Genomic DNA, 72089 nt, shown 5'->3' with positions numbered 1-72089 from the left:
GCTGTGCGATGATCCATAATAATAATAATAATAATAATAATAATAATAATAATAATAATAATAACCTACAAATAGAAATAGAAAGACTGTGGCAAAAGCAAGCAAGGGTAGTACCAATAGTAATAGGCTCCTTGGGTGCAATCCCAAAACAAGTGGAGCACCACTTGAACACCATTGGCATTGACAAATTCGCTATTAGTCAATTGCAAAAGGCGCCTTATTAGGAACTGCTTCCATCCTGCGACGATATCTGTAATACCATCAAACATCCACAGCTGCCTATCCCAGGTCCTGGGTAAGGACTCGATAGGTAGACAAAATGCCAAATCCAGTCTGAACATCTGGCTGACTGTGCGATGATCGATAATAATAATAATAATAATAATAATAATAATAATAATAATAATAATAATAGCAGAATAGAAGAGAAAGAACTGGAGAAGATAACAAAATACAAAGACCTACAAATAGAAATAGAAAGACTGTGGCAAAAGCAAGCAAGGGTAGTACTAATAGTCATAGGCTCCTTGGGTGCAATCCCAAAACAACTGGAGCACCACTTGAACACCATTGGCATTGACAAATTCGCTATAGTCAATTGCAAAAGGCAGCCTTATTAGGAACTGCTTCCATCCTGCGACGATATCTGTAATACCATCAAACATCCACATCTGCCTATCCCAGGTCCTGGGTAAGGACTCGATAGGTAGACAAAATGCCAAATCCAGTCTGAACATCTGGTTGACTGCGATGATCGATAATAATAATATTGTAATGGAGTTTGGCTTGGACAAATGTGCCACACTTACTATCAAACAAGGAAAAATAGTGAAAACTGAAGGAATCAAGATGCCCCACGAAAAGAACATTAAGAGTCTGGATGAGGAAGAATACTACAAATACTTGGGTATCCTTCAAGCTGACAACATCAAGCACACTGAAGTCAAGAAAAAGATTATAGGTGAATACATCAAGAGAGTGAAGAAGATCTTAAAATCCAAACTCAATGGAGGAAATACCATAAAGGCAATCAACACCTGGGCAATCCCAGTCATTAGGTACACAGCTGTAATAGTGGACTGGACTCAAGCAGAACTAAAAGCAATGGATAGGCAGACCAGAAAAATAATGACAATGAATCACGCCCTTCATCCACGCATTGACATTGATAGACTTTATCTACCAAGGCAAATAGGTGGGCGTGGAATGCTACAAGTACATCAGATGGTTGAAGAAGAAAAAAATGACTTTGGAAGAATATCTGAAGAACAATGATGAAGATGCACTGAAATTAGTATATCAGGAAGGCTTACTAACTACTGGAGAGACCAAACTGGCCTACAGGAAAGACCAAATGAAGAACAGAATAGAGGCATGGGAAAACAAAGCACTACATGGCCAATACATGAAAAAAAATAGCTGGGAAAGCAGATAATAATAAAACCTGGCAATGGCTAAGAGCAGGAAAATTGAAGAAAGAGACCGAGGGACTAATTCTGGCTGCACAAGACCAAGCCTTAAGGACAAACGCATACAAAGTCAAAATTGAGAAAACAGCAACAGACAGTAAGTGCCGCCTATGCAAAGAAGCTGAAGAAACAGTGGACCACCTGGTAAGCTGTTGCAAGAAGATTTCACAGACTGACTACAAGCAGCGGCATGACAAAGTAGCAACAATGTGCATTGGAAGATCTGCAAAAAATATCATTTGCCTGTAAGCAAAAACTGGTGGGATCATAAAATATAGAAAGTCATAGAAAATGATAAAATTAAAGTGCTCTGGGACTTCAGAATTCAAACAGACAAGCACCTGCAACATAACACCCCAGATTTAACAATTGTCGATAAGAAAGACAAAAAAGTCTGGATAGTGGACGTGGCAGTGCCTGGAGACAGCAGAATAGAAGAGAAAGAACTGGAGAACATAACAAAATACAAAGACTTAGAAATAGAAATAGAAAGACTGTGGCAAAAGCAAGCAAGGGTAGTACCAATAGTCATAGGCTCCTTGGGTGCAATCCCAAAACAACTGGAGCACCACTTGAACACAATTGGCATTGACAAATTCGCTATTAGTCAATTGCAAAAGGCGGCCTTATTAGGAACTGCTTCATCCTGCGACGATATCTGTAATACCAACAAACATCCACATCTGCCTATCCCAGGTCCTGGGTAAGGACTCGATAGGTAGACAAAATGCCAAATCCAGTCTGAACATCTGGCTGACTGTGCGATGATGATGATGATGATGATGATGATGATGATGATGATAATAATAATAATAATAATAATAATAATAATAATAATAATAATAATAATAATAATAAAAAGTTGGAAGGGGCCTTGTAGGTTATCTAGTCCAATCCCCTGCTCAGGCAGGAAATCCTATACCATTTCAGTCTAATGGCTATTCAATCTCTTCTTAAAAACTTCCAGTGTTGCAGTATTCACAGCTTCTAGAAGCAGGTTGTTCCACTGATTAATTCTTCTAACTGTCAGGAGGTTTCTTCTTAGTTCTAGGTTGCTTTTCTCTTTGGTTAGTTTCCATCCATTTCTTTTTGTCCCACTTTCAGGTGCTTTGGAGAATAGCTTGACTCCCTCTTCTTTGTGGCAGCCCCTGAGATATTAGAACACTGCTATCATGTCCCCCCTCATCCTTCTCTTCATTAAACTAGACATACCCAATTCCAGAAACCCTTTCCTGTATGTTTTAGCAACCATCCCCCTAATCACCTTTGTTGCTCTTCTCTGTACTCTTTCTAGAGTGATCTCTGGCATGGGTGGAATATGGGTTTTGCATCCATTCTTGTCCTACTTGACCTATTGGTGGCTTTCAGTACCATTGATCGTGATGTCCTTCTGGATCAGCTCAGAGTATTGGGGGTGGATGGCATGGTATTATGCTGGTTTTCCTTCTTTCTTCATAGTCTTTTATTGTTGGTAGAAACAGAGGACTAGAGGTCCTGTCCATGTGGAAATTTGTGTTGGGATTCTTAAAAACAAGTACCAAGTATCAACTCTACTCAGAATAATTTCCTTGCCCTGATTACAGATCCCTTCCAGATAGATTTGTATCAGGTTCTGCAGATTAACCTAATCAATATGTTGTGTTATTCATATGAGAATGTGACCAGGCCAACAGATTACAAATGATGCAATATTCTATCCACAGAATATCCTTGGAAATGATGTTAATAATCCTTCATTTTGTTTAAAAGTGAAAAATAACCAAAGTTTTATTATTCAAAGTGTAACTTTGAGATGAATTTAAGTTTACCTCTGAACTTTTCCAATTATTACATCACAAAGAGAAAATAAATTAGGAAATACTAAATTCAGCTACATATATATATATATATATATATATATATATATATATATATATAGAACACAAAATGTTGAAGTCATAATTATCACCCCATTGAAAGTATTACAATGATAATAATTTTCTCCATTCATCAAAACTGTAAACAATTCAAGAAGTCATTATAGAAAATAAAAAATAAAATAAAAATGACTGCCCCATAGAGACTGGAGAGTAGAAAACAAGAACACAAAAGTCCTATCATTTCAACTGCCATAAATTAAGTTCTATTGCTGGAACTCTACATTGTCATTCAGACCTTTTACAATATTATCACTGTTTGCAAGAAGAATCAGAGCTAAAGGTTAGTCTTCAGCCTTGGTCTTAACAGGAATTTTGAGGCTGGTGAATCCAGTTTAACATGGAAAGCTGCTCCTGGTGGAACATCTATACTTAGAGACAAGATGTTACCCAGAATGTTTTTTTTTTTCTCCTATTTCCACTCTTCAGAATGAAGACTCTGCCGTGTCATCTAGGTGAACCCATACCTGTTCCATATGAATGGTACCAGCAAGGGGACTATGTCATTGGTGGGATGGTATCTATGGCTAGTTATCAATTTAATGAAGTTTCATTTCAGCAGCATCCCTCTCCTGAGTATTTTGGCCATCCAGAGTAAGGAATTCTTAACTTTTATCTTTGTGGTATCTCTATATTGCTTCATTTATTAATGAGAATACTTTCTAATAAAAGATACTTTATAAGAATTTTATAAAGGCATTGCTTGTTTTTAATGCAACAATATTTATACTGGAAAAACCTTATATTAGGATACCAATTTCTTATCATCCACCTTTGTGTCATCTCTAGTTAGAGGAATTGCAATGAACAATGGGAAAGGTAGATTATTTTCTTTGATTCAATCTGCAACAATGGAAATAGTTTAGTGTAGTTGAATTGGAAATAGAGTTCAATTGGTCATTTCCCAATTGTGCATGTGTATAAGGTGAATCACCTCTCTGAGATGCCAGGAAAATAATAAGGAAATATTTAATGATACGTGTAAATTCATCCTGTTTTCAGAATGTTGACAAAGTTTTACCAACATATCCTTTCCTTGGTCTTTGCTGTGAAGGAGATCAATGAGAACCCAGAAATCTTGTCCAATGTCACTCTTGGCTTCTATATTCATGATAGCTACTACAATGCACTAATGACCTATCGGACCACCCTGGACCTGCTCTTCAGATCAGAGAGATTTGTCCCCAGCTATAAATGTGACACCAGGAGAAATCTCATTTCTATCATAGGAGGGCTCAGCTTTGGAACTTCCTCCTATATCGCAGATCTTGTAAAGTTTTACAAGATTCCACAGGTAGGATCTTTGGGAAGAGAAGCCTGAAAATTCCCCCATCTTTTCTTTTTTTGAAACTGGGCTTATTAAAACATCCTTATTCTCTGGCCACATTACTCAACAATCTGACCAAATTTGTTGGAAAATATGAAGAAAAGGATACTGATGATGATGTATTTGCATAATATCTGTTTCTTTTAGCTCACATATGGATCATTTACCCCACAAGATGTTCATAGCACTGAGATTCCATTCTATTACTCCATGGTTCCAAATGAGTCCTCCCAGTACATTGGCATTATCCGACTGCTTCAAAATTTTGGGTGGAGATGGGTTGGGCTCCTTGCTATTGATAACAGTGAAGGAGACCATTTTCTGCAAAGCATGGAGTCCCTCTTTTCCCAGCATGGAATCTGCTCTGCTTCTACAGAAAGAATCCCATTTTTAACCTACTGGGACAAGTTTTTTGAAATGTTAGAAAAATGGAAAAATATTTATAAACACATAATTGATGAGAAGACCAACATTTTTGTCATGTGTGGGGAATCTTTGACAATTGCATGGTTAATGGATATAATTTTTTGGCTTAGCCCTGGACATGAGCAGAGGTCCTTGGGAAAGGTATGGATCATGACTGCCCAGATGGATTATTTATTAACAGGAATGAATAAAAAATGGGATCGTCAGTTCTTCGATGGTGCCATTTGCTTTAAAGTTCACTCAAAAGAAATTCCAGGGTTCAAAGAATTCTTGAAGTTCATAAAACCTCCTTGGATTCAAGGAGATGAATTTTTTCCACTTTTCTGGGAACAAGTATTTGATTGTTCATTACCATCCCCTTCTTTGACCAAACTGGTCAATCCCTTTTGTACTGGACAGGAGAGGCTAGAGGACATTCCTGGGGCTCTTTTTGAGATAGAGGTGTCTGGGCACAGCTATAGTATCTATAACGCTGCATCTGTATTGGCTCAAGCTCTACATGCTCTCTTCTTACTTCGATCTAATCACAGACATTTTTTGAGGCACAAATTATCAGAATATGAAGATTCACAACCATGGCAGGTAATTTATGTGCTACAGGTATTTTGTACTAGATAATAGGGTGTATGATTCTAGCAGAGAAGTTGCAGCTACTAAAATGGATTTGAACATTTGTCTATTGATATTTATTTCCATACCTTTATTTTCATCCCTGTAATTGTGGGAAATGGTGCATTTAGAGGGGAGCTGATGAGATGGACTATAGTGAAACGACAGTTTTCTTGGAAGCAAGGAGCACATTTCAGGAATGTTTTGTGGGGAGAGAAGAGGCAGTACAGCCTCAAACTCTGAGGTGACAGAGGAAGAGAGTTAGAATAGCCACACATGGCCGAAAAGATTGAGGGCAATAGAAGAATGGGACTACAGAGAATGAGGTGGCTGGATGAAGTCACTGAAGCAGTAGGCATGAGCTTAAATGGACTCCAGAAGATGGTAGAGAACATGAAGACCTGGAGGAACATTGTCCATGGAATTTTGATTCGTCGGACACGACTTCATAATTAACAACAACAAGAAGAATTTCTTAGGGTATATCTTTCAGGGTATTTAGTATGGGAAGTTTTTACCTACAGTGTGTAAGCAAATAAAAAACTTGAATTCTGCCTCAATTTTTCTACATCAATAGAATAGAATAGAATAGAATAGAATAGAATAGAATAGAATAGAACAGAACAGAACAGAACAGAACAAAACAGAACAGAATAGAATAGAATAGAATAGAATAGAATAGAATAGAATAGAATAGAATAGAATAGAATAGAATAGAATAGAATAGAATAGAATCTGAAAGGGATCTTTGAGCTCTTTTGGTCCAGCCCACTGCTGAAGCAGGAGAACCTATACCATTTCAGACAAGTGACTATCCCGTCTCTTCTTAAAAAACTCCAGCGAGGGAGCACCCACGATTTTTGGAGGCAAACTGTTCCACTGCTTAATTGTCCTCACTGTTAGGAAGTTCCTCTTTAATTCCAGGTTCTTCTTTGATCAGTTTCCAACCATTGTTTCTTGTACTGCTCTCTTGTTCTTTGGAGAAGAATTTTACCCACTCTTCTTTGTGGCATCCTGTTAAATCCTGGAGTACTGCTATCATGTCACCCCTAATTCTCTTTAGTGGCATCATTCTTGGGCTTAGGTTCAAAGTAGTATGTTTTCTATTTTAGTCCCTGAGCCTACTAAAATAAACGTAGAGTGCATGGCCCAAAAAGGGAAGAAAAACTATAAGATGAATTTGAACATTAGTCCATAATAGTATACCTTCTTTTTCATCACTGTAATATGGTTTATTACCTGATCATCTTCATATGAAAGGACTAAGGTTTACAGGAGCTAACATCCAAATCTGTTTTTGAGGCAGGTCTCACCTGATGTGCACTTATACCTTTGATTTTTCCTGCCTCAATGAAAACGTTTCTCCACATTAAAACTCATTTTGCTGGATAGGGCCAATTGTTCCAGTTTGTCAATATCTTTTTGAATATTGCCATTGTCTTTTGCAGTGTTGGCTATAATTGCCAGTTTAGTGTCATCATTCTTGGGCCTAGTAAAGTATGACCCAAAAAGGGAAGAAAAAACTATAACAGTGATGGCGAACCTTTTAGAGACCGAGTGCCCAAACTTCAATCCAAAACCCACTTATTTATCGCCAGGTGCCAGGTGAGCGTGGCCCACTGGATGGGCTTGGCTGTGGTCATGGCAGATTGGGTGGGTGTGGCCAAGGTAGGCATGGTTACCTCAATGTTGCTCATAGGGAGGGACACCTGTGGGGGTGGGGGAGATCCAGAGGGTCACTGACATGTATAGGTAGGAGGCTCATCCTGCAGGTTGAGGCAAGGCAGGGCGGGGGTACCATTGCTATGGGGCAAGGCAAGGGCCAGGGCAGCTGCTGCCTGACATCATCGGTCCCTGCACACAGAGGTCAGCGAGCGCATGGGAGCCGACGGTGTCCATCAGCAGCCACAGCCCGCCGGCTCCTCAACCGGCACACTCTGGGGCTTTGCAGCCCACTGCCAGCAGTTCAGAGAAGCCGCCTCTGAGCTGGACAGCTGGCTGACAGCTGAGGAAGCAATGCAGTGGGTTGTGCCCAGGAAAAAGAGAGCATACGAACTCAGGAGGGACGAGACAGGGGAGGGGAGGGAAACCAGCCATGCCAGGATGCATCCATGCCCACAGAGAGGGCTCTGAGTGCTGCCTCTGGCACGCGTGCCATAGGTTCGCCACCACTGAACTATAAGATGAATTTGAATATTTAATAGTCTATTGATAACTATAACAGTATACCTTCATGCCCATTACTGAAATATCATTTATTGCCTGATTAGTCATCTTCAGATGAAAGGACTAAGGTTTAAGTAAACTAACATCCAAATCCTGGTTTTCAAATCTTTATTGGTTTTTAGTAATTTTACATTATTCTGAAAATACTTTAGGAATGCTGCTTAGATGAGCCAACTATCTTTCAGCCTTACCGTTTCCTTAGAAGCTGTATAACTGTGAAAATGTTATGCAATGAAAAATGGGTGGGATGTTAAAACAAAGCTGGAAATTGTTTCTCTAGTTTTTCATATGTCTCTTCCTAGTCAACATGAAGGACTGGGTTCTAAACGGTATGGAAGGCGAGAAATACACTTTCCATTTCATTAGATTATTGTTAAAACTGATATATCAGATCCTTCTTGTTATCCCCATGTGCAGAGGATAAGATTTTTACTAGGTATTGTTATTGACTGTGATGCTAAGGAGGTTATATTGATGTTAAATTTGATTACAGCCGCTAGGTTGTTAATAGGACAATATTGGAAGAAGGAATCTTTGCCTACTTTACAAGAATGGTTTCATAAAGTTTCGTATTTGGCAGAAATGGCAAAGATTTCGGCTTTCTTAAAGGAGCAATCTCAAGAAAAATTTTTTGCGGTATGGGAAAAATGGATAAATTTTATACAACATAATTTGGATATGGAAAAATATTATTTAGCCTTTTTATAATTTGTAATGATTGTTTTTTCTTTCTTTCTTTCTTCTTTTTCTTTTTTTATATATATACATTTTTTATGTATTATTATTCATATATTTTTTTTTTTTTTATATATATATATGCTTTATTCTTCGTCTACTTTCTTCTTTCTTCTTTCTCTCTCTCTCTTCTCTTTTTATTTTTTATTTTTTTTCTTTTTTAGTATATATTATTCATTTTAAAGTTTATGTTATGTATATTATTTCTATATATATTATTACTGTGATTTTTATTATTATTATTAATTATTTTATAAATTGCAAATGTTATTTTTAAAATATTTGTTAAATAATCCTATATTCAGTTCTGGGAAGTCGGGGGGGGGGTGGGGTGGTTGGGGAGGGGGGGGTGGATTTTTATTTGTAAAACTTTTGAAAAATTTCAATAAAAAAAAAAAAAAAAAAGAAACAAGTTCTCAAGAAATGGACTTTGCATGTTTTCAGAGTTTCTCACTCAAAAGTATAGTACTACTTTGATAAAAATTGCTCATATATTTCTATTGTTTTATTTTACTGTTTTATTATTCCCATTCATATAGCTCCACCAATTTCTGAAAGGCATGAAATTCAACAATTCCCTTGGAGAAACTTTGACTTTTTATGATCAAAAGAAGATGGAAGGTGGATTTGATATCATAAACATTGTTGTCTTTCCCAATTCCACATTCCAGAGACACAACATTGGAAAAGTAGATCCTGATGCTTTAAAAGGAAAGGAAATAGTCATTAATGAGGATATGATTGTTTGGCATAGATCGTTTAACCAGGTATGGTTTCAATAGTATTTTGTCTGATCATTCAAATATGGATTCATTAGATTGGTATATTTACTTTTATCCTTCTTGGCAACCCATGAAGATAACCAGATTAAGAAATAACTTTTTTTCCCTCTTTAATTATTAAAAGCTAAATATATCTGGTATTCTGCACTATATTTATTAGACTTTTCTCATATATTGAAATGTAAATGAGAAATTAAAAAACCATCCTTTATGGGACTATATTTCTCTAGTTGAATGAAGCTGTATCAAATCCGTGTTCAAGTCAGTGACTAATTACTCAATGTTTCTGGTCAATCTGATGATTTGAATTAATAAAACTTTAATTAAACTGATATGAGAATTTCAATGTAACAATAATTGGAAATCCAGATTAGTTGTGTTCACAAAATCAAATCAGAGGCCAGACTGAAATGTGCTTAATTGTCTTTGAAATAAATCATCAAATCTAATCAATTTCTTGTTTTACAACCTTTAGATAGGACTTTTATTTTAATGTAACTGCACATTTCATTTTCAGTGTAACAACAGAATTTTCTTCAAAACAATAAATGCTCATCTTCCAAAATTTTAATATTGATAACTAGGTGCTTCCCATTTCTCTATGCAATGAACATTGTCTCCCTGGTTATCAAAAGAGAAAGAAAGAAGGAAAGAAATTCTGCTGTTACGATTGTGTTGAATGTCCAGAGGGGAAAATCTCTAAAGAGATTGGTAAGTTAACAAATCATTCAATTTTGTTATTATACTTCTAGTGTGTGTACACTTTCTGCTAATTAAATTGTCTGGTTTTTCATGAATAAAGTTTTTTTTAAAGAAACTTAATGGGGTAATTAAATCAAATCCATTAATATATAAAAATTATAAGTTCTTACAATGGAATTACAACGGTTGATCACAATGACAACAATGATTCAATTAATTAATTAAACAAATCCTGGAATGATTTATAACCAAGTAAGCATCATAGTAGAGATTCAGAACATTTTCACTGAACAGAATCTATGCACACTGAAAAAAAGTAATTATTTCAGCTTTTTTTAAAGATGAGAAATAAGAAACCACAAAAACATGACTGTGCAATTTAAAATCTACATATAAAACAATGACTGTGAAGGTGGAGAGGAAGGAAGGAATGAATGAATTAAGAATTGATATCTTTTTAAAAAAATGGACTGGGTCTTTAAATCTCATATTTTAAGAATTTCTTTACTTAGGGTTTGGAGAAAATATTATAAAAGTGATTTTAAAGTTCCATTATGGGCTATACCTTGGCATGCGATAGAAGGAATAAAAAGAGGAGTAAAAATGGACATGGTGTCTTATAGTCAGTTACTTAGATGGGATGGGCAAAACTGGCAGTTAAGATTACGGGAAGATTTAGCGCAAGAAAATATTATTTATTCTTGGTTTCAATATAGGCAACTAGTAGATAAATGGAAGGTGGATTGTAAATTGGGTTTTCTTAGAGAAGATGGAAATCTTATTAAGCAAGTCAAGGATCAAAGACAAACCCATATCAAGAGAATTTATGGGGTATTGGTTGAAATGGACTCAGAAATGGAATTAATTAAAGATTGTATGATTAGATGGGCGCAGAATTTTGGTGTCCCAGTCTCATTGGACATTTGGGAAACCATTTGGGTGAGAAATGTCAAATTTACACAAGCACAGAACCTTAGGGAGAATTTTTATAAAATGTTTTATAGATGGCACCTTGATCCACAAAAAATGTCTCTTATGTACCCTGACGTGCAACCCAAATGTTGGAGATGTGGTTATAAGGATGCTTCCTATTATCATATTTGGTGGTCATGCAGAGAGATAAAAGCATTTTGGATCAAAATATGGTGGAATATCCAGAGAATTTTTAGAAGGAGGGTAAAATTTACTCCGCAATTATTTTTGTTAGGCATTGTTACAGATTGTGATACAAAGGAGGTTGTATTGATGTTAAATTTGATTACAGCCGCTAGGCTGTTAGTAGGACAATATTGGAAGAAGGAATCTTTGCCTACATTGCAGGAATGGTTTCTTAAAGTAGCTTATCTGGCGGAAATGGCAAAGATTTCGGCTTTCTTAAAGCAACAAACGCAAGAGAAGTTCCTTGCTGTTTGGGACAAATGGATAAAATTTATACAATTTAGATTGGGTATACAAAAATATCACATAGCTTTTTTATAAGTTTTATTTTTATATATATATATAGATATTTTTTTTTAATATATATATAAATATAAATTTTTTAATTTATTTTTTTATTTTTATCTCTTAATTTTTAATTAAGCCTATATTCTGCTCTGGGAAGCTCAGGGGGGGGGTAGGGAGGGTTTTTGTGAGGGGCGGGGGATGGGGGGGGTTTATATATATGTAATGTTTAGTTTCTTTTTTGTATATGTTGCTTTTTGTTTTGTATTGTTTTTGTCTTTTTGTAAAATTTATAAAACTTTTAATAAAAAAAAAAAGAATTGATATCTTTTGATTTTACTATGGAATCCAAAAATCTCAAATCTGCAGCAACTAAATAGGATCACTCTTGAAATATAATAATGAAAACAAGAATTTCTGAAATTTAAGGAAATGAGTATTTACTTTTTAGAAAGAGCGGACAAACTAATGAAAAATATCTCTTAACAATAATGAGAATCTTATAGATGTAATGAGGAATATGATTAAAACACTCCCTATCGTAACAACTTTTTTCTTTCCAACCAGTCACTCTATCTATCTATCTATCTATCTATCTGTCTGTCTGTCTGTCTGTCTGTCTGTCTGTCTGTCTGTCCGTCCGTCCGTCCGTCTGTCCATCCATCCATCCATCTATCCAGTTTTGCTTCTTTGTGAAATACTTATTCATATTTTCTCTACAGCAGTGGTTCTCAACCTGTGGGTCGGGACCCCATTTGGGGTCGAACGACCATTTCACGGGGGTCGCCAAACAAGGCTGTCGGCCATTTTTTCCCCTTTTCTTTGACCATGCCCCTGGCACCCAGTAATGTATAAGTGGTTGGGGGTCACAACAACATGGGGAAATGTATTATGGGGTCGCGGCATTAGAAAGGTTGAGAACCACTGCTCTACAGTGTGTAGCTCTCTTGGATATATAATATCTCAGTATTTTATACTTAATGCAGACTGATTGCAATATTCTCTTTAGGGGGTAAACACAAGAAATGAAATTTTAAAAGAAACATAGAAAAAAACAAAATAGTGATATTAAATAAAGAAGGCATATATATTTCAATTTACAATTTCCTCCTTGAAACATTATCTTTCATCTTTCACTTTGAATTTGGTGAAACTATTATACTTATGTGCCATATTTCAAAATGTGATCTATTTGGTTCAATATTTAATAAATCAATATGGTTTCAAATATGAAAATGATCACTTGAGGTATTCATGAATCTTTATTGGAGCCCTTCTTTATCATAAGAAAGCAAATCAAGATAAAATGGATTTTCATGGAGTTTGTGAAATTTCCTTGTGTATAATCAAAGCAATATTTGACGTAATACCACAATAAACTAAATATGTATAGAAAGATATTCAAATGCATGTTCATATTGTAGATTGTATCATTTGTACCAAGGACATAAAGATCAGGGAGTGGATAAAGATGAAAATTAAAAAGTAGCATTCTTCTGAATCTGCCCTGCCATTTTTTTCCTTTTAGATACTGTTGCTTGCTTTCAATGTCCTGATGATCAATATGCAAACCATAAGAAAGATGGATGCATCATGAAAACAATTAGCTTCTTATCTTATGAAGAACCTTTAGGACTCAGTTTAGCCACCGTTGCTACTTTATTTTTCCTCACTACAATATGCGTGTTAGGAATATTTATTAAGCACAAAGACAGTCCTATCGTCAAAGCCAACAATCGGGATCTCACCTACACTCTCCTCATCTCCCTTCTCCTTTGCTTCTTCTGTTCTTTGCTCTTTATTGGACAACCTGGGAGAGTCACCTGTCTCCTCAGACAGTCTGCATTTGGTCTCACCTTCTCATTGTCCATCTCTTGTGTGTTGGCCAAAACCATCCTTGTTTCTCTTGCCTTCAAGGCCACCAAGCCAGGATCTCAGATAAGGACATGGGTGAGGAAAAGACTGGCTGTTTCTATTGTCCTTCTCTGCTCTCTACTCCAAGCAAGCATCTGTATTGTTTGGTTATCCACCTCTCCCCCATTCCCAGAATTAGACATGCACTCAACAACTGAAGAAATGGTTCTACAATGCAATGAAGGCTCAGTCTTTATGTTTTATTGTGTTCTGAGCTATATGGCTCTCCTTTCACTTGCCAGCTTCATTGTGGCTTTCCAGGCTCGTAAGCTGCCTGACAGTTTTAATGAAGCCAAATTCATCACCTTCAGCATGTTGGCTTTCTGCAGTGTGTGGGTCTCCTTTGTTCCAACCTACCTGAGCACCAGAGGAAAAGCCATGGTGGCTGTGGAGATCTTCTCCATTTTGTCCTCTAGTGCTGGGCTTCTAGGATGCATCTTTTTCCCCAAATGTTACATTATTGTATTTAGACCTGATTTAAACAATAGGGATCAACTGATAAGAAGACATATTTAAAAGCCTTTTTGATTGTGTTTTTAAGTTGAGAGGAGAAATGTTAAAATCCAATCTTTTAAATATATTCTTATAGTGTGAAGAGATTGTTTAGTATTTTGATAAACTTGTAGCTGAATTTATGAAAAACTATGTCAAATTATGTTTTTTTCCCCATAACTTTCAAAGAAGGCTCGCAGAATTTAGTGGGGAATACTTATATGTTTTGTGGTAAACCATAGAAAACCTGATTTCTATTAGCAATTTTCTTTTTTAAAAGGGAAAATTCAACTGTGTGAATTCTAGTTTCAGCAGGTCAATAAACACATTACTTTTATAACGAAGAAAGTGGACAAGAATACAATTTTTGCTCTAAGTTTTATCATCATGAATAATTATTCCAAGGATTTTACCCCATCTAACTTGACAATTTTCTTTTTGAGTCAGGAGAAGATATGAAATTAAGTTATATATGTGAATCTATTAATAATTTTCTTTTAGATTTTCCTCTTTCTTTTTACAAGGGAACATGCTCGCCATCTCTTCCTTTTCTTAGTAGTTTTCAGTAGTCTCTTTTAATATCTGATTGAATCACAATTCACCAAATCCAATAGTCAGGTGCTTCATATGGAAACTGTGAAACTATTATATGGATTTATTATAGATAAAATTTGCATAACATGAATCTCCTCTGTTAAGATCAGATTCCTTTTTATCTCTGAGATGGAATCATTCTCACCCTATGAGAATATTCTGTAGTATTCAGAATATCCATTCAGTCATCCTGACTCCACCCTGAATGAAGGGATTAGAGCAGTGGTTCTCAATCTTCTTAATGCCGTGACCCTTTAATACAGTTCATGTTGTGGTGACCCCCAATCATAAATTTATTTTTGTTGCTATGTCATAACTGTAATTTTGCTACTGTTATGAATCGTAATGTAAATATGTGATATGCAGGATGTATTTTCATGGTTACAAATTGATCATAATTAAAGCATAGTGATTAATCACAAAAACAATATGTAATTATATATTGTGAAATATTTATTTCTAATTACAAATAAATGAAATTCTAGTCCAAGGACTTCTACTCAGATTCCCTCTTCTTTTAAATATTCAAATGCATTGTGCAAAAAATTAATGGTAATCCTGTGAATTATGTTGAATTTTTATCATTTTTGATGCTGTCATTTGATCAGAATTGCAAATTAATGGTGGAGAATTGGGCCCCAAGCCTCTGTAAGGTAAGCTCATACCTGGCAAGGAAAGATGAACCCATATAAAACTTCCAAGGGCAAAGATGGCAATTAATTAGTCCCCACTCCAATTTAACTGACGAGGACCACCATAATTTCTCCACAGCCTGCCAATGCTCGCTACTCCGGCGTTTTGCATCCAAGCCAGAAAAGTTTTTTCCTCCAAGCAGGGAGAGGGAAGGATCTGCTCTCAAGAGTTAAGCCTGAGCGGCAGAAACCCCACTTGTGGCTGCCCTTCATCCACGCTCCTTTCACTCCGGTGGGAGGAAAGGAGCTGAAGAATGCGAAGCGAGAGCCCAGCCCTTTCCTTTCCTGCTCACGGCATCCCTCCTTCCTGCATGCACTCACACAACCCTCTTAACTCCAACTGTCTCCGAAGAGAATCAGTTCAAAGTTACAATTGATGGGTTGTTGTTCTTCATCTTTTGTCTTTCGTTTGAAGTGCCATTGTACATAGTTTCACCTTCGGGACTTCCCTCCTGCTCCTGGGATTTGCTCATGGTGCCTTCACGCCACGTATCGTCCCACAGTTCCTTTTTTGTGGCACTCACGCCTAAAGACCTCAGGAGGGACAGACTGGAAAGATGAGGGAAACCGCTCATGCAGCTTTTTTGCAGCTCCAGCAAAAGAACATGGGGGAAGCAGCCCCGACGACAAAGTCCCTTCCACCATCACCCAATCCTATTCTCGGACATCACAGTCACGTGAAAAACCAGCAACCCCCCCCCTTTCTCCCCAGGCCAAGTGGTGCAGGATGAAGCAAATTTTGATCAAAATATGCCTTCCATGAGGAAACACTTACCTTGAGATGTTTTTTCTATTGCCCCATCTATTAGCTTCTCTATGGGTGTGGGAATATTGAGTGGGGGGGCTCTCTGCTTTTCTACAGATACAATTTCACCACACAATAAAAAAATGGTTAGAAATCCTGTCAAGTCATGTGACTGATTGAATTATTTCCGCCCCTCTTTTTCTCCTAAGCTCCCCCCCATTTTAGAACAATACTCAGCAGCTTTTTTTCATTATGTCAGACAAAAATGGCTAATGACAAAGAGGAGGATCGCGGCTGCCATTACCAGGGAATGCTTGGCTCTCCTCGCTGCTACTGTGGCTGCAGAGACTTCAGCCATAAGGCGAATGCGGAGGTTGATTAGGGTTTGGTATCTCCCAGTCATGCCTTGAATGTTGGAGGATAACCCTTCCTGATTCCTCCCTTCTCTTCCCCCTCCCTTTTCCTACTTCTCGAGGCTAGGAAAGTTTATAGTGTCTTGGTTCCTAAGACCATCAGAAATATGTATTTTCCAATGATCTTAGGCGACCCCTGTGAAAGGGTTGTTGGACCCCCAAAAGGGTCATGATCCACAGGTTGAGAACTGCTGGATTAGAGGGTCATTCACATAGGTATGTGAATTTAATTGTCAACGCTGCTAATATCAGATGTTCTTGCTTTGACAACAGATGGAAATGCAGCCATTTTCCTCTTTTGCTTCAGAGTCAGTTGATGAAGAGAGGGGGAATGTGGATGAGAGTCCAGCTAGTCATAACAATAATAACTCAGCCATGGGAACCCAAGGTTGTTGGGCAAAGGGTTGGTAAAGATTTGGCATGCTGGAGAGCTGTGGAGAAAGTCCACGCTTCAAGCTAATTAGAGAATGTGATTTATGACTGTTAATTGGATGAATTATGCTTTGCTACTTGGTGTCCAGGGGAGGGGAATTCAGTTTTTGCCTTTATCTATGTAGTGTCAATACTTAATTTATCGGATAAAAGATTATTTAAGTAAAACAATGCCTCGAACTTCTTTTGAAGAGTTTCATCTGTCAGAACCATGACATTAGTACTTGAGAATATTAAAACTTTTATCACAGGAAATGCCTGTAAAAATGGGATCTCAATAGATGTTACAATTGTAAATACTTTCATGGGCTATATTAGGTAGAAAATATTTCTTCTTTAAAGGAGAAAAATATTTAAGCATTGCTTGCACCAGTGGTTCAAAAAGCCTTGGATGAAGCAGATTACCTGGATCACTTTCAGTCATGATTGAGGCCAAGGTATGGAGAGAAACAGTATTGATTGCATTTTTAATAATAACGATGATGATGATGATGATAATAATAACAACAACAACAACAATAGAAATAGTAAAGTTGGAAGTGACCTTGAAGGTCATCTAGTCCAACCCCCTGTTCAGGCAGGAAACCCTATACCATTTCAGACAAATGGCTGTCCAATCTCTTCCTAAAAACTTCCAGTGTTGGAGCATTCACAGCTTCTGGAGGCAGGTTATTCCACTGGTTAATTGTTCTAACTGTCAGGAAGTTTCTCCTTAGTTCTAGGTTGCTTCTCTCTTTAGTTTCTTTCTGTTGCTTCTTGTCCCACTTTCAGGTTCTTTGGAGAATAGCTTTACTCCCTCCTCTTTGTGGCAATCCCTGAGATATTGGAACAGTGCTATCATGTCCCCCCATACCCAATTCCAGCAACCATTCCCTGTATGTTTTAGCCTCCAGCCCCCTAATCATCTTTGTTGCTCTTCTCTGTACTCTTTCTAGAGTGATCTCTGGTATGGGTGGAATGTGGGTTGTATATCCATTCTTGACCTACTTGATCTATCAGTACCATTGATCATGATGTCTTTCTGGAACAGCTCAGAGGATTGGGGGTGTAGGGCATGGTGTTATGCTGGTTTTCCTCCTTTCTTCATAGACCATTATGGTTGATAGAGACAGAGGACTAGAGATTCTCCCCATGTGAGGATTCATGATGGGATTCCTAAAAACAAGTACCAAGTATCAACTCTACTCAGAACAATTTCCTTGTCCTGATTACAAATCCCTTCCAGATAGATTTGCATCAGGTTCTGTAGATTAACCTAATTGATATGTGGTGTTATTCATATGAAAATGTAACCAGGCCAACAGATTAAAAATGGAGCAATGTTCTATTCCCAAAATATCTTGGGAAGTGATGTTAATAATGCTTCATTTGGTTGAAAAGTGGAAAACAACCAATGTATGTATGTATGTGTGTGTGTGTGTATGTATTATGTATGTATGTATTATGTATGTATGTATCTCTATCTCTATCTATCTATCTATCTATCTATTCAATAATATACAATCCTCGAACTCTGGGAGGAATATAAATCAGCTGTTTATTGTTAGAACATTTAAAACAATAAAAACAGCTATTTACAATACTAAAACAAACTTAGTTTTCGCTGATCCACTGTCAATGTGTTCAGAGAGAAATGTTGGTGGTGGGGCGTTCTCTTAAAAACCTTGCTAACCTAGTTTCTTACTCATTGATCATGTGATGGAAAAGAGGGGAACAGCAGTGGAAGGGCATCTGTGATACCAGATCTTGACGCACAGCCAAAATGAGCACGGGGGAGCGGCTGGAAGGCAAAGCAACAGTAACAATGCCAGGAAAGAGAAGATTGACAAGGATGGGAGGGGAAAAAAGTTGTGGAACTGGAGTGCAAACAAGGGGACATGGGACAATTAAGGCAATTACTTAATAGTATTAAAACACGAATCCTGGGTATACACATAATATGAAGTAAAATAAGGTAATCACCAGGATAAAATCATAAACATAAATGTTTAATCTACAAAACCAAACTTTCATCAGCCACACTACCGACATCATCAGGGTATAAATCCGTCAGCAGATCTCCAGGCACCCACACACGCACAAAGAAAACAACAGAAATTGGAGAGGAGAGGACAACTTTAGAAACGGCCCCTTTAAGAACTACACAGCTGATGCTGATGGGTGGACCTATGACCTGATCCAAGGTCAAAGCACAGAGGCAGCCAGCCACATAAAAACGGACTCCCAGATCTAGCATTTTATACCCTGATGATGTCGGTAGTGTGGCCGATGAAAACTTGGCTTTGTAAATTAAACATTTATGTTTATGATTTTATCCTGGTGATCACCTTATTTTATATATATATGAAAAACGAACACCAGGATAAAAATAAACTGTTTAATAAAAACAAGCCTGTAAGCAAAAGTGTTACTGAGCTTTCATCAGCCAAACTACTGACGTCATCAGAGTTAGAATGCTAGGTGATTAGGGAGCTTGCCTATATACAGCTGCCTGTCTCTGTGCCCAGCTTCTCGAGCGCATCATTGGCCCATTAGCTATGTTAATCTGCAATGTGTGATTCTCCTCTGGCAGCTTGTTGGTGGACCTGATGATTGTATTCCAATCCTCCATCACTTTTCTGTCATGTGTGCAGATGCCTGGGAGGCAGCTATCAAGCTGTCTCTGCTCCTTATCTCTCCTCTCTCTTATTTTGGAGTGATCTCTCAATCTGCATTTGTAATGCCCTGTGGGGCTGTCATCCTCTCCTAAGGCCGCCATTGTTTCATCTGTAGCTCCCTCTCCCTGATCCTGCAAAGAACAACTATTCAAATGTTCCTGCTTCAGATTCCTCCCCTTTTTGGTCTCTCCTTCTGAGCCGTTCATTGTCTCCTCCCATAGCAGTTCTTGCTACCTCACCTGCAGCCATATCACTCCAGTCCTGTCAGTTGCTCTCTCTTTGTGGTGTCACCTGGCCCCCTCCTCTTTTGCCAGTTCGCTGTCCTCCCTAGGGATCACAGCTTCCCATTTGTAGAGCCATGGCCTTGTTTTTGCACCATATGGGGTGGCCATCTACTCCATCGATTACCATGTTGTTTTTCCCACCTTCTGAGAGTCTGGTATGCTGGTAGGAGGTCTATATGCTGGTTGATGTAAAGTGGGAAGCTGGAAAAATACTGATTGTCTAACTGATTGTCTAACAGAAATTGTGGGTGAAAGGGAGGTTTCCTGCCTCTCAGACGACACATAAATTTAGAAGTGCCAGATCAGCCCAATATCCTGTTTTTAACTGTGCACATGATATATTGCAAACTGCCTAGCACATGATATATTGCAAACTGCCTAAGTAGCTTTTCTATGTTAGAATAAGGAACTACAGAATATAACCATGTATGGAATATTCCATGATCAGGAAATAATTACATATTAAAGAGTATAAGAATGTTGACCCATGCCCCTGTTTGGGGTTCAGACCCTTTTTGCTGTAATTAGCTCTCTGAATCTGCGCAATAAACCTCCCCTTTCTCAAAAGAGCTGACTCAAGTCTCTCACTTCTATAACAGATGTACTTCTCATCCAAAAGCCAGGCTTCTTCATGAAGGCGGCCACCTTTAGTAGTCTCACGAGATATGGTCTGCGCATTTTCCTGATCAAATGTGTGGTTCAAATCGAACATGTGAGCCCACACTTGCGAGTACTGCTCCTGCCTTTTAATTGCCAGTTCATGTTTGTGGACCCTAGTCCTGAGCCTTTTAGCTGTTTCCCCAATGTAATTGCATGGGCAGTTCCTGCAATTAATTCTATAGACTATGGAAGACTGTTCACCATTGGGGAGCTGCTCTTTGGGATGCATAATCTGGATTCTTAGGATCTGCTCTGGTCTATGGGCAATGCTCACATTGTCGGGGGCCAGCAGACAAGCTGTGGCTTTGGAAACACCACAGATGTAAGATAAAGCTATCTGTGTGGCCGGTGTCATCTTTGCTCCGGAGAGTTGGGCCCTGTGGGGTTGACATGGTCTGTTGTAATGTCTCATAAATTCCATGGGGTAGCCATTGAGCCTAAAAGTGCAATATAGATGTTTTCTCCCTTCAATTTTGGCTCTCCCCATGCTGCAATGGAAGTTGATTCATTTGAATAAAGTCCTAACACAACTAATTTTGTGTGCTACAGGATGATTACTCCTGTAGTGCAGCATTATGTCCGCATAAGTGAGTTTACAATAGACGGATGTACACAATGTATGGTTGGAGTGCTGACTAACTAGTACATCCAAAAAGGCAAGAGTACCTTGGGTCTCTTCCTCTGCCATAAACCGGATGTCCGGATATACGGAATTCAACTACTACAGGAATTTGATGCTGTCTCGTCTTTTGATAATTACAAAAGTGTCATCCACGTAGCGTGCCCAAAATTTGGGGCAATACCTAGCCATTACAGTCACCTCTAGCCGCTGTAACACCGCCTCCACAATAAAACCTGAGATGAGAGATCCCATCGGCGTCCCTTTTATTTGTTCATATATAGTGCCCTGAAAAGTAAAGTATGTTTTCAGGCACAGGAATAACAGCTGTATCAGGTCGTTGGTATTGAGAGAATCCAGATGTTGTTCCTGCTCCTCTTGTAGGAGGTCCTTTATTACTGAAACCAAAATCTATATCTATATCAAAGACTACTATAAAAATCCGAGTCCCAGATACATTTATTTGTAAAAAGGACATACTGATCTCCAGGACAGAGACTTTTATTACGCACTAAGTTTTCATTAGCCACTGCTAACATTATCAAAGTGTATGCTAACATTGGAGGGACATTGTTTTTTACAGCCCTTTAAGTATTGGTGATTTGGTCATTAAGCGTGTAATAGGTCCATCAGTTCACCGCCCGCATGTGATTGGATGTATCTACCTCAATTCAGCTGGATGTTTTTTTACACCCAATCTTCTCACTTGGGGGCACCCCAAACTTTGGTTTGGCGAAGTGACTAAGCAGATGACTTCAACACCCTATTGAAGGCTCTAGGACCACAGTGAAATCCTCAGAGGATTTTTTGAGGAGGTTGAAAGAAATAACAATAGAAGAAGATGAGATAATAGTATCTTTTGATGTGGTATCACTCTTCACCTCGATCCCCCAGGGGCTGGCCATTTCAGTCGTATGGGAATTACTACAAGGTGAGGAACCACAGAACCCTGATTCACCAAGCTCAGAAGATCTCCTCCTGCTCCTTAATTTCTGCCTCAGGACTTATTCTACATTTGACAGTGACAAATATGAGCAAATAGAGGGCACACCCATGAGATCTCCAATTTCAGGGGTGATTGCTGAGGCAAAAGATTTCTTCTTCCCATATTTGGGCCAACCGGGTGAATTGAAAAAAACACTTAAGACATATCTTCTCCCCCGGTCTCTTCCCACTCGCACACAGATGACAAAGTGAGAATGAGCCTGTTTCCTAGAGGTCAATACAGCTGCTTAACGTGCAAGCAGTCCAGGTTTGAATCTCAAAAATGTTTGGCGGATGATGAGAGCTAAGTAGCTCGAAATAGCTATACCAGTCTTCCTTTAACTCAGCAGCTCTCAACCTGTGGGTCGCAACCCATTTGGGGTCGAACGACCATTTCACGGGGTCGCCAAACAACGTAGTCCGCCATTTTTTTCCCTTTTCCTTAGCTGTGCTACTCCCTTTTATTCTATTGGTTTTTGAAAGCCAATGGAATAGACTCTATTGAATAGAGTCTAATTCTATTGGCTTTCAAAAGCCAATAGGAATTGTCCAGGCTATCTCTGCCCTGCTGAGCCTGCCAAAAGTCCTGTTCTGCAAATGGTGCTGCAAGTTGTCTGCAGTGAAAGCAAGCTGTCTGGAAGTTTCCACCCCTCCCTGCTGAGCAACTACTAAAAATGTAAGTAAAAGAGGGTCATGGGTGGGAGATTGGAGGCCAGCAGGCGCAGGTAGGGTTGCTGGCACGCATGGGGCCCGGCGGGTGCCTTACCTCCCTTGCGCTGGGCCAGCTGGTGGGCCAGCTGGTGGTCACCCTGTGCTGTCGCTGCCCCTTGCCAGCTATGCCTCGGCCGGCACAGGGGGAGGCACCATGCATACGCAGTGCTCCTGGACAGGGAAAGTCCTTGACTTACGACCGGTTGGGTAGTACTTGACTTACGACCGGTTGAGTAGTCCTCAACTTACGACATGTTGGGGATCACGGCATTAAAAAGATTGAGAACCACTGCTTTAACTCTTTGTTAGCAATCAAACTTTAACACACACACACAAACACAAACACACACACGCACACACATACACACACACACACACACACACACACACACACACATATATATATATATACAAATTTCTTTTTCTGACAAAGAGTTAAAGAATTAAATTGGGAGACTAAGATGGCCATTTTGAGCTCATTCTGCTCTCTACAGTTAGCCATACCCTTTATAGGATTCAAACCTGGGCAGTTTACATACTAGGCAGTGATTTAACCACCAGGCCACAGGCTTTCCTCTCCTCTTTGCCAGCTGAGTCAAGGGAGAACATACAGGAAATTTTTTAGATAGACCGGTCTGATTGATTACACCTTGACATTTTTTTAACTGCTATACTGCAGTTAACTTTAAAGAGGGGAGGAAAGCCTGTGGCTTGGTGGTTAAATCACTGCCTGGTATGTAAACTGCTCAGGTTCGAATCCCATAAAGGGTATGGCTAATTGAAGAGACCAAAATGAGCTCGAAATGGCTATCTTAGTCTCCCAATTAAATTCTTTAATTAAATTTGGATTTAATTACAAATTTGGATTTGTAAATGTTTCGCAGTTGTGACTTGAGCCTGCTTATCACCCCTAGTTGGGGGGCTGCAAGGCAAAAGAGATTGTGAAAAGTATCTCTATCTCTATATCCATATCTATCTATCTATCTATCTATCTATCTATCTATCTATCTATCTATCTATCTATCTATCTATCCCTACATACATACACATACATATATACACACACACACATATACACACACAAACATACAGATACATTGTTAACAATGGGAGACAAAAAATAGAAGACATAATCATCACCCCTTTGAAAGTATTACAATGATAATAATTTTCTCCATTCATCAAAACTGTAAACAGTTCAAGAAGTCATTATAGAAAAGAAAAATAAAATAAAAATGACTGGCCCATAGAGACTGGAGAGTAGAAGACAAGAACACACAAGTCTTATGATTTCAACTGCCACAAATAAAAGTTCTATTGCTGGAACTCTACATTGTCATTCAGGCCTTTTACAATATTATCACTGTTTCCAAGAAGAATCAGAGCTAAAGGTTAGTCTTCAGACTTGCTCTTAACAGGAATTTTGAGGCTGGTGGATGCAGTTTAACATGGAAAGCTGCTCCTGGTGGAACATCTATACTTAGAGACAAGATATTGCACAGAATGTTCTTTTTTCTCCTATTTCCACTCTTCAGAATGAAGACTCTACCGTGTCATCTAGGTGAACCCATACCTGTTCCATATGAATGGTACCAGCAAGGGGACTATGTTATTGGTGGGATGGTATCTATGGCTAGCTATCAATTTAATGAAGTTTCATTTCAGCAGCATCCCTCTCTTGAGTATTTTGGCCATCCAGAGTAAGGAATTCTTATGTTTTATCTTTGTGGTATCTCTATATTGCTTCATTTATTAATGAGAATACTTTCTAATAAAATATACTTTATAAGAATTTTATAAAGGCATTGCTTGTTTTCAATGCAACAATATTTATATAGGAAAAACCTTAAATTAGGATACCAATTTCTTATCATACACCTTTCTGTTATCTCTAGTTAGAGGAATTGCAATGAACGATGGGAAAGGTAGATTATTTTCTTTGATTAATTCTACAACAATGAAAATAGTTTAGTGTAGTTGAATTGGAAATAGAGTTCAATTGTCATTTCCCAACTGTCCATATGTATAAAGTTAAGCACCTTTTTTGGTGCCAGGAAAATAATAAGGAAATATTTAATGATACGTGTAAATTCATCCTTTTCTCAGCGTGGTAACAAAGTTTTACCAACATATCCTTTCCTTGGTCTTTGCTGTGAAGGAGATCAATGAGAATCCAGAAATCTTGTCCAATGTCACTCTTGGCTTCTATATTCATGATAGCTACTACAATGCAATAATGACCTATCGGAGCACCCTGAACCTGCTCTTCAGATCAGAGAGATTTGTACCTAACTATAAATGTGACACCAGGAGAAATTTCATTTCTATCATAGGAGGGCTCAGCTTTGCAACTTCCTCCTATATCGCAGATCTTGTAAAGTTTTACAAGATTCCACAGGTAGGATCTTTGGGAAGAGAGGCCTGAAAATTCCCCCCTATTTTCTTTTTTTCCATACTGGGCTTATTAAAACATCCTTATTCTCTGGCCACATTACTCAACAATCTGACCAAATTTGTTGGAAAATATGAAGAAAGGGATACTGATGATGATCTATTTCCATTTTATATGTTTTTTTTAGCTCACATATGGCTCATTTACCCCACAAGATATTCATAGCACTGAGATTCCATTCTATTACTCCATGGTTCCAAAAGAGTCCTCACAGTACATTGGGATTATCCGATTGCTTCAACATTTTAGATGGAGATGGGTTGGGCTCCTTGCTATTGATAATAGTCAAGGAGACCATTTTCTGCAAAGCATGGAGTCCCTCTTTTCCAGACATGGAATCTGCTCTGCTTCTACAAAAAGAATCCCATTTTTATCCTACTGGGACAAGTTTTTTGAAATGTTAGAAACATGGAAAAATATTTATAAACACATAATTGATGAGAAGACCAACATTTTTGTCATGTGTGGGGAATCTTTGACAATTGCATGGTTAACGGAGATAATTTTTTGGCTTAGCCCTGGACATGAGCAGAGTTCCTTGGGAAAGGTATGGATCATGACTGCCCAGATGGATTATTTATTAACAGGAATGATTAAAAAATGGGATCGTCAGTTCTTCGATGGTGCCATTTGCTTTAAAGTTCACTCAAAAGAAATTCCAGGGTTCAAAGAATTCTTGAAGTTCATAAAACCTCCTTGGATTCAAGGAGATGATTTTTTTCCACTTTTCTGGGAACAAGTATTTGATTGTTCATTACCATCCCCTTCTTTGACCAAACTGGTCAATCCCTTTTGTACTGGACAGGAGAGGCTAGAGGACATTCCTGGGGCTCTTTTTGAGGTACAGATGTCTGGGCACAGCTACAGTATCTATAATGCTGCCTCTGTATTGGCTCAAGCTTTACATGCTCTCTTCTTACTTCGATCTAATCACAGGCATTTTTTGAGGCACAAATTATCAAAATATAAAGATTCACAACCATGGCAGGTAATTTGTGTGCTACAGGTATTTTGTACTAGATAATAGGGTGTATGATTCCAGCAGAGAAGTGGCAGCTACTAAAATGGATTTGAACATTTGTCTATTCATGATATTTATTTCCATACCTTTATTTTCATCCCTTTAATTGTGGGAAATGGTGCCTGTAGAGAGGAGCTGATGAGATGGATTATAGTGAAATGACAGCTTTCTTGGAAGCAAGGAGCACATTTCAGGAATGTTTTGTGGGGAGAGAAGAGGCAGTACAGCCTCAAACTCTGAGGTGACAGAGGAAGAGAGTTAGAATAGCCACACATGGCCAAAAAGATTGAGGGCAATAGAAGAAGGGGGCGACAGAGAATGAGGTGGCTGGATGAAGTCACTGAAGCAGTAGGCATGAGCTTAAATGGACTCCAGAAGATGGTAGAGGAATGAAGACCTGGAGGAACATTGTCCATGGAATTGTGATTGGTTGGACACGACTTCACAATTAACAACAAGAAGAAGAATTTCTCAGGGTATATCTTTCAGGATATTTAGTATGGGAAGTTTTTACCTACAGTGTGTAAGCAAATAAAAAACTTGAATTCTGTCTCAATTTTTCTACATCAATAGAATAGAATAGAATAGAATAGAATAGAATAGAATAGAATAGAATAGAATAGAATCTGAAAGGGATCTTTGAGCTCTTTTGGTCCAGCCCACTGCTGAAGCAGGAGAACCTATACCATTTCAGACAATTGACTATCCCGTCTCTTCTTAAAATACTCCAGCGAGGGAGCACCCATGATTTTTGCAGGCAAACTGTTCCACTGTTTAATTGTCCTCACTGTTAGGAAGTTCCTCTTTAATTCCAGGTTCTTCTTTGATCAGTTTCCAACCATTGTTTCTTGTACTGCTCTCTTGTGCTTTGGAGAAGAATTTTACCCACTCTTCTTTGTGGCAGCCTGTTAACTCCTGGAGTACTGCTATCATGTCACCCCTAATTCTCTTTAGTGTCATCATTCTTGGGCTTAGGTTCAAAGTAGTATGTTTTCTGTTTTAGTCTCTGAGCCTACTAAAATAAACGTAGAGTGCATGGCCCAAAAAGGGAAGAAAAACTATAAGATGAATTTGAACATTAGTCCATAATAGTATACCTTCTTTTTCATCACTGTAATATGGTTTATTACCTGATCATCTTCATATGAAAGGACTAAGGTTTACAGGAGCTAACATCCAAATTTGTTTTTGAGCCAGGTCTCACCTAATGTGCACTTATACCTTTGATTTTTCCTGCCTCAATGAAAGCGTTTCTCCACATTAAAACTCATTTTGCTGGATAGGGCCCATTGTTCTAGTTTGTCAATATCTTTTTGAATATTGCCATTGTCTTTTGCAGTGTTGGCTATAATTGCTAGTTTAGTGTCATCATTCTTGGGCCTAGTAAAGTATGACCCAAAAAGGGAAGAAAAAACTATAACAGTGATGGCGAACCTTTTAGAGACCGAGTGCCCAAACCTCAATCCAAAACCCACTTATTTATAGCCAGGTGCCAGGTGAGCATGGCCCACTGGATGGGCATGGCTCTGGTCATGGCAGATTGGGTGGGTGTGGCCATGGTAGGCATGGTCACCTCAATGTTGCTCATAGGGAGGGACGCCTGTGGGGGTGGGCAGGGTTGGGGGATATCCAGAGGGTCACTGACATGTGTAGGTAGGAGGGTGGGGCAAGGCAGGGTGGGGGTACTATTGCTATGGGGCAAGGCAAGGGCAAGGGCAGCTGCTGCCTGACATCATTGGTCCCTGCACACAGAAGCCAGCGAGCGCATGGGAGCTGACAGTGTCCGTCATCAGCCACAGCCTGCCAGCTCCTTAACCGGCACACTCTGGGGCTCTGCCGCCCACTGCCAGCAGTTCAGAGACGCCACCTCTGAACTGGACAGCTGGCTGACAGCTGAGGAAGCAATGCGGTGGGTTGTGCCCTGTAAAAAGAGAGCATGCAAAGGCAGGAGGGACGAGAGGGGGGGGGAGGGAAACCAGCCATTCCAGGATGCATCCATGCCCACAGAGAGGGCTCTGAGTGCCGCCTCTGGCACCCGTGCCATAGGTTCGCCACCACTGAACTATAAGATGAATTTGAATATTTAATAGTCTATTGATAACTATAACAGTATACCTTCATGCCCATTACTGTAATATGGTTTATTGCCTGATTAGTCATCTTCAGATGAAAGGACTAAGGTTTAAGTAAACTAACATCCAAATCCTGGTTTTCAAATCTTTATTGGTTTTTAGTAATTTTACATTTTTCTGAAAATACTTTAGGAATGCTGCTTAGCTGAGCCAACTATCTTTCAGCCTTACCATTTCCTTAGAAGCTGTATAACTGTGAAAATGTTATGCAATGAAAAATGGGTGGGATGTTAAAACAAAGCTGGAAATTGTTTCTCTGGTTTTTCATATGTCTTTTCCTAGTCAACGTGAAGGACTGGGTTCTAAACGGTATGGAAGGCGAGAAGTACACTTTCCATTTCATTAGATCCTTCTTGTTATCCCCATGTGCAGAGGATAAGAAACAAGTTCTCAAGAGGCTGGAGAAATGGACTTTGCATGTTTTCAGAATTTCTCACTCAAAAGTATAGTACAAATTTGATAAAAATTGCTCATACATTTCTATTTTTATTTTACTGTTTTATTATTCCCATTCATATAGCTCCACCAATTTCTGAAAGGCATGAAATTCAACAATTCCCTTGGAGAAACTTTGACTTTTTATGATCAAAAGAAGATGGAAGGTGGATTTGATATCATAAACATTGTTGTCTTTCCCAATTCCACTTTCCAGAGACACAAGATTGGAAAAGTAGATCCTGATGCTTTAAAAGGAAAGGAAATAGTCATTAATGAAGATATGATTGTTTGGCATAGATCGTTTAACCAGGTATGGTTTCAATAGTATTTTGTCTCATCATTCAAATATGGATTCATTAGATTGGTATATTTACTTTTATCCTTCTTGGCAATCCATGAAGATAACCAGATTAAGAAATAACTTTTTTTCCTCTTTAATTATTAAAGGCTAAATATATCGGGTATTACGCACTATATTTATTAGACTTCCCTCATATATTGAAACGTAAATGAGAAAGAAAAAAAAACCATACTTTTAAGGGACTATATTCTCTAATTGAATGAAGCTTTATAAAATTCATGTTCAAATCAGTGACTAATTGACTCAATGTTTCTTGTCAATCTGATGATTTGAATTAATAAACTTTAATTAAATTGATATGAGAATTTCAACGTAACAATAATTGGAAATCCAAATCAGTTGTGTTCACAAAATCAAATCAGAGGCCAGACTGAAATGTGCTTAATTGTCTTTGAAATAAATCATCAAATCTAATCAATTTCTTGTTTTACAACCTTTAGATAGGACTTTTATTTTAATGTAACGGCACATTTCATTTTCAGTGTAACAACAGAATTTTCTTCAAAACAATAAATGCTCCTCTTCCAACATTTTAATATTGATAACTAGGTGCTTCCCATATCTCTATGCAATGAACATTGTCTCCCTGGTTATCAAAAGAGGAAGAAAGAAGGAAAGAAATTCTGCTGTTATGATTGTGTTGAATGTCCAGAGGGGAAAATCTCTAAAGAGATTGGTAAGTTAACAAATCATTCAATTTTGTTATTATACTGTCTAGTGTGCTGAACACTTTCTGCTAATTAAATTGTCTGGTTTTTCATGAATAATGTTTTCTTTAAAAGAAACTTAATGGGGTAATGCAATCAAATCCATTAATATATGAAAAATTATAAGTTCTTACAATGGAATTACAATGGTTGATCACAATCACAACAATGATTCAATTAATTAATTAAAGAAATCCTGGAATGATTTATAACGAAGTAAGCATCATAGTAGAGATTCAGAGCACTTTCATTGAAGAGAATCTATGCACACTGAAAAAAAGTAATTATTTCAGCTTTTCTTAAAGATGACAAATAAGATACCACAAAAACATGACTGTGCAATTTAAATACATATAAAACAATGACTGTGAAGGTGAAGAGGAAGGAAGGAAGGAAGGAATTAAGAATTGATATCTTTTGATTTTACTATGGAATCCAAAATTCTCAAATCTGCAGCAACTAAATAGGATCACTCTTCAAATATAATAATGAAAACAAGAATTTCTGAAATTTAAGGAAATGAGTATTTACTTCTTAGAAAGACTGGACAAACTATTGAAAAATATCTCTTAACAATAATGAGAATCTTATAGATGTAATGAGGAACATGATTAAAACACTCCCTATCATAACAACTTTTTTCTTTCCAACCAGTCTATCTATCTATCTATCTATCTATCTATCTATCTATCCATCCATCCAATTGTGTACAGTTTTGCTTCTTTGTGAAATACTTATTCATATTTTCTCTACAGTGTGTAGCTCTCTTGGATATATAATATCTAAGTATTTTATATGTAATGCAGACTGATTCCAACATTCTCTTTAGGGGGTAAACATAAGAAATGAAATTTTAAAAGAAACATAGAAAAAAAAATAGTGATATTAAATAAAGAAGGCATATATACTTCAATTTACAATTTCCTCCTTGAAACATTATCTTTCATCTTTCACTTTGAATTTGGTGAAACTATTATACTTATGTGCCATATTTCGAAATGTGATCTATATGGTTCAATATTTAATAAATCAATATGGTTTCAAATATGAAAATGATCACTTAAGGTATTCATGAATCTTTATTGGAGCACCCCTTTATCATAAGAAAGCAAATCAAGATAAAATGGATTTTTCATGGAGTTTGTGAAATTTCCTTGTGTATAATCAAAGCAATATTTGACGTAATACCACAACACACAAAATATATATAGAAAGATGTTCAAATGGAATTTGATATTGTAGATTCTATCACTTGTACCAAGGACATAAACATCAGTGTATGGATAAATATGAAAATTAATAATTATCATTCTTATGAATCTGCCTTGCCATTATTTTCCTTTTAGACACTGTTGCTTGCTTTCAATGTCCTGATGATCAATATGCAAACCATAAGAAAGATGGATGCATCATGAAAACAATTAGCTTCTTATCTTATGAAGAACCTTTAGGACTTAGTTTAGCCACCATTGCTACATTATTTTTCCTCACTACAATATGGGTGTTGGGAATATTTATTAAGCACAAAGACAGTCCTATCATCAAAGCCAACAACCGGGATCTCACCTACACCCTCCTCATCTCCCTTCTCCTTTGCTTCTTCTGTTCTTTGCTCTTTATTGGACAACCTGGGAGAGTCACCTGTCTCCTCAGACAGTCTGCTTTTGGTCTCACCTTCTCATTGTCCATCTCTTGTGTGTTGGCCAAAACCATCCTTGTTTTTCTTGCCTTCAAGGCCACCAAGCCAGGATCTCAGATAAGGACATGGGTGGGGAAAAGACTGGCTGTTTCTATTGTCCTTCTCTGCTCTCTACTCCAAGCAAGCATCTGTATTGTTTGGTTATCCACCTCTCCCCCATTCCCAGAATTAGACATGCACTCAACAACTGAAGAAATGGTTCTACAATGCAATGAAGGCTCAGTCTTTATGTTTTATTGTGTTCTGAGCTATATGGCTCTCCTTTCACTTGCCAGCTTCATTGTGGCTTTCCAGGCTCGTAAGCTGCCTGACAGTTTTAATGAAGCCAAGTTCATCACCTTCAGCATGCTGGCTTTCTGCAGTGTGTGGGTCTCCTTTGTTCCAACCTACCTGAGCACCAGAGGAAAAGCCATGGTGGCTGTGGAAATCTTCTCCATTTTGTCCTCTAGTGCTGGGCTTCTAGGATGCATCTTTTTCCCCAAATGTTACATTATTGTATTTAGACCTGATTTAAACAATAGGGATCAACTGATAAGAAGACATATTTAAAAGCCTTTTTGATTGTGTTTTTAAGTTGAGAGGAGAAATGTTAAAATCCAATCTTTTAAATATATTCTTATAGTGTGAAGAGATTGTTTAGTATTTTGATAAACTTGTAGCTGAATTTATGAAAAACTATGTCAAATTATGTTTTTTCCCCACAACTTTCAAAGAAGGCTCGCAGAGTTTAGTGGGGAATACTTATATGTTTTGAGATAAACCATAGAAAACCTGATTTCTATTAGCAATTTTCTTTTTTAAAAGGGAAAATTCAAATGTGTGAATTCTAGTTTCAGCAGGTCAATACATTACTTTTATAATGAAGAAAGTGGACAAGAATACAATTTTTGCTTTAAGTTTTATCATCATGAAAATTCCAAGGATTTTACCCCATCTAACTTGACAATTTTCTTTTTGAGTCAGGAGAACATATGAAATTAAGTTATATATGTGAATCTATTAATAATTTTCTTTTAGTTTTTCCTCTTTCTTTTTACAAGGGAACATGCTCGCCATCTCTTCCTTTTCTTAGTAGTTTTCAGTAGTCTCTTTTAATATCTGATTGAATCACAATTCACCAAATCCAATAGTCAGGTGCTTCATATGGAAACTGTGAAACTATTATATGGATTTATTATAGATAAAATTTGCATAACATGAATCTCCTCTGTTAAGATCAGATTCCTTTTTATCTCTGAGATGGAATCATTCTCACCCTATGAGAATATTCTGTAGTATTCAGAATATCCATTCAGTCATCCTGACTCCACCCTGAATGAAGGGATTAAAGCAGTGGTTCTCAATCTTCTTAATGCCGCGACCCTCTAATACAGTTCCTCATGTTGTGGTAACCCCCAACCATAAAATTATTTTTGTTGCTACTTCATAACTGTAATTTTGCTACTGTTATGAATCGTAACGTAAATATCTGATATGCAGGATGTATTTTCATTGTTACAAATTGATCATAATTAAAGCATAGTGATTAATCACAAAAACAATATGTAATTATATATTGCGAAATATTTATTTCTAATTACAAATAAATGAAATTTTGGCATTGTTGTCCAAAGACTTCTTGTCAGATTCCCTCTTCTTTTAAATATTCAAATGCATTGTGCAAAAAATTAATGGTAATCCTGTGAATTATGTTGAATTTTTATCATTTTCATGCTGACATTTGATCAGAATTGCAAATTAATGGTGGAGAATTGGGCCCCAAGCCTCTGTAAGGTAAGCTCATACCTGTCAAGGAAAGATGAACCCATATAAAACTTCCAAGGGCAAAGATGGCAATTAATTAGTCCCCACTCCAATTTAACTGACGAGGACCACCATAATTTCTCCATAGCCTGCTAATGCTCGCTACTCCAGCGTTTTGCATCCAAGCCAGAAAAGTTTTTTCCTCCAAGCAGGGAGAGGGAAGGATCTGCTCTCAAGAGTTAAGCCTGAGCGGCAGAAACCCCACTTGTGGCTGCCCTTCATCCACGCTCCTTTCACTCCGGTGGGAGGAAAGGAGCTGAAGAATGCGAAGCGAGAGCCCAGCCCTTTCCTTTCCTGCTCACGGCATCCCTCCTTCCTGCCTGCACTCACACAACTCTCTTAACTCCAACTGTCTCCGAAGAGAATCAGTTCAAAGTTATAATTGATGGGTTGTTGTTCCTCTTCATCTTTTGTGTTTCGTTTGAAGTGCCATTGTACATAGTTTCACCTTCGGGACTTCCCCCCTGCTCCCGGAATTTGCTCATGGCACCTTCATGTCACGTATCATCCCACAGTTCCTTTTGCATGGCACTCACGCCTAAAGACCTCAGGAGGGACAGACTGGAAAGATGAGGGAAACCGCTCATGCAGCTTTTTTGCAGCTCCAGCAAAAGAACATGGGGGAAGCAGCCCCGACGACAAAGTCCCTTCCACCATCACCCAATCCTATTCTCGGACATCACAGTCACGTGAAAAACCAGCAACCCCCCCCTGTCTCCCCAGGCCAAGGGGTGCAGGATGAAGCAAATTTTGATCAAAATATGCCTTCCATGAGGAAACACTTACCTTGAGATGTTTTTTCTATTGCCCCATCTATTAGCTTCTCTATGGGTGTGGGAATATTGAGTGGGGGGGCTCTCTGCTTTTCTACAGATACAATTTCACCACACAATAAAAAAATGGTTAGAAATCCTGTCAAGTCATGTGATTGATTGAATTATTTCCGCCCCTCTTTTTCTCCTAAGCTCCCCCCCATTTTAGAACAATACTCGGCAGCTTTTTTTCATTATGTCAGACAAAAATGGCTAATGACAAAGAGGAGGATCGCGGCTGCCATTACCAGGGAATGCTTGGCTCTCCTCGCTGCTACTGTGGCTGCAGAGGCTTCAGCCATGAGGCGAATGCGGAGGTTGATTAGGGTTTGGTATCTCCCAGTCATGCCTTGAATGTAGGAGGATAACCCTTCCTGATTCCTCCCTTCTCTTCCCCCTCCCTTTTCCTACTTCTCGAGGCTAGGAAATTTTATAGTGTCTTGGTTCCTAAGACCATCAGAAATATGTATTTTCCGATGGTCTTAGGCGACCCCTGTGAAAGGGTTGTTGGACCCCCAAAAGGGTCATGACCCACAGGTTGAGAACTGCTGGATTAGAGGGTCATTCACATAGGTATGTGAATTTAATTGTCAACGCTGCTAATATCAGATGTTCTTGCTTTGACAACAGATGGAAATGCAGCCATTTTCCTCTTTTGCTTCAGAGTCAGTTGATGAAGGGAGGGGGAATGTGGATGAGAGTCCAGCTAGTCATAACAATAATAACTCAGCCATGGGAACCCAAGGTTGTTGGGCAAAGGGTTGGTAAAGATTTGGCATGCTGGAGAGCTGGGGAGAAAGTCCACGCTTCAAGCTAATTGGAGAATGTGATTTATGACTGTTAATTGGATGAATTATGCTTTGCTACTTGGTGTCCAGGGGAGGGGAATTCAGTTTTTGCCTTTATCTATGTAGTGTCAATACTTAATTTATCGGATAAAAGATTATTTAAGTAAAACAATGCCTCGAACTTCTTTTGAAGAGTTTCATCTGTCAGAACCATGACATTAGTACTTGAGAATATTAAAACTTTTATCACAGGAAATGCCTGTAAAAATGGGATCTCAATAGATGTTACAATTGTAAATACTTTCATGGGCTATATTAGGTAGAAAATATTTCTTCTTTAAAGGAGAAAAATATTTAAGCATTGCTTGCACCAGTGGTTCAAAAAGCCTTGGATGAAGCAGATTACCTGGATCACTTTCAGTCATGATTGAGGCCAAGGTATGGAGAGAAACAGTATTGATTGCATTTTTAATAATAACGATGATGATGATGATGATAATAATAACAACAACAACAACAATAGAAATAGTAAAGTTGGAAGTGACCTTGAAGGTCATCTAGTCCAACCCCCTGTTCAGGCAGGAAACCCTATACCATTTCAGACAAATGGCTGTCCAATCTCTTCCTAAAAACTTCCAGTGTTGGAGCATTCACAGCTTCTGGAGGCAGGTTATTCCACTGGTTAATTGTTCTAACTGTCAGGAAGTTTCTCCTTAGTTCTAGGTTGCTTCTCTCTTTAGTTTCTTTCTGTTGCTTCTTGTCCCACTTTCAGGTTCTTTGGAGAATAGCTTGACTCCCTCCTCTTTGTGGCAATCCCTGAGATATTGGAACAGTGCTATCATGTCCCCCCATACCCAATTCCAGCAACCATTCCCTGTATGTTTTAGCCTCCAGCCCCCTAATCATCTTTGTTGCTCTTCTCTGTACTCTTTCTAGAGTGATCTCTGGTATGGGTGGAATGTGGGTTGTATATCCATTCTTGACCTACTTGATCTATCAGTACCATTGATCATGATGTCTTTCTGGAACAGCTCAGAGGATTGGGGGTGTAGGGCATGGTGTTATGCTGGTTTTCCTCCTTTCTTCATAGACCATTATGGTTGATAGAGACAGAGGACTAGAGATTCTCCCCATGTGAGGATTCATGATGGGATTCCTAAAAACAAGTACCAAGTATCAACTCTACTCAGAACAATTTCCTTGTCCTGATTACAAATCCCTTCCAGATAGATTTGCATCAGGTTCTGTAGATTAACCTAATTGATATGTGGTGTTATTCATATGAAAATGTAACCAGGCCAACAGATTAAAAATGGAGCAATGTTCTATTCCCAAAATATCTTGGGAAGTGATGTTAATAATGCTTCATTTGGTTGAAAAGTGGAAAACAACCAATGTATGTATGTATGTATGTATGTATGTATGTATGTATGTGTGTATGTATTATATATGTATGTATTATGTATGTATGTATCTTTATCTCTATCTATCTATCTATCTATCTATTCAATAATATACAATCCTCGAACTCTGGGAGGAATATAAATCAGCTGTTTATTGTTAGAACATTTAAAACAATAAAAACAGCTATTTACAATACTAAAACAAACTTAGCTTTCGCTGATCCACTGTCAATGTGTTCAGAGAGAAATGTTGGTGGTGGGGCGTTCTCTTAAAAACCTTGCTAACCTAGTTTCTTACTCATTGATCATGTGATGGAAAAGAGGGGAACAGCAGTGGAAGGGCATCTGTGATACCAGATCTTGACGCACAGCCAAAATGAGCACGGGGGAGCGGCTGGAAGGCAAAGCAACAGTAACAATGCCAGGAAAGAGAAGATTGACAAGGATGGGAGGGGAAAAAAGTTGTGGAACTGGAGTGCAAACAAGGGGACATGGGACAATTAAGGCAATTACTTAATAGTATTAAAACACGAATCCTGGGTATACACATAATATGAAGTAAAATAAGGTAATCACCAGGATAAAATCATAAACATAAATGTTTAATCTACAAAACCAAACTTTCATCAGCCACACTACCGACATCATCAGGGTATAAATCCGTCAGCAGATCTCCAGGCACCCACACAAGCACAAAGAAAACAACAGCAATTGGAGAGGAGAGGACAACTTTAGAAACGGCCCCTTTAAGAACTACACAGCTGATGCTGATGGGTGGACCTATGACCTGATCCAAGGTCAAAGCACAGAGGCAGCCAGCCACATAAAAACGGACTCCCAGATCTAGCATTTTATACCCTGATGATGTCGGTAGTGTGGCCGATGAAAACTTGGCTTTGTAAATTAAACATTTATGTTTATGATTTTATCCTGGTGATCACCTTATTTTATATATATATGAAAAACGAACACCAGGATAAAAATAAACTGTTTAATAAAAACAAGCCTGTAAGCAAAAGTGTTACTGAGCTTTCATCAGCCAAACTACTGACGTCATCAGAGTTAGAATGCTAGGTGATTAGGGAGCTTACCTATATACAGCTGCCTGTCTCTGTGCCCGGCTTCTCGAGCGCGTCATTGGCCCATTAGCTATGTTAATCTGCAATGTGTGATTCTCCTCTGGCAGCTTGTTGGTGGACCTGATGATTGTATTCCAATCCTCCATCACTTTTCTGTCATGTGTGCAGATGCCTGGGAGGCAGCTATCAAGCTGTCTCTGCTCCTTATCTCTCCTCTCTCTTATTTTGGAGTGATCTCTCAATCTGCATTTGAAATGCCCTGTGGGGCTGTCATCCTCTCCTAAGGCCGCCATTGTTTCATCTGTAGCTCCCTCTCCCTGATCCTGCAAAGAACAACTATTCAAATGTTCCTGCTTCAGATTCCTCCCCTTTTTGGTCTCTCCTTCTGAGCCGTTCATTGTCTCCTCCCATAGCAGCTCTTGCTACCTCACCTGCAGCCATATCACTCCAGTCCTGTCAGTTGCTCTCTCTTTGTGGTGTCACCTGGCCCCCTCCTCTTTTGCCAGTTCGCTGTCCTCCCTAGGGATCACAGCTTCCCATTTGTAGAGCCATGGCCTTGTTTTTGCACCATATGGGGTGGCCATCTACTCCATCGATTACCACGTTGTTTTTCCCACCTTCTGAGAGTCTGGTATGTTGGTAGGAGGTCTATATGCTGGTTGATGTAAAGTGGGAAGCTGGAAAAATACTGATTGTCTAACTGATTGTCTAACAGAAATTGTGGGTGAAAGGGAGGTTTCCTGCCTCTCAGACAACACATAAATTTAGAAGTGCCAGATCAGCCCAATATCCTGTTTTTAACTGTGCACATGATATATTGCAAACTGCCTAGCACATGATATATTGCAAACTGCCTAAGTAGCTTTTCTATGTTAGAATAAGGAACTACAGAATATAACCATGTATGGAATATTCCATGATCAGGAAATAATTACATATTAAAGAGTATAAGAATGTTGACCCATGCCCCTGTTTGGGGTTCAGACCCTTTTTGCTGTAATTAGCTCTCTGAATCTGCGCAATAAACCTCCCCTTTCTCAAAAGAGCTGACTCAAGTCTCTCACTTCTATAACAGATGTACTTCTCATCCAAAAGCCAGGCTTCTTCATGAAGGCGGCCACCTTTAGTAGTCTCACGAGATATGGTCTGCGCATTTTCCTGATCAAATGTGTGGTTCAAATCGAACATGTGAGCCCACACTTGCGAGTACTGCTCCTGCCTTTTAATTGCCAGTTCATGTTTGTGGACCCTAGTCCTGAGCCTTTTAGCTGTTTCCCCAATGTAATTGCATGGGCAGTTCCTGCAATTAATTCTATAGACTATGGAAGACTGTTCACCATTGGGGAGCTGCTCTTTGGGATGCATAATCTGGATTCTTAGGATCTGCTCTGGTCTATGGGCAATGCTCACATTGTCGGGGGCCAGCAGACAAGCTGTGGCTTTGGAAACACCACAGATGTAAGATAAAGCTATCTGTGTGGCCGGTGTCATCTTTGCTCCGGAGAGTTGGGCCCTGTGGGGTTGACATGGTCTGTTGTAATGTCTCATAAATTCCATGGGGTAGCCATTGAGCCTAAAAGTGCAATATAGATGTTTTCTCCCTTCAATTTTGGCTCTCCCCATGCTGCAATGGAAGTTGATTCATTTGAATAAAGTCCTAACACAACTAATTTTGTGTGCTACAGGATGATTACTCCTGTAGTGCAGCATTATGTCCGCATAAGTGAGTTTACAATAGATGGATGTACACAATGTATGGTTGGAGTGCTGACTAACTAGTACATCCAAAAAGGCAAGGGTACCTTGGGTCTCTTCCTCTGCCATAAACCGGATGTCCGGATATACGGAATTCAACTACTACAGGAATTTGATGCTGTCTCGTCTTTTGATAATTACAAAAGTGTCATCCACGTAGCATGCCCAAAATTTGGGGCGATACCTAGCCATTACAGTCACCTCTAACCGCTGAAACACCACCTCCACAATAATGCTTGAGATGAGAGATCCCATCAGTGTCCCTTTTATTTGTTCATATATAGTGCCCTGAAAAGTAAAGTATGTTTTCAGGCACAGGAATAACAGCTGTATCAGGTCATTGGTATTGAGAGAATCCAGATGTTTTTCCTGCTCCTCTTGTAGGAGGTCCTTTATTACTGAAACCAAAATCTATATCTATATCAAAGACTACTATAAAAATCCGAGTCCCAGATACATTTATTTGTAAAAAGGACATACTGATCTCCAGGACAGAGAATTTTATTACGCACTAAGTTTTCATTAGCCACTGCTAACATTATCAAAGTGTATGCTAACATTGGAGGGACATTGTTTTTTACAGCCCTTTAAGTATTGGTGATTTGGTCATTAAGCGTGTAATAGGTCCATCAGTTCACCGCCCGCATGTGATTGGATGTATCTACCTCAATTCAGCTGGATGTTTTTTTACGCCCAATCTTCTCACTTGGGGGCACCCCAAACTTTGGTTTGGCGAAGTGGCTAAGCAGATGACTTCAACACCCTATTGAAGGCTCTAGGACCACAGTGAAATCCTCAGAGGATTTTTTGAGGAGGTTGAAAGAAATAACAATAGAAGAAGATGAGATAATAGTATCTTTTGATGTGGTATCACTCTTCATCTCGATCCCCCAGGGGCTGGCCATTTCAGTCATACGGGAATTACTACAAGGTGAGGAACCACAGAACCCTGATTCACCAAGTTCAGAAGATCTCCTCCTGCTACTTAATTTCTGCCTCAGGACTTATTTTACATTTGACAGTGACAAATATGAGCAACTAAAGGGCACACCCATGGGATCTCCAATTTCAGGGGTGATTGCTAAGGCAAAAGATTTCTTCTTCCCTTTATGGGATTCGAACCTGGGCAGTTTACATATTAGGCAGTGATTTAACCACCAAGCCACAGGCTTTCCTCCCCTCTTTGCCAGCTGAATCAAGGGAGTATATACAGGAAGTTTTTCAGACAGATCAGTCTGATTGATTATACCTTGACATTTTTTTTAACTGCTATATTGCAATTAAGTTTAAAGAGGGGAGGAAAGCCTGTGGCTTGGTGGTTAAATCACTAGTATGTAAATGCCCAGGTTCAAATCCCATAAAGGATACATACATGCCTAGTATGTAAACTGGCCAGGTTCAAATCCCATAAAGGGTATGGCTAACTGAAGAGAGCAGAATGAGCTCGAAATGGCCATCTTAGTCTCCCAATTTAATTCTTTAACTCTTTGTCATAAAAAGAAATTTGGATTTGTAAATGTTTTGCAGTTGCGACTTGAGCCTGCTTAATGCCCCTGTTTGGGGGGCTGCAAGGCAAAAGAGATTGTAAAAAATATAACTGCAGCATAGCAGTTAAAAAAATGTCAAGGTGTAATCAATCAGACTGGTCTGTCTGAAAAACGTCCTGTATATACTCCCTCGACTCGGCGGGCAAAGAGGGGAGGAAAGCCTGTGGCTTGGTGGTTAAATTACTGCCTAGTATGTAAACTGCCTAGGTTCGAATCCCATAAAGGGTATGGCTAACTGAAGAGAGCAGAATGAGCTCAAAATGTCCATCTTAGTCTTCCAATTTAATTCTTTAACTCTTTGTCAGAAAAAGAAATTTAGATTTGTAAATGTTTCGCAGTTGCGACTTGAGCATGCTTAACGCCCCTAGTTGGGGGGCTGCAAGGCAAAAGAGATTGTAAAAAGTATAACTGCAGTATAGCAGTTAAAAAAATGACAAGGTGTAATCAATCAGACCGGTCTGTCTGAAAAACTTCATGCCCTAATTATGCTAAAAATGCGAATCCTGGGTAAATCCATACCATAAAATAATCCGAACACCAGGATAATACTAAAAACAAAACTGTTTAATTAAACAGTTTTGTTTTTAGTATTATCCTGGTGTTCGGATTATTTTATGATATATCTATATATCTATATCTATATCTATATCTTTATCTATATCTATCTATCTATCTATCTATCTATCTATCTATCTATCTATCTATACATACATACATATATACATACATACATACATACACACACACACATATACACATACAAACATACAGATACATTGTTAACAATGGGAGACAAAAAATAGAAGACATAATTATCACCCCATTGAAAGTATTACAATGATAATAATTTTCTCCTTTCATCAAAACTGTAATCAGTTCAAGAAGAAATTATAGAAAAGAAAAAAAAATATTAAGAAGGACTGCCCCATAGAGACTGGAGAGTAGAAGATAAGAACACACAAATCCTATGATTTCAACTGCCACAAATTAAATTCTATTGCTGGAACTCTACATTGTCATTCAGTCCTTTTACAATATTATCACTGTTTGCAAGAAGAATCAGGGCTAAAGTTTAGTCTTCAGCCTTGGTCTTAACAGGAATTTTGAGGTGGTGAATGCAGACTAACGTGGAAAGCTGTTGCTGGTGGAACATCTATACTTAGAGAGCATTTGCTGCCCAAATGTTCATTTTTCTCCTATTTCCACTCTTCAGAGTGAAGACTTTGCCGTGTCATCTAGGTAAACCTGTACCTGTTCCAAATGAATGGTACCAGCAAGGGGACTTTGTCATTGGTGGGATGGTATCTATGGCTAACTACCAATTTAATGAAGTTTCATTTCAGCAGCATCCCTCTCAGGAGTATTTTGGACATCCAGAGTAAGGAATTTTTATTTTTCATCTTTGTGGCATCTCTAGATTGCTTCATTTATTAATGAGAATACTTTCTAATAAAAGATACTTTATGAGAATTTTATAAAGGCATTGCTTGTTTTTAATGCAACAAAATTTTATACTGGAAAACCTTAGATTAAGAAAGCAATTCTTATCATCCACCTTTGTGTCATCTCTAGTTAGAGGAATAGTAATGAATGAAGGGAAAGATTATTTTCTTTGATTCAATTTGGAACAATGGAAATAGTTTAGTGTAGTTGAATTGAAAATAGAGTTCAATTGATCATTCCCCAATTGTGCATGTGTATAAGACAAAGCACCTCTCTGGGGTGATAGGAAAATAATAAGGAAATATTTAATGATACATGTAAATTCATCCTGTTTTCAGCGTGCTAACAAAGTTTTACCAACATATCCTTTCCTTGGTCTTTGCTGTAAAAAAAATCAACGAGAATCCAGAAATCTTGTCCAATGTCACTCTTGGCTTCTATATTCATGATAGCTACTACAATGCAATAATGACCTATCGGACCACCCTGGACCTGCTCTTCAGATCAGAGAGATTTGTCCCCAGCTATAAATGTGACACCAGGAGAAATCTCATTTCTATCATAGGAGGGCTCAGCTTTGGAACTTCCTCCTATATCGCAGATCTTGTAAAGTTTTACAAGATTCCGCAGGTAGGATCTTTGGGAAGAGAAGACTGAAAATTCCCCCCTATTTTCTTTTTTTCCATACTGGGCTTATTAAAACATCCTTATTCTCTGGCCACATTACTCAACAATCTGACCAAATTTGTTGGAAAATATGAAGAAAAGGATATTGATGATGATCTATTTCCATAATATGTGTTTCTTTTAGCTCACATATGGGTCATTTACCCCACAAGATGTTCATAGCACTGAGATTCCATTCTATTACTCCATGGTTCCAAATGAGTCCTCCCAGTACATTGGGATTATCCGACTGCTTCAACATTTTGGGTGGAGATGGGTTGGGCTCCTTGCTATTGATAACAGTGAAGGAGACCATTTTCTGCAAAGCATGGAGTCCCTCTTTTCCCAGCATGGAATCTGCTCTGCTTCTACAGAAAGAATCCCATTTTTAACCTACTGGGACAAGTTTTTTGAAATGATCCATAATGGGGAAAATATCTATAAACACATATTTCATGAGAATATTAACACATTTATCATTTGTGGAGAATCTTTGACAATTGCATGGTTAACAAATATAATTTTTTGGCTTGACCCTGGACATGAACAGAGTTCCTTGGGAAAGGTATGGATCATGACTGCCCAGATGGATTATTTATTAACAGGAATGAATAAAAAGTGGGATCAGCAGATCTTCGATGGTGCCATTTGCTTTAAAGTTCACTCAAAAGAAATTCCAGGGTTTAAGGAATTCTTGAAGTTCATAAAACCTCCATGGATTCAAGGAGATGGATTTTTTCCACTTTTCTGGGAACAAGTATTTGATTGTTCATTGCCATCCCCTTCTTTGACTAAACTGGTCAATCCCTTTTGTACTGGACAGGAGAGGCTAGAGGACATTCCTGGGGCTCTTTTTGAGGTAGAGATGTCTGGGCACAGCTATAGTATCTATAACGCTGCCTCTGTATTGGCTCAAGCTTTACATGCTCTCTTCTTACTTCGATCTAATCATAGGCATTTTTTGAGGCACAAATTATCAGAATATAAAGATTTACAACCATGGCAGGTGATTTGTGTGCTACAAGTATTTTATATTAGATAATAAGAAAGTACAAGTTAGGGGGTATGATTCCATCAGGGAACTGGCAGCTACTAAAATGGATTTGAACATTTGTCTATTGATATTTATTTCCATACTTTTATTTTCATGTAATTTTGGGAAATGGTGTATGCAGAGGGGAGCTGATGTGATGAACTATAGTGAAATGCCAGTTTTCTTAGAAGGAGGAAAGACATTTCAGGAATGGTTTGACTAGCCAAACCCAAGTCGTGCAACTGTTCTTCATGTTTTAGTCTCCAGGGATTTGATCATTTTAGTTGCAGTTTTCTGAACTTTTTCCAAAATCACAACATTTTTTTTGTATTATTCCAGGTGTGGTCCTACCAGGGTTTTATAAAGCGGTATTAATACTTCATGTCATCCTGACCCTATGCCTCTGTTTATACAACCCAGGATTGTGTTAGCTTTTTTGACTATTGCTGCACATTTCTGGCTCATAGTCATCTGATCATCCACTAGGACTCCAAGGTCCCTCTTACAGTTATTGTTCTTGAGCCAGGTCCCACCTAATCTGTACTTATACCTTTGATTTTTCCTGCTTAAATGAAAACTTTTCTCCACATTAAAGCTCATTTTGCTGAATAGGGCCCCATTGTTCCAGTTTTTCAAGATCTTTTTGAATCCTGAGCTTGTCTTCTGGGGTGTTGACTTTAATTGCCAGTTTAGTGTCATCATTCTGGGCTTAGATTCAAATTAATATGTTTTCTATTTTAGCCTCTGAGCCTAGTAAAGTAAACTTATAGTGCATGACCCAAAAAGGGAAGAAAAACATTACTCCATTGATAACTATAACAGTATACCTTTATTTCCATCACTGCAATACGGTTTATTATCTGATCATCTTCAGTCATCTTCAGATGAAATGACTAAGGCTTAAGTGAACTAACATCCAAATCATGGTTTTGAAATGTTCATGGCTTTTTAGTAATTTTACATTTTTCTGAAAATACTTGAGGATTGCTGCTTAGCTGAGCCAACTATCTTTGAGCGTTAGCATTTCCTTAAAAGCTGTATAACTGAAAATGTTATGCAATGGAAAAATGGGTGGGATGTCAAAAACAAATCTGGAAATTGTTTCTCTATTTTTTCATATGTCTTTTCCTAGTCAACATGAAGGACTAGGTTCTAAAAGATATGGAAGGCTAGAAATACACTTTCCATTTCATTTGATTATTGTTCAAACTGAAATATCAGATCCTTCTTGTTATCCCCCTGTGCAGAGGATAAGAAACAAATTCTCAAGAGGCTGGAGAAATGGACTTTGCATGTTTTCAGAGTTTCTCACTCAAAAGTATCAGTACTACTTTGATAAAAATTGCTCATACATTTCTAATTTTTTTTTAATTTTCCTGTTTTATTATTTCCAATCATATAGCTTCATCAATTTCTGAAAGGCATGAAATTCAACAATTCCCTTGGAGAAACTTTGACTTTTTATAATCAAAAGAAGATGGAAGGTGGATTTGATATCATAAACATTGTTGTCTTTCCCAATTTCACTTTCCAGAGACACAAGATTGGAAAAGTGGATCCTGATGCTTTAAAAGGAAAGGAATTAGTCATTAATGAGGATATGATTGTTTGGCAAAGATCATTTAACCAGGTATGGTTTCAACAGTATTTTGTCTGATCATTCAAATATGGATTCATTAGATTGGCATATTTACTTTTATCCTTCTTGGCAACCCATGAAGATAAGCAGATTAAGAAATAACTTTTCATCCCTTTAATTATTAAAGGCTAAATATATCTGATATTGTGCATTATATTTATTAGACTTCCCTCATATATTGAATGAGACAGAAAAAAACCTATGCTTTTAAGGTATTATATTTGTCTAGTTGAATGAAGCTTTATCAAACGTGTTAAAATCAGTAACTATTTGATTCAATGTTTCTGGTCAATCTGATTATTTCAATTAGTAAAACTTTAATTAAATTGATATGAGAATTTCAATGTAACAAAAATTGGAAATCCAGATCAGTTGTGCTCACAAAATCAAATCAGAGGCCAAGTTGAAGTGTACTTAATTGTGTTTGAAATAAATCATCAAATCTAATCAATTTCTTGTTTCACAACCTTAAGATGGGACTTTTAATATTGATAAATAGGTGCTTCCCAGTTCTCTATGCAATGAACATTGTCTCCCTGGTTATCAAAAGAGGAAGAATGAAGGAAAAAAATTCTGCTGTTATGATTGTGTTGAATGTCCAGAGGGGAAAATCTCTAAAGAGATTGGTAAGTTAACAAATCATTCAATTTTGTTCTTATACTGGCTAGTGTGCTGAACACTTTCTGCTAATTAAGTTGTCTGGTTTTTCATGAATAAGTTCTTACAGTGGAATTACAAGGGTTGATAATAATCACAACAATGTTTCAATTAACTAATTAAACAAATCCTGGAATGATTTATAACCAAGGAAGCATCATAGTAGAGATTCAGAACATTTTCACTAAGGAGAATCTATACACACCGAAAAAAAGCAATTATTTCAGTTTTTTTAAAAGTTGAAAAATAAGAAACCACAAAAACATGACTGTGAAATTTAAAAACTACATATAAAAAAAATGACTGTAAAGGTGGAGAGGAAGGAAGGAAGGAATTCAGAACTGATATATTTTGATTTTGTTAAGGAATACAAAAATCTAAAATGTGTATTAACTAAATAGGGACACTCTTGAAATATAATAATGAAAACAAGAATTTCTGAAATTTAAGGAAATGAGTATTTACTTCTTAGGAAGAGTGGACAAACTAAATGAAACATACCTCTTAACAATAATGAGAATCTTATATAGATGTAATGAGGAATATGATTAAAACACTCATAATAACTTTTTCCTTTCCAACCAGTCAGTTGATTTATTTATTTATTTATTTATCCATCCATCCATCCGTGCACAGTTTTGCTTCTTTGTGAAATACTTATTCATATTTTCTCTACAGTGTGTACCTCTCTTGGATATGTAATATCTCAGTATTTTATACTTAATGCAGACTGATTGCAATATTCTCTTTAGGGAGTAAACACAAGAAATTAAATTTTAAAAGAAACATAGAAAGAAAACAAAAATAGTGATATTAAATAAAAAAGGGATATATACTTCTCTTACAGAAACAGAAAATCGCTTTTCCTTTATAATTTCCCCTTCAAATATGTAATTACTAACCTTTTTACAATTTCTTCCTTGAAACATTATCTTTCATCTTTCACTATTATACTTATGTGCCATATTTTGAAATGTGATCAACACGATTCAATATTCAATAAGTCAATATGGTTTCAAATATGAAAATGATCACTTCAGGTATTCATGAATCTTTATTGGAGCACCCCTTTATCATAAGAAAGCAAATCAAGATAAAATGGATTTTCATGGAGTTTGTGAAATTTCCTTGTGTATAATCAAAGAAATATTTGACAATACCACAAGACAAAAAATATATAGAGAGATGTTCCAATGAATTTTCATATTGTAGATTCTATCATTTGTACCAAGGACATAAACATCAGGGTGTGAATAATTATGAAAATTAATAATTATCATTCTTATGAATCTGCCGTGCCATTTTTTCCTTTTAGACACTGTTGCTTGCTTTCAATGTCCTGATGATCAATATGCAAACCATAAGAAAGATGGATGCATCAAGAAAGCAATTAGCTTCTTATCTTATGAAGAACCTTTAGGACTCAGTTTAGCCACTGTTGCTATTTTATTTTTCTTCACTACAACATGGGTGTTGGGAATATTTATTAAGCACAAAGACAGTCCTATCGTCAAAGCCAACAACCGGGATCTCACCTACATTCTCCTCATCTCCCTTCTCCTTTGCTTCTTCTGCTCTTTGCTCTTTATTGGACAACCTGGGAGAGTCACCTGTCTCTTCAGACAGTCTGCATTTGGTCTCACCTTCTCATTGTCCATCTCTTGTGTGTTGGCCAAAACCACCCTTGTTTCTCTTGCCTTCAAGGCCACCAAGCCAGGATCTTGGATAAGGACATGGGTGGGGAAAAGACTGGCTGTTTCTATTGTCCTGCTCTGCTCTCTACTCCAAGCAAGCATCTGCATTGTTTGGTTATCCACCTCTCCCCCATTCCCAGAATTAGACATGCACTCAACAACTGAAGAAATGATTCTACAATGCAATGAAGGCTCAGTTGTTATGTTTTATTGTGTCCTGAGCTATATGGCTCTCCTTTCATTTACCAGCTTCATTGTGGCTTTCCAGGCTCGTAAACTTCCTGACAGTTTTAATGAAGCCAAGTTCATCACTTTCAGCATGTTGGCTTTCTGCAGTGTGTGGGTCTCCTTTGTTCCAACCTACCTGAGCACCAGAGGAAAAGCCATGGTGGCTGTGGAAATCTTCTCCATTTTGTCCTCTAGTGCTGGGCTTCTAGGATGCATCTTTTTCCCCAAATGTTACATTATTGTATTTAGACCTGATTTAAACAGCAGGGGGCAACTGATACGAAAACATGTTTAAACACTTTAAACTTTAAACACTTTCCTGATTTGCTTTGTAAATCCAGGTCAGACAGATAAACTCAATAAAGATTAATATAAAACAGATACACTTTATTCAGAAGGAAATACTTGCAATTGTGGTGGTTGCTCCTGTATAACACATCTGTTCATCCTTATAGGTGAGAAATTAATGCTTCCTCCATACCAACTTCTAACGTGGAGTGGAGCCATCTGAGACCTGCAGTGACCCCATGCTATCTCAGACAAAGAACATTCCAAACTGTCTCGTGGCCAGGATATCCTGTGATGAACTCAGTAACTCCTTCCACATACCTGATAACATGAGATAGCTCACTAGCTAAACTACATTACCCACAAGCCATCTGTTAAGGAGATAGTGCTTAATCCAATAAATGCCAAACATTGTAACATACAGAGCTACATGATCCAGAACACTCCCCACTTGGAAATTTAAATTTCCACTACTAAATGACTGAAATAAGCAAAAAAACAAAAACAAAAAAAACGTAGTATTAAGGCATGCAATATTCATTATTGACTAACTAGTGACTAAATAGATAAAAACATGGTATCAAAATATGCATAACTATAAAATAAATATAAAAACATGCACAATTATAACAGAAATAAGCAAGTGTTACATCAAACAATGCATAAACACAATACATAGTTTGAAGTTCGATCTTCTAGTTCAGTCTTTGTCAGCAACAGGACCAAATCAGTGATCAGCCTGGTACAAAAGTCTTTGAGTCACGATCTGACTCACGTGGCTTCACGATCTGGACCTCAGCTTGGCGAACTAGTTCATCAAAACTGAGTGGAGCCCGGTGCACAAGTCTCATGGGCCAATAGTTCTGGTATGCATTCTTGTCTCTCAGCAAGACAAGGTGTTCTTCCTGTAAAGGAAACCGGAACCAAATCTGGAACAGAAAAACTGGAACCCAAAATTTCTCAGGAGCAAAGGAACCTGGATCCATAGGATGCTCAGGAACGGAAGAATCTGGAACCACAGGAAACTCAGAAACAGCAGTAGCTGGAAAATCAGGAACAACAGCAAGAGCTGGAGAATCAGGAATAGCAGCAGGAGCTGAAGAATCAGGAACATCAGCAGGAGCTGGAAAAATTAAACAAGGAGAGAAGCAACTTAGAACTAAGGAGAAACTTCCTGACAGTTAGAACAATTAACCAGTGGAACAACCTGCCTCCAGAAGCAGTGAATATACCAACACTGGAAGTTTTTAAGAAGAGACTGGACAGCCATTTGTCCGAAATGGTATAGGGTTTCCTGCCTTAGCAGGGGGTTGGACTCGATGACCTCCAAGGTCCCTTCCAACTTTATTATTATTATTATTATTATTATTATTATTATTATTATTATTATTATTATTATTATTTGAATATGTGTATTGATATGTAACATTATAAAATATTTTTAATGATTCTTGCGAAGGGGTTTGGATTTCTTTTTAACTCTTTCTTTAAGAAAAAAACATATTTTCATGTGGAATTCTATCAAACTAAAGCTATTCCCTCAAAACACCCACAGAAAAGAAGTTAATTTTAGGAAAACCATTGAGAAACCATTGTGAAATGAATCAGTTATAGTTTTCTAACTGTCCCCATGAAAGTTACTGTTAGTACAATTGTATTCCAGAAAATACCAAATGATAATATAAGCACTATGATATTTAAATAAATAAAAAAAGTTTTGAATCCAATTGATATGAATTTTCACCATTATGGTTGCTTTTTACACCTCTCCTCTGGATTTATGCATATTCAGCACTTTAAAAATCTCTGTTTCAGTCAAACAGTTTGAAATCTCTATTTCAGTCAAGTAGTTAAGTTTCTAATTGTTATACCTAGTTCTTTGTTGTGTATTCAATAAACTTGCTTCTGATCTTAGAACTTTTCCAAAAGTCCTGTCCTGACCTTTCTTTTGCCAATGCAGTACTTGCCAATGTCATCAATCCATCTTTTTTTAAAGGTCTCTTTCACGGATGCTTTTTGTCAAGTGGAGTTCATTCTGTGAATTGCCTTGGTCCAGTTGCTCTGTGACCAGCCCATTTCCATTTCAATTCTTTTACTCCCTTGATTATATTGTATACTTTCATTTGTTCTCTAATCCATGTGCAGGTCTATTTTGTTTTGTAATGCCAAGCATGTATCTTTCCATGGCTCTTTGTGCCACTCATAACTTTTGTATTGATTGTGAGGTTAGTATCCATGTTTCACCAGCATATGGTAGCACACACTGATCAAAAACTTTTCTCTTCAGGCATAGGGGGAGCTTGTTCTTGAAAATTACACTTAGCTTGAAGAATGCCTGCCAACCACATATATTTTTTTAAATGTTTTTATTCATAATACAATTAAAACAACAATGGACAAACATGACATTCCAGAATGAATTTTCCTATCAATTCCTATCATGGTACAAAAATTTAATACATCGTTCTTAACCTCTATTTAAGCCTCATCTTCTACACAATACAATTATATGTACAATTATATGTACAGTTATATATATCCTTTAATTCTACCATTAACTTGAAGTCCGAGCAACCTGCCAATCCTATTTAACATGCTGTTCAACAGATATATAGATGTATGCTGTGGTGGGATTCAAATATGTGAACAACCAGTTCTCTGTGTGGTTGCTGCTTCCAGAAGTCCATTCTGGGCCTGGGCAACAAAAAATTAGCTACCTGTTCTGCTGAAGTGGTGCGAACTGGCTGAATCCCACCACTGGATGTATGGATATATCCATCCATCCATCCATCCATCCATCCAACCGTCTGTCTGTCTGTCCGTCTGTCTGTCTGTCTGTCCGTCCGTCCGTCCGTCCATCCGTCCGTCCGTCCGTCCGTCTATCCATCTATCTATCTATCTATCTGTCTGTCTGTCTGTCTGTCTGTCTGTCTGTCTATCTATCTATCTATCTATATCTCTCTCCTTCCCTCCCTCCCTCCATCCCTCCCTCCCTCCATCCAACCTACCTACCTACCTACCTACCTACCTATCTATCATCTGTATTTCTATCTATCTATCTATCTATCTATCTATCTATCTATCTATCTATCATCTATCTATCTATTGTAAGCAAATTACAAAGAAGCAATCTTCTTATAAAAGACCTTCTCGATGGTGCCCCCCTGTCTATTGAATATCATTCTACCAGAGATAAGTTTGATTACCACCTTGATACTTTTTCAGCAGTCAGTATAAATTTCTGAATCTTTTCCCATTTGTGATGTAACCAAAATAGTACAAAATAGTAAATTCTTCTTCGTTTTGAGACTCATGGCCTTTCAGAGAGAAAATATTTGTTTGTCAGGCAGTGTACAAATTTGTTTGTTTTTTGAGAACTGAGCAAGATAAAGGAGTAATTGTACTTCTGAAATAGGATGTCAAGTGTTAATGAATTTAGTCACTCACTTAAAATAGACAACTTCACTAAATGAATGTAAAGCAAGTTGTCTAGATCAAGTCAGATCTTTGGACAGCTTCAATTCCTCAGATTTCTTTTGATGCCAAAATATCCAACTATACAACCTCAAATATTACATTGGAATCATACCTAACAAATTATTTGGGAAATACTCTACTCCCTGTGGTGAACCTATGGCACACAATCTATGGCATGCAGAGCCCTTTCTGTGGCACACACACCGTAACCCCAGTCCTAGACCTTTAGTCCCTTCCATGAGCAAGCTGCATCAATACCTGTGCAGGGTAGGGTTGCCATGCCCGATCCTGCCTCCCCCAAGCCTTTCAGCTACATTCCATTTCTCTGTTCACTTCTCAGCCTTCACCGTGTGTTTGTGGGACTATTGGTAAAAAAATAAAGTTCCATTAGAGTTTCTAACTTCTTGTGAGATCTCGAGAAATTGTCTCTTTCCTTATCTGACTCCCAGCCCCAGGCTATTTCTCCTTTGCGATCCACCACTGCCACATGAAAGATCGCGAAGTTGGAATTGATTGATTGACTTTTTGTTTCCCCAAAAAACTGCATTTGTTTCCTTGCACACGGCGGTGATGAATTGCAAAGGAGAAATAACACGGGGCTGGGAATCAGGTGAGGAAAGAAAGGCAATTTCTGGGGGAAGTGAGGATTTCTTTCCTTACCTGCCCCACTTGCTCCAAAGCCACTTTCCACTCAGACGCACTGCTCTTGCCAATGGTCCAACCACCCGCTTCAGTGCCCTCCCTCCCTGAGCCTCCGGTGCTCCACCTGCTGCTTTGGTGGCTCTGTAGGCAGAGCTGCAAAGTTCTCTTCTCTGTCTCTGGCTCCTACAGAGCCACCAAAGCTGTAGCTGAATGGGCAGGTGAGGGGGAACCTGCCCCACTTGTTCCACAGCCACTTTTGGCTGAGCCACATTGTAGCAGAATTGGGTGCAATACGCGAGGCGGCAAACAGCCGCATCACACTGATCCACATTGCAGCAGCATTGAGCTCAATACATGAGGTAGCAAACAGCCACATCCTGCTGAAACTGGCTGTTTGCGACCTCCTGCCCAATGCTGCTGCCATGAGGCTGCATAACAACCCAGGCGGTGGTAAGAAACTGGTATACCGGTTCCTTACCTCCGCCCGGCTTGTTCTGCATCCTCATAGCAGCAGCATTGGATGTGATGTGCGAGGTGTTTTTGGTTATTCGGGTTTTCTCCCACGTAAAATTGGAAGTGTCTTGGTGACATTTCGACGAAGTCCCATTCGTCATCTTCAGGCTGGTGTCTTTGGCTTCATGCTTCGTGCTTTTTGCAGGACTGGGGGGAGGAATTACAGGGGAGATGACAATGGCCTTGGGGGTGGGGGAGGATAATGGCCCTGGGAGGGAGGGTGACTGGGTGCAGGGATTCGGTTGATAGCCACCCTCCAAGTGCTTGCACACACTCTAAAAGAGCACTTGAGAATCGTAAAACAACTAGCGGAGGCAAGGACAGTTTGCCTGATGCAGAACAACTCTGCGCGGTACAGATGAATACAATCAACAGGCCAATGATGCACTCAAGGAGCTGGGTGCAGAGACAGGAGGTTATATGAGCTGCCTTCCTGATCTCCTTTTACTCCAACTCTGATGACGTTGGTAGTTTGGCCTGATGAAAGCTTAGGGACTCTTTTTAATCATAGGCTTGTTTATATTAAATAGTCTGGTTTGTTATATCCTGGTGTTCATTATTCTTTCTTATTTGGTATATGTGTGTGTGTGTGTGTGTGTGTGTATCTGTTCAATATATCTTTACTATGTTTTATTCTTTCATTTCATTTTAATTGTTTTGTTTTCCAAATCACATAGCTCCATCCGTTCCTTCAAAGCATTTCATTTAATAACTCTGCTAGAGAAACAATTTCCTTTAGCAAAAGCAAGGAAATAGAAAGTGGATTTGACCTCATGAACTTGGTCACCTTTCCCAACATGTCTTTTCAGTGGGTAAACATTGGAAGAGTGGATGGAGAAGCACCTGAAGGAAACGAATTAATTATTAATGAGGATATGATAGTTTGGCACAGATGGTTCAATCAGGTATCAGTTCAGTGACTGTTGATGGAACACTCTCATATGGGTTCATTGGGCTTGGAAATTTGCCTCTCTGTGGAGTTCCAAAGATGCTTTTTCATGAGGCAACTGGACTTTCTTGTTTTTCTTTGAAGATGTTTCACATCTCATCCAAGAAGCTTCTTCAGCTCTGACTGGATGGTGGGAATGGAAGCATTTATACTCCTTGCAGACAGTTAGTCATTTGTATTCATTTAGAGAGTTGCTGAGGCCACCTGGAGGTTTATCTGTGTCATCTGTGTCATCTGAGTAGTGCAACTGGGTGTGGAGCCTTCTTGGAACTGTTGAAAGGACTGTGTTGTAGACTGGAGATAGTGCCATATCCCTCCCCCTCTGTTGAGAGAGAGCTCTTCAATTTTGACATAGATAGTCTCTCTGATCCCTCTTTCAAATCTGCAGTCCTTTCTGTCCAAAATATGGATGTTGCTGTCTTCAAAAGAGTGGCCTTTGTCTTTTAAATGCAGACTTTCTGTGGAGTCCTTGATATTCTCTGAGCTTGATTGTTTTTTTGCAGATGTTTCATTACCCAACTAGGTAACAACTTCAATGTACTGAAAATGTTACCTAATTGGGTAATGAAACATCTTCAAGAAAATAACCAAGCTCAGAGAGCACCAAGAACTCTACAGTTCAATCCTGTACTGCAAACATTGACTTGAATTGTTTTGTTTTTTTGTTGACATGACTCAATAAAATCCAGCAGATCAAAAACAGAAATAACATTACTTACTGAATGACTGAAATGCAATATAAAGTTGTGATTAACATTTTTGGTGCTTTCATTCAGCATTGAACTTGCCTGTGTGTATGTGTGTGTTTAATGAGAAATTCATTTCTTTATTTCACTGTAGCAACTGAAAGTTCTTGAATAAACCTAGTTTGCACTGAAGCTTTTTTATGTATATTTCATTTGCTAGGTTGTTCCCATTTCAATGTGTAATGAAAATTGTCAGGCTGGTTATCAGAAGAGAAAGACTGAAGGGAAAAAGTTCTGCTGCTATGATTGTGTTCCATGTCCAAAAGGGAAGGTTTCAAACAAGATTGGTAAGTGTTGTTGAAATACTTTAAATTTGCTCATCATATAGATTCAGCTGAGCCCCCTCCCCCCCAAATCAACTATCTCTGGATGAGAGAGAAAGAGAGACCATGCAGACACAACTGAAAGTGAATATTAGCTATAGCTATCTACATCTAATTCAGTTTCAATTAAAATAATGTATACATATTAATGGACTGGACACATTAATTTCTTATTTTTTAATTTTTTTGGGTCTGTGCATCCCTTTGTTTTTGAAAAGCAGCCTTTGAATTGATACTTGAATTGAATGCCATTTTTATAGAAATTTCTTGCTGGTGGGGATAATCTAACACATGAGGATAATTATTTGGGCTGAGTTTTAATCAAATAGCTATACATTGATTTCATTTGCTATACTTTAATTTGTATATATTTAATCAAATTTGTAAAAAGGTGCCATTTAAAATGCATTATTAGCTGGGCACCATTGAAAACAAGATATTGCATTCAGTATTAGTAAAGGTATAAGCACGGTTAAGCATAATTTGATTATCAATTGTTATTACCTGTTATGGCTATTGATTTAGTCATGAATCAGCACTAACATGGGACTTTTCTTTTCAGATACAGATTGTTACAAATGCCCAGAAGATCAGTATGCTAACCATGAAAAAAGCAGATGCATCCTTAAAAGAATAAGCTTTCTTTCTTATGAAGAACCATTAGGGATCAGTTTAGCTTCAGTTGCTGTTTCATTTTCCCTGGTAACACTATGGGTGCTTAGAACTTTTGTTAAGCACAAAGATAGTCCCATTGTCAAAGCCAATAACCGGGATCTCAGTTACATTCTCCTTGTTTGTCTTCTGCTCTGATTTCTTTGTTCGTTGCTCTTTCTTGGACAACCAAGGAAAGTCATCTGCTCTTTTAGACAATCTGCCTTTGGTATCATCTTCTCCATGGCTGTTTCTTGTGTATTGGCCAAAACCATTCTTGTTTCTCTAGCATTTATAGCCACACAGCCTGGATCAAAGATGAGGACATGGGTAGGGAAAAGATTGTCTGTTTCCATTGTCCTTGCTTGCTCTCTTCTCCAAGCAAGAACTTGTACCGTGTGGTTATCAATCTGTCCACCATTCCCTGAGTTAGACATGCATTCAGTAAATGAAGAAATCATTCTGCAATGTAATGAAGGATCAGTCTCCATGTTTTATTATATTCTGGGCTATCTGGGTCTCTTGGCCCTTGCCAGCTTCATTGTAGCTTTCCATGCTCGTAAACTGCCTGACAGCTTTAATGAAGCCAAGTTCATCACCTTTAGCATGTTGGCCTTCTGTAGTGTTTGGGTCTCCTTTGTTCCAACTTATCTGAGCACGAGAGGAAAAGCCATGGTGGCTGTGGAGATCTTCTCCATCTTATGTTCTAGTGCTGGGCTCCTAGGCTGTATCTTTTTCCCTAAATGCTATATCATTGTATTTAGACCTAAACAACAGGGAACACTTAATAAGGAAAATGACAGAGTAATTTGTCATTCATATATACATTCATGTATTTTGCAAAAAGCATGATATTCACTGTCAATAAATTGCTAATCTATTTTAATTAGAGAGTCATTTTAGTTGAGAGCAAATACCAATCTTATCTAGCATCTTTGCTCTAAAGAGGTCATATCATTTTTCTACTGATGGCCATAAATCACTCATGGATAAAATATTATTTTGTTCAGGAATTCTCTTAAGAAACAGATAGTTTTCAGTTGATATTTATCCCATATCATATTGTATCACAATTCTCAGCAGCTCACATAGAAAAAAAAATACAATATAAAGCATATATTGTGACAAGGAACCTGCTCTGAGACAACCAGATGGAACTTAACCTGAGTACACAGTGAGCACTTCAAGAACCTAAACCTAACATGCTCACTCATGTGAGTAGGGTTTATGTAATGGGGGGGGGGAAGCAGCTAGTCTGTTTCCCTTGTTGTATTTGAAACTCTTGTCACTTTGATTTTGAAGTTTCTTGCAACTGAAAGTGCAACTGATCGTGTCATGTGTGGGATCTGAGATAGGAGAGATAAGAAGATCAAATCAAATCAAATATGCAAAAAGATTCTCCAAAACATCTGGGTTTTCAACAGTTTTCATAGGCCAACAAAAGAGGCAGCTGTTCTACAGTTTTCATTCTGTAATATTCTCTTCTTACATAAACTCTCCAAACCTCTTTAGAATAAGGGATTCTCAACAAATTTTCACTATGTTAATCTAATTGATAGAGCCAAATCTGGCCAAAAAAGCTTGTCCATACCTATCTGGATGCCATTTCATGGAGGGCATTATAGGTCAGAATTGTGCCTTAAATTGGATCTGGAAATCAATTAGAGACCCTTGCCAAACTTGTATTATGTTGTCAGGAGCCTGAGGGATGCATTTTGAACCTACTGTATTTTCTGAATATTCTCTAAGGGAAGCCCCAACTTGAGCTAAGCTGATATGTTTTGAACAATTTTTTTTATTTGTCTGAATGACATTTTCATGTAATATTAGCCACTGTTGGATGTATCCTTTGTGAATTTATCAAATCTCTGTAAAGTCATCTCAACTGACAATAATCTCTACATTTTGTGCTGGTAAAAGTGTATGATAGCTATCCTGTGACTAGCATAGATGGAGTAAAGGATAACACTATTGTGTTTATTAAACTGATTTTATTAATCTATATAAATAATTCTACTCTGACCACCTTTAAATGAAACCACTGTTTGTGAATTCCATATAGGTTTTTCAGATGAATGGTGAGGTTGGGAAGGATGGAGAGATAGAGATAGAAAAAATGAGGCAATAGTAATTATGAACATTCCTCATTGCTTTTGGTGGTTGAACATACTCACTCTTGAATGAGCATCTTTTTTCAATTAATTGCCTTCATTCCTCATCTGCATTCAGCCCTACTGTCAACTGTCCCAACTTGGTCAGCTAGGAAAGAAAGACTCCCAGCCCATAACTAGCTAAAAGCACACTTCACCAAAGCCAAAGTGGTTTCAGAAGAGGCAAAGCTGGATCTGAGATTTTCCTGCAAAAAAGATACAGTTAACATTCCCTTGTTTCCTGCCAATCCCCTGGTTATCATTCAATGTCCAACTGGGTGTTAACAAACTGTTTAGGAAACAGTTCTTGTCTTTGCATGCTGACCATTCCACATTCTTTTGGTATGGCATTGAGACATGCTTCTGATGCTTCTCAAGGGACAGTATTGCTTGGTTTTGAAAATCTTTGGTGCCTTCCCTTTGTCCGTACCTCCACTGCTCCCTCCCCCTGTTACTGATGTCAGGCTGTCAGTTTGCAATGTATAGCTTAGCAAAATGGAAACCATGACACCTACATTATCTCCTTGCAGAGTCCAATCTTTCAAAATAAAGGGACACAAATGAAAGGTTTTTAAGTCTTCATTTTTATTAAGTTCTCCTTGGAATTCAACTCAGGCCTCAGAACAATAATATAAAATTTCGGGAAAAATATACAACCAAGTAGTCCCAAAGTGGAAGCTAAAATGGAGAAGATCTCCAGAGCTACTGTATACTTCCCTTTGATGCTCAAGTAGGCTGGAATGAAGGAAAACCAAACAGCGCAAAAAATCAACATGCTGAAGGTGATAAACTTGGCTTCATTGAAGCTATCTGGCAACTTCCTAGTCTGAAAAGCCACTATGAAACTGATGATGGACAAAAGGCCCAGGTAACCCAAGGCAAGATAAAACATGTTGGAAGAACCTTCATTGCATCTGACTATAATTTCAGTGATTAGAGTATTATGGTCCAGATCTGGGAAAGGAGGAGAGATGGCCAACCATACTACACAGATAGCTGCTTGCAAAAGGGAGCAAGAAAGAATTATACCTCTGGCCAATCTTTTCCCCACCCACTTTCTCAGGCTGGACCCTGGTTTGGTGGCCATGAAAGCCACAACAACAGTGATGTTTTTGGCCAACAGGCAAGATACCACTGCTGAGAAGATGAAGCCAAAAGCTGCTTGCTGGAGTAGGCAGGTTATTGTCCCAGGTTGTCCAATGAATAAAAAAGAGCAGAGAAAACAAAGAAGGAGGAACCCAAGGAGGGCATAAGTGAGTTCTCTATTGTTCGCTTTGACAATCGGCGTATCTCTGTGCTTTATGAAAATTCCTAGCAAGAAAAGCGTGAGGAGAGAAAAAAATAGAGCAAGAGATGCTAAACAAGCCCCTAAAGGATCTTGATAAGATAGGAAAATCATAGTTTTGAGAATGCAGTGGTCATGGTGCCTGTTTGGGTATTGATCCTCTGGACATTTGAAGCAGTCATTCATATCTGAGGAAAATAACAACAAATCATACATTTTCTGACTTCTTTCTCCATTGGCCAGTCCTTTATCAGGACAAACATTTGTTATATAGGTAGTCCTTAACTTACAGGACTTCACTTGATGATCATTCAAAGTTACAATGGCACTGAAAAAAGTGAGTTATTATCTTTTTTCACACTTATGACTTTTGGAATATCCCCATGGTCACGTGACCAAAATCCAGACTCTTGGCAACTGACTCATATTTCTGATGGTTGAGTGTCCCCCAATCCCCTTTTGTGACCTTCTGAAAAGCAAAGTCAGTGGGGGAACCCAGATTCACTTAACAACCATGTTACTAACTTAACAACTTCACTGATTCACTTACACTACCCACTGTGGCAAGAATTGTTGTAAATGGGGCAAAACTCACTTCACAAATGTTTTGCTTAGCAACAGAGATTTTGGGCTCAATTGTGTTGTAAGCTGAGGATTACTTGTAATTCATCCAGGTTTCTAGTCTATCCTTTCTTCTCAGAAGGCTTCCTCAAGTCCCTGTATCCTCATTATATCTTTATTCTGAGACTTCTCCAGCCTGTCAATAACCTGCTAGAAATGTGGTGCTCAAATTGTACACAGAAATTTCCCCTGGCTGGTTTTCTCCAGTACACTTTCCCTTTCACCTGTCCCCTTCCTATATATTAAGAGCAGCGTTGAAATGAAGTAGGCATTTCCTTGGAAGAGTAGAATGGAGAGGCAACTTATTTTTAAAAATTTCTTACCTTTCTGGTTTGAAATCTTCCCTTCTGGGCAATGAACACAATTGTAACAACAAAATTTCTCTCCTTCTTTCTTTTCTTTTCGATAACCAGGCAGACAGGAAGGGTTACATACAGAAATGGGCCGTATCTAACCATAGAAAGAAAAACGGTTTCAGGACTGGACAAATGGTGAAGAATAGTATTTCATTTTTAAGTTATTCAGTAGCTCTGTGATACAATTTTCAGACAGCTACTATTGACTGAGCAGATATAGCTAAAAAAGGAAATAGAGATACAACTATTCCTCATTTACTAGCACAAAAATGTTATACTGTAATATTCTTTCCCCTGCAATTGTTGTTTCTTCTAATGAATTAAGATAGATAAACCAGTATAAATCATAGGTAACTAGACAGACACCCATTGAGCCGACATGCCTAGGAAGAAATGCAGCAGATAAATCCATAAAGTCATAACTTTACATAACTTGTATTTTGTTGTATTTTAATCAATTTACAATTGCATCAATGGCTCTCTATCTTCCTAAACATGATTCCAAGTGCCCAATAAAATAAAAGTAAATGAGGTATAACTATAAAAGAAAAATGTGGACTCAGTTACTCTTCTGCTGACAGTGGTAGGAAAGAAGATAGATATAGGAAAGACTAACCAAACAGAATAACAGAGTTGGAATGGACCTTTGAGGTCTTCTATTTCAAACCCCTGGTCAAGCAAGAGATCTTATACCATTTCAAACAAAACCTCCAGTGATGGAGAACGCACAACTTCTGGGGGCATGTTTTTCCACTGATTAATTGTTCTAATTGTAAGGAAATTTCTCCTTACTGCTAGGTTGGTTGTTTGGTTCTCTTCTTGACTAGCTTTGATTCATTGCTTCTTGTTCTACCTTATAATAAAAGGCTAGGGTATTCCTGATGGAATCTAATAAATCACTAGCAATTATGAGACCCTTTCTGGTATATATTTTCAGGTCTGTTTTTTATTTCTTGGAGAAATAAAACCTATTTTACAAAGCACAGAAGGCAAGACATGAATGGATGGAAACTAATCAAGGAGAGAAGCAACAAAGAACTAAGGAGAAATCTCCTGATAGTGAGAAGAATTAATCAGTGAAACAAGTTGCTTTCAGAAGTTGTGGGTGCTCCATCACTTGAGGCTTTTAAGAAGAAACTAAGCACCCATTTGTCTGCAATGGTATAGGGTCTCCTGCTTGAGCAGGGGGTTGGACTAGAAGACCTCCAATGTTCCTTCCAATCTGTTATTCTGTTATGGATGGATATATCCAGAATTGTTTCTGTCTCTGAAAATGAACATAAGGATACACGAGAATTTAGGAACATCTGGAATCTACTATACTTCACCTGGTTAAATCCTTGGTGCCAAACAATTTTATCCTCATCTACAGTTAAATATCTCCCATCAGAAGTGTAAGGATTTACTCTTCCAATTTTAAGCCTGTGGAAGGAGTTGTTTGGAAAGACAACCAAGTTCGTAATTTCAAGACCAGTTGGCATTTCTCCATGCTTATCCAGGAAGACAATATCTGCAGCAGAATTATTGAACGAAATGTCTTGAAGAAATAGATGAAGCTAGTTATAAGCAGGGGAAAAACATTAATCACCTTTGGTTTTCTGTATTTATTTATTTATTTATTTATGAGACTTATATACCGCTTTAAGTGCAAGCACTCTCTAAGCGGTGTACACCAGTAAGCAATGTATATATATATTTACATTGCCCCCAACAATCTGGGTCCTCATTTTACCTACCCCGGAAGGATGGAAGGCTGAGTCAACCTTGAGCCGGTAAGATTTGAACCGCTGACCTACTGAACACAGTCAGCTAAAGTGACCTGCAGTACTGCACTCTAACTGCTGCGTCACCTCGGCTCTCTGTATGGAAGGTTTTTTGTGCTTTTTTTTAAAATGATGTACAGTGGAAACCTTTTGGGAAAAGTGTGCAATAATGTCACCTTTGGTTAAGTTTACACAATTTTTCTTCTAATTTCTTTATAACTGTAGCCTTGTTCACTTAAGAATACTATTTTACATCACTTTCTGGGCAACCAATCAACTTTTTGCACCATTACTTTAATTTTATTTCATTTTACAAGCTCACCAAATGAAAGAACACAAAAAAACTCAACCAACTTGATAGTGATCACATAACACACTGACAAATGTCCTCCTCTCAGCTTCTTTACACAACTTCATTAACAATTTCCTACTGTGATCTGATTGGCTCATTGCCAAAACAAGATGACACCTGATTGGCTCTCTAAACGCTCATGCTCATTGGCTACAGTTAGATGAAGGAAAGCTACCTGATATCACCTAAGCAACTTGCTCTTCCTTTTTCTGGTTATTTGACTATAACCTTTCATAGAATACAGTACAGATAATTGAACCAAAGTTGTTGCATTACATTCTTGATTAAATTATCTTTCCATTGATATATAATTTTATGGTACTACTCCCCAAAAAAGTGGTGTTATTAGCCATCAAACCTCAAAAATACACTTTTCCCGAAAGATTTCTACAATTTTGGCCAGTATTGTATAATGCCCTAAATCTTTTTTATTGTTATTGATATTCTGCACATTGTAAACTGTTTACATGAATTCATTGTGGATTAATTTTTTTATTTCTCAGAAACCAGACTACATTCCCACACTACATTCTATAGATCCATAAACGGTAATCTGCTAAAGAGTTACTGGTACTTTTGAAGACAAGTCAGGATCCTATACAGTTAAACTTTTCGACAAGACCGGGAAGACATGATTTACATGAACCTTTGGAAGCACATTGGGTGACTGAACTAATTCTTCTCCATGTCAGTTTGAGTAATGTTGTCAAGATAAATTGGAGGAGGGAATATTGCATTTAGCTGCTGAATAGGACCGTGTGCTGAGATAGAAAGTTCAAAGAACAATCTAAGAGAATGGGACATTCCTGTAGAAGATACTGTATGGGAATATGGAGAACAACCCATCTCACATATGTTATGCTGTATATAATGTCCTTCAACAGGTATGGAGGATGACCTCACGCTGACAAAGAAAGTATTGTCAATGTGGCCTGCTACTGGGAGAATGTCATTTATTCCATTTATTTTACATATTTTACAATTTAAAACACATGCTATGTTTCTATGACCTATTTTATACCTATTGTACTAGCTCAGTGTTGAATATTATATGTCTATACTTTGAAGGTGCTTCTGATACGAATAAAGAAAAGCTTCTGAATAAAGGACACCATATACAACCAATAAATTATTAATATAATAAATAAGCATTGTGAATCTACATCCACTATTCATATCTTATAGCAGAGTTTTCTATGGGAATAAAGTATTTTCAGTTCCTATGGAGGTTACATCATTTCATCCTTGATATGGATGATAAAGGGTGACATGATAGCAGTGTTCCAATATGAGAGGGACAGTCACAAAGAACAAAGAGTTGACCAATTCTCCAAAGCAACTGAAGGTGGCGCAGCAGTTAGAGTGCAGTACTGCAGGCCACGTTAGCTGACTGTGTTCAGCAGGTCAGCGGTTCAAATCTCACCGGCTCAAGGTTGACTCAGCCTTCCATCCTTCCGAGGTAGGTAAAATGAGGACCCAGATTGTTGGGGGCAATGTAATATATATATATATATATATATATATATATATATATATATATATATATATACATATACACATTGCTTACTGGTGTACACTGCTTAGAGAATGCTTGCACTTAAAGTGGTATATAAGTCTCATAAATAAATAAATAAATAAATAAATAAATAAATAAATAAATAAGGCAAGACAAGCAATGGATGGAAACTAATCAAGGACAGAACGAACGTAGAACTAAGAAGAAATTCCCTGACAGTAAGAACAATAAACCAGTGAAACAGCTTGCCTTCAGTTATTATGGGGGCTCCAATGCTAGAGTCTTTTAAGAAAGGACTCGACAACCATTTGTCTAAAATGGTATAGTGTTTCCTGCTACACAGGAGGTTAAACTAGAAGATCTCCAAAGTCCGTTCCAACTCTATTATTCTGATATCTTAGTATCACTTAATTAATCCGATAGGAGATAAATTACCTGCCAGGGTTTTAGTTTCTGAAGATTAATATCTTGGTGAGCCATCTTTGCTTTCCTTTTCGATTGAGATGAATAGATTTTATGTAAAGCATGTGCTGCTGCGTACATGGCATTATAAATACTGTAACTATGAGCAGCCATGGGCATTTCAAAAAAAGAACCAGGAAGACTCTCTATCTTTTCCTCTCCAGTGCATATCTTATTGACCGTTAATGTCCCAGTGGAATTTGTGAAAAGACACCCAAATGATTGTTCCCAAAACTCCTTGAGAAAAGTATCTTCTCTTGTCCCAAATGGCTGGAGCCCCTGAAGAAATGTATGGAACCCCTGAACTTCATTGGACTGAACTGTCAGAGAAATGGCTCCTCTGAATTTCTGCAAATGCCATCCTTTCTGGAAGCTCATTAATGCAAAATCAATCTGAGCTGTCATGATCCACACCTTCCCACCAGGAGTAATGTCTTCGGGTAGACTACTGACTGTTTCTATCATTAAGGTCAACCAAATAAATGAACTTGTTTCTCCATAAACAATAAAGACTTTGGCTTTTCCTTGCATCATATGTAGATTATATTTTTCAGCTGTTTCCCATGTATCTTCATAGTTGGGAATATAAGCTTGTTTTGGAGTTCTTTCAATGAAGTCTGAACAGATTCCATTCTTGGAAAACAAGGACTGCAAGCTTTGTAGGAAAAGTGTCCCACTGTTATCATCTACAATGAAGAGGCCAACCCAAGTCCATCCAAAATGTTGTAACACATGGATTATCCCCAAACCTTGATGGGCTTCATTAGGGACAACACGGTAAAAGGAAGGAGTTTTATACTTTTTTTCTGGGACAAAAGAGCCATATGTAATCTACAAAAAAAAAATAATAATAATAATATATAAGAAAATCAACACACAAAAAAAGTCAATGGATTGGTGGATGATTTTCAGTAGATGCCTTGTTATGCACAGCATGCAGGCAGCTAATTTAGTTCATAGTTCACATGCTAAGTGAAAATGAACATAATGGAGGGGAAAAAAAGTCTGAATTTAATAAAGTTGAAAAGTGACCTCGTTATTTCCTACAAGCAGAAAACTGATTTTCTTGTCGCTAGTTTTGAGGGATGTTTGATCCCATGTACCTAACATATTGAAATTTTAACATTTAAATTTTGCACACACTCTCTCCCCCTGTTAGTTAGTGACTAAATTCCATGCTCAATGATTATGAATAACATGAGACACAAACTATTAGTTTTATTCATTTATAACATAAAATGTGAAAATACAAAAGCAAATTGTAGGGGACTACAGTAAAAAAAGGGAAAACAAAAAAGGTGTGGAAAAAGGGAGAGGACGAAACAAAAGGTATTGACTTCCATTTCTCTCTGTTGCAGTAAAATCAAACATTAAAATCAAATCTCAACTTTTTACATTTCTATAATAGTATGCTCTAGCCATTTCTATATCAGCAAATCAGTCTAATCGGTAAAACTCAAAATCATAAAATATTTTTTTCCACCTCAAGCACAAAGCCCAGAAGTGGTTTCCAAGTAGAAATAAAAATGCTTCTGTTCTTTTCTTTTATCAGCACAATTTGGCCATCTCTGCTAATTCCATCAGCTTTTGTAACCATTGTCCATGGTAGGAATCGAGGCATCCTTCCACTTTTGTGCATAGAGCAATCTTGCTGCTGTCACCATATATAAAATCAGAGTTACATTTTTTTTTCCCAGTTCTCCTTCCATTAGACCCAGAAGGAAAGTTTCTGATTGAATCTTCATGTTCACTTTAAGAATTTTCTGCATTAATATATGATGTCTGAGTTTGGCGATTTGACTGCAAACATTTTATCTCCATTTGAGGGGAGGGAGACATCTTCATGCACTTTGAATTGTGCAGCACAATTCAAACTGCACTGAATATGCCCCCCCCCCGAATGGATATAAAATGTTTGCAAATAAATTGCTAAGCTCATATATCAAACCAACAGCCCAACTATTATCCCGAGCTATTAATATTCAAATACATCTCAACCATATTAGATCTCTTTCCATGAGTCTAATATATTCCCTTTCCAAATAGGTTCATAAAATTTAATTTAATTTAAAGACACTGCATAGTCTTTAAAATGTTAGCAAAGGAAATAAAATGACCACTGGTCTCTTTAGATATGAGGGTAGTAAATAATTCATTTTTCATTCAGATATGTGCTGCTAATTCTGCCACAAGAAGTTTGGGAATGCCAAGAAAAAGAGGAAACAGCGGGTTTAAGAAAATGTCCAATTGTCTCTGAAATTTTTTAGTGCTTTCTGAGCTTCGTTGTTTTCTTGCAGAGGTTTCATTACCCAAGCTAAATACCAACATCACTAACACTGATGATGTTACCTAGTTTGGGTAACAAAACCTCTGCAAGAAAACAACCAGGCTCACAGAGCACCAAGGATGCCTTATTTCAACCCTCAGCTACAAATATTCTCCTTTACTGGGATGTTTTACCTGTGGAATTTTGTAGAGGCTTAAGATAACTGCCATGTCCAAGGAAACATCGTAGCCAATCCCCCCAATGACAGCAATGAGATTTTTCTCCATCCCACATTGGAAGTTGGGAACAAACCAGTCAACTTTTGAAAGCAGATCCAAGATATTGCGATAGACCATCCTTGCATCATAATAGCTGTCATAAATATGGAATCCAAGGGTGATGTTGGGCAAAAGGTGAGTATCCTTATTGATCTCATTTACACAAAAATCCAAGGCCAGCAGGTGCTGGTAGAACTTGGTGATCATGCTGTCAACAGAGAAATATATTGCAGTTTTAGTAATTTTCACCTTTGTACTGTGCAAAACAAATGTTTGTTTTATTGAACTCTCTTTCAATCCCTCTTTATATTTCCATTCTAAAATAAAATACAGACACTCTGCCCAATTTTATGCCTTACAATTGTATCTACCTCTGAAATTCACCTTCTTGTACATTCATGTGATGGTGTAATCTATGATTGTATTTATTGTAATATGCTTCTTAGAAAAGGCTTGAAGCAGAATAATAAACCAATTTGGTCAGATATCTAAACCATGACTATCTACAAAAACTAATATTACACAATCAAAATTCTGGAAAGGATGTAAACAAAGTCCTCTTTCTAAGCCATTTTCTTCATACTGTGAATGGGAGCTCCATGTAATAATAATTCACAATAAGAATCAGAAAAAATGACCTCAAAATTATGGAGAAATGTTCAGTTTTGTCTTTTCACTACTCACTAGCCATGCCATCTATAGAGTTAATTATGAGTATCTTTTACATCACTACCATCTAATCACTGTAATTCCTCCAACACTATGAGTAAACTGTGGCTGAAACCCATTTTATATTACAAATGTTGAATTGAAAATAAAACTTACACTGGAAGATCAAAACTTATCTCCTGCAAGGGGTGTTCCATGTAGTAAACTTCACTTAAAATATACATTATCTGAGAGAGCATCCCCCCTATGAAGATATCACCTGAGTGATACCTCTCGTGAGGAACAGGGAGAGGTTTTGTTGCGGGACACTTCATTTTAACTAGTTAATATGCTGTAGAAACTCTTTCAAATTGAATTATGATACTAGCCAGAGAGGGATCTTCATAAGCAAAGATTCTCCTGTGATCAACCTGATTGAGCAGCAGGTTGGACCAGAAGTCCTCCCAGGTCCCTTTCAACTCTGATATTCTGCTCATGGGCTGCAATCTAACTAAAGTCAGCATCATGAATGTCAAGAGAATTATTAGAAAATCAGCTCATAAATATTAAATATGTTGTACAGATTTGATCTCACAACTACACAATAAAGAGATGACATTCTTAATAGTTAAAATGGAGAAACTGTTCCTAACAGAGTAACATTAAATGGCATCCACAGAAGAGTTTATAACCAGTTTTGGTCATGTATCAAGCACCCAGTTTGATAAAGAAAATACATTTTTAAACCCTGTAATTATCTCTTGTCACCAAGTGTATCATTTCATTATCATTATAAATCATTTGTGATTGGTTCTTCAGATGTTTATTGGATTAATAATAAATCAGGAAAAGGCAGGTAGCAGCTTATAAAATAGAAGGAATGTGTGACAGAGGGGAAAATGGAGAGGAAGAAAGAAAAGTAGATGTTGGGGTCATTGAAGAACATATTCTGAAATCTTATTTTTGCTTGTTGGCCATGAAGGAGCAGAGGTGATTTCAGAGCAGATCTGGAGTGGGGGGAAAAATAATAACACTAAGTTAGCATCGCAATACTAATACCCAGTGGAACCTTTCTAATTATACTACTTTGCGCATTTCTCTCAGGTGCTCACTGTCTTTCAGAAGCAAATAAGGAAATCTAAAAACTTATTTTTAATTTCTTGTGTTCAGAAAGCCAGGTTCCAATATGAGGAAGTGGATGGGAAAATAGAAAACTTAACTCTACTATTCTTTCCTGATCTTTTCAAGCAAGCTTGTTTACAGCATGGTTGTCAATGTTACCCCCATTCCCTGAGTTAGACATGTACTCAACAGCTAAATAAATCATTCTTCAATTCCACGAAGGGTTATTTTTTATATTTTATAGTGTCCTTGGCTATATGGTCCTCCTTTCATTTGCAAGCTTCATTGTGGCTTTCTAGGTTCATAATCTACCTGATAGCTTTGATGAAGCCAGGTTCATCTCCTTCATAATGTTGGCATTTGGCAGTTAGTTTTCTTTGTAAGTATATTAGAAGTATACTTAAGTATACCTAAGTACCAAGAAAAAAAATCATGGTGGCTATGGAGGTCTTCTCCATCTTGTTGTTGTTGTTAGTTGCGAAGTCATGTTCGACCCATTGTGAACCCATGGACAATGTTCCTCCAGGCCTTCCTTTCCTCTACCATCTTCTGGAGTCCATTTAAGCTCACGCCTACTGCTTCAATGATTCCATCAAGCTACCTTATTCTCTGTCGTCCCCTTCTTCTATTGCCCTCAATCTTTCCCAGCATCAGGCTCTTTTCCAGTGAGTCCTTCCTTCTCATTAGGTGGCCAAAATATTTGAATTTCAGCTTCAGGATCTGGCCTTCTAAAGAGCAGTTGGGGTTGATCTCTTCTAGGACTGACCGGTTTGAACACCTTGCAGTCCAAGGGACTCGCAGGAATCTTCTCCAGCACCATAGTTCAAAGGCCTCAATTCTTTTGTGCTTAACCTTTCTTATGGTCCAAGGTTCACAGCCATACATTGCAACTGGGAAAACCATAGCCTTGACTGTCCACACTTTTGTTGGCAGGGTGATGGAATATAATAAAACTATGTACATTAAAATAGAGGGGCTCTAAAAATATGAGAAAATAACTGAGCAAAGGATTAATAAGAATGAGTGGCTTGAGGAAGAGATTTCTTATGCCTCTTTTTTTCCCTTCTCTCCTTGCCAAGGGACTTGCAGGAGTCTTCTCTATCTTATGCAACCAGTAATGCAGTCTTCTCTATCTTATAGAAAAGAATGCATTACTGAGATGCAGCTTTTTCTCTAAATGCTACATAATTTTATTGGAGCCTCAACTGAATAACAGAAAACAAATGGAAGGAGAGGAGGAAGGAAGGAAGGAAGGAAGGAAGGAAGGAAGGAAGGAAGGAAGGAAGGAAGGAAGGAAGGAAGGAAATTCTGATAAAGTTATAATTTATTTTCACTGAAATCTATGACCCCGGTATTCAGACTTTTGATGTCAAGATCTTTCTTCCTTATTTTATTACAATCACTAAGCAGAGTATCTGGTTAATAGGCAATTGAACAGAATAATTTATGGCAAGATCATGGATGCTATAGAAATGAATCTGGTTTTACAAACAATATAGCAAAATGAGGCCCCTGACACTTATATTCATAGAACCTGAATGGCACTAACACTTAGGCCTTATATACTGCTTTGTAATGCTTTACAGCCCTCTCTTAAGCTTATGTTATGTTATCTTATGTTATGTTTTTAAGACCAAAGAAATGTAGCAGAGCACAGAATTTCCTGGAACTGAAAAAAGTTTTTGCTTGGCTTCAGATTCACTTCCTTTCTCTGTGTCTCTTGCACAGTAATAAACTGCTGTGTCTTCTGGCTTGAGGTTGTTCATTTGCAAATACAACAGACTATTGGAATCATCTTTGGAGATGATGAAGTGTCCCTTTACATTATGTGAATAGTAAGTGCTAGATGATCCTGTACTTATGCGGGCCACCCATTCCAGTCCTTTCCCTGGGTACTGTCTCACCCACTCCATGTAGTAGCTGCTGAAGGTGAATTCACCTGTGCATTCCTTTGTTTTGGAAAAGCAGCCCTTGAATTGATACTTGAATTGAATGCCATTTGTGTAGAAATTTCTTGCTGGTGGGAATAATTGAACACACGAGGATAATTATTTGAACTGAGTTTTAATCAAATAGCTATACACTGATTTCATTAGCTATACTTTAATTTGTATATATTTCATCAGATTTGTAAAAAGGTGCTATTTAAAATGCATTATTAGATGGGCCCCATTGAAAACAAGATATTGCATTCACTATTACTAAAGGTATAAGCACAGTTAAGCGTAATTTGATTATCAATTGTTATTACCTGTTATGGCTAGTGATTTAGTCATGAATCAGCACTAACATGGGACTTTTCTTTTCAGATACAGATCGTTACAAATGCCCAGAATATCAGTATGCTAACCATGAAAAAAAGCAGATGCATCCTTAAAAGAATAAGCTTTCTTTCTTATGAAGAACCATTAGGGATCAGTTTAGCATCAGTTGGTGTTTCATTTACCCTGGTAACACTATGGGTGCTTAGAGCTTTTGTTAAGCGCAAAGATAGTCCCATTGTCAAAGCCAATAACCAGGATCTCAGTTACATTCTCCTTGTTTGTCTTCTGCTCTGATTTCTTTGTTCTTTGCTCTTTCTTGGACAACCAAGGAAAGTCATCTGCTCTTTTAGACAATCTGCCTTTGGTATCATCTTCTCCATGGCTGTTTCTTGTGTATTGGCCAAAACCATTCTTGTTTCTCTAGCATTTATAGCCACACAGCCTGGATCAAAGATGAGGACATGGGTAGGGACAAGATTGTCTGTTTCCATTGTCCTTGCTTGCTCTCTTCTCCAAGCAAGAACTTGTACCGTGTGGTTATCAATCTGTCCACCATTCCCTGAGTTAGACATGCATTCAGTAAATGAAGAAATCATTCTGCAATGTAATGAAGGATCAGTCTCCATATTTTACTGTATTCTGAGCTATCTGGGTCTCTTGGCTCTTGCCAGCTTCATTGTAGCTTTCCATGCTCGTAAACTACCTGACAGCTTTAATGAAGCCAAGTTCATCACCTTTAACATGTTGGCCTTTTGTAGTGTGTCGGTCTTCTTTGTTCCGTCTTATCTGAGCACTAGAGGAAAAGCCATGGTGGCTGTGGAGATCTTCTCCATCTTATGTTCTTGTGCTGGGCTCCTAGGCTGTTTCTTTTTCCCTAAATGCTATATCATTGTATTTAGACCTAAACTAAATAACAGGGAACACTTAATAAGGAAAATGACTGAATAATTTGTCATTCACATATACACTCATATATTTTGCAAAATGCATGATATTCACTGCCAATAAATTGCTAATCTATTTTAATTATAGAGTCATTTTAGTTGAGACCAAATACCCATCTTATCTAGCATCTTTGCTCTAAAGAGGTCATATCATTTTTCTACTGATGGCCATAAATCACAATTCTGAACAGCTCACATAAAAAAATGCAATATAAAGCATATCCAAGAGAAATATAAAAACATTACAGCAATACAAAGATGATACACTCAGAATATTAGGTTAT

General features: G+C 37.9%; 4 protein-coding genes across 4 annotated transcripts; 3 read left to right on the top strand and 1 right to left on the bottom strand.

Annotated features, from left to right (window-relative positions):
- The first annotated feature begins 3815 nt into the window (after window positions 1-3815).
- LOC120300538 (vomeronasal type-2 receptor 26-like) lies at window positions 3816-14065 on the top strand. Its single transcript, XM_039326718.1, has 6 exons — window positions 3816-3979; window positions 4388-4679; window positions 4860-5720; window positions 9248-9475; window positions 10075-10201; window positions 13164-14065. Exons 1-6 carry the CDS (start codon window positions 3816-3818, stop codon window positions 14063-14065), a joined length of 2574 nt encoding a protein of 857 aa, XP_039182652.1.
- A 7986-nt stretch (window positions 14066-22051) lies between these two features.
- LOC120300532 (vomeronasal type-2 receptor 26-like) lies at window positions 22052-32191 on the top strand. Its single transcript, XM_039326706.1, has 7 exons — window positions 22052-22068; window positions 24368-24532; window positions 24939-25230; window positions 25412-26272; window positions 28958-29185; window positions 29786-29912; window positions 31290-32191. The coding sequence occupies exons 1-7, from the start codon at window positions 22052-22054 to the stop codon at window positions 32189-32191; spliced, it is 2592 nt and encodes an 863-aa protein (XP_039182640.1).
- A 7022-nt stretch (window positions 32192-39213) lies between these two features.
- Window positions 39214-48484, top strand: LOC120300528 (vomeronasal type-2 receptor 26-like). Its single transcript, XM_039326692.1, has 7 exons — window positions 39214-39250; window positions 42069-42207; window positions 42611-42902; window positions 43084-43944; window positions 45506-45601; window positions 46110-46236; window positions 47583-48484. Exons 1-7 carry the CDS (start codon window positions 39214-39216, stop codon window positions 48482-48484), a joined length of 2454 nt encoding a protein of 817 aa, XP_039182626.1.
- A 5013-nt stretch (window positions 48485-53497) lies between these two features.
- On the bottom strand, window positions 53498-71604 carry LOC120300518 (vomeronasal type-2 receptor 26-like). The gene is made up of 9 exons (XM_039326679.1): window positions 71565-71604; window positions 70502-70614; window positions 68910-69007; window positions 66744-67035; window positions 64257-65114; window positions 61519-61746; window positions 60158-60284; window positions 58516-59401; window positions 53498-53588 (listed from the first exon to the last, which is right to left on the bottom strand). Exons 1-9 carry the CDS (start codon window positions 71602-71604, stop codon window positions 53498-53500), a joined length of 2733 nt encoding a protein of 910 aa, XP_039182613.1.
- Between the last annotated feature and the right edge of the window lie 485 nt (window positions 71605-72089).

Source organism: Crotalus tigris, unplaced genomic scaffold (genome assembly GCF_016545835.1).
Source record: "Crotalus tigris isolate CLP2741 ecotype Arizona unplaced genomic scaffold, ASM1654583v1 scf7180000017614.5298720, whole genome shotgun sequence".
NCBI lineage: Eukaryota > Metazoa > Chordata > Lepidosauria > Squamata > Viperidae > Crotalus > Crotalus tigris.
This window is presented reverse-complemented; position numbering and strand designations above follow the sequence as displayed.

What these genes read in the sequence shown, in the direction of transcription:
- LOC120300538 (XM_039326718.1), top strand. Translation starts at nt 3,816, where the DNA reads ATGAAGACTCTGCCGTGTCATCTAGGTGAACCCATACCTGTTCCATAT. An exon ending in AAGATTCACAACCATGGCAG is followed by an intron (nt 5,721 to 9,247) that starts GTAATTTATGTG and finishes CCATTCATATAG; the next exon opens with CTCCACCAATTTCTGAAAGG. An exon ending in GGCATAGATCGTTTAACCAG is followed by an intron (nt 9,476 to 10,074) that starts GTATGGTTTCAA and finishes ATTGATAACTAG; the next exon opens with GTGCTTCCCATTTCTCTATG.
- LOC120300532 (XM_039326706.1), top strand. An exon ending in GAGTATTTTGGCCATCCAGA is followed by an intron (nt 24,533 to 24,938) that starts GTAAGGAATTCT and finishes TCCTTTTCTCAG; the next exon opens with CGTGGTAACAAAGTTTTACC. An exon ending in AGTTTTACAAGATTCCACAG is followed by an intron (nt 25,231 to 25,411) that starts GTAGGATCTTTG and finishes TGTTTTTTTTAG; the next exon opens with CTCACATATGGCTCATTTAC.
- LOC120300528 (XM_039326692.1), top strand. Translation starts at nt 39,214, where the DNA reads ATGATTACTCCTGTAGTGCAGCATTATGTCCGCATAA. An exon ending in GCAGCATTATGTCCGCATAA is followed by an intron (nt 39,251 to 42,068) that starts GTGAGTTTACAA and finishes CGTGTCATCTAG; the next exon opens with GTAAACCTGTACCTGTTCCA. An exon ending in GGCAAAGATCATTTAACCAG is followed by an intron (nt 45,602 to 46,109) that starts GTATGGTTTCAA and finishes ATTGATAAATAG; the next exon opens with GTGCTTCCCAGTTCTCTATG.
- LOC120300518 (XM_039326679.1), bottom strand. Translation starts at nt 71,604, where the DNA reads ATGTTAAAGGTGATGAACTTGGCTTCATTAAAGCTGTCAG. An exon ending in GCCTCTACAAAATTCCACAG is followed by an intron (nt 65,115 to 66,743) that starts GTAAAACATCCC and finishes TTTTTTTTGTAG; the next exon opens with ATTACATATGGCTCTTTTGT. An exon ending in GAAGATTTCAAACCAGAAAG is followed by an intron (nt 59,402 to 60,157) that starts GTAAGAAATTTT and finishes TATTTTCCTCAG; the next exon opens with ATATGAATGACTGCTTCAAA.